Source organism: Bos grunniens, chromosome 23, assembly GCF_055505025.1.
Source record: "Bos grunniens cultivar Pamir isolate PY7600 chromosome 23, Bosgru_T2T1.0, whole genome shotgun sequence".
Taxonomy (NCBI): Eukaryota; Metazoa; Chordata; class Mammalia; order Artiodactyla; family Bovidae; genus Bos; species Bos grunniens.
Genome location: NC_141187.1, coordinates 15,443,173 through 15,508,139, shown reverse-complemented (window position 1 = coordinate 15,508,139; position 64,967 = coordinate 15,443,173). Strand labels below are relative to the sequence as shown.

The 64,967-nt window shown below is 47.1% G+C and overlaps 1 long non-coding RNA gene across 6 annotated transcripts; it reads left to right on the top strand.

Moving 5' to 3' along the window:
• Positions 1–4,660: 4,660 nt before the first annotated feature.
• On the top strand, positions 4,661–40,120 carry LOC147346752 (uncharacterized). Of its 6 annotated transcripts, none has more exons than XR_015152705.1 (7): positions 4,661–4,837; positions 4,938–5,057; positions 16,464–16,691; positions 17,670–17,919; positions 29,952–30,064; positions 37,466–37,701; positions 39,574–40,120. It is a non-coding gene; the product is annotated as an uncharacterized LOC147346752 (long non-coding RNA). The 6 variants fall into 6 exon arrangements; XR_015152701.1 differs by having other exon boundaries at positions 4,663–4,837; positions 4,938–5,113; XR_015152704.1 differs by lacking the exon at positions 4,938–5,057 and having other exon boundaries at positions 4,664–4,837.
• The last annotated feature ends 24,847 nt before the right edge of the window (positions 40,121–64,967 follow it).

The window sequence follows — 64,967 nt, the reverse complement described above, 5'->3', positions numbered from 1 at the left end:
CTCCTCTCCTCACTCCCCTCCTTCCAGCTCCAGCCCTGTTTCATTCCCTAGTCTTCCCCAAAGACAAGAGAAGGAAAGAAGTCACCGAAAATGTCTCTCCAGCTCCAACCCACTGTGTACCACCATCACACACACACACACACACACACACCATGTATGTGTCCCTCTCCTCAACAAGAAGAGAAACTAATTTCACACCATTAAATGCTTCCAAATGGAGCTCCATCATTTGCTGAAGCTCATCCATCCTGGAGGCCTATCGTTTATTCAAGCCCCGCCCTATTTGAGGAGCCAGCACCTCAGCCTCCACTGGTGCTGGAAAGAACAGAGGCAGCTTCTCCACACCTGCAATGACTGATTTGCACCAAACGACTCTAATTAGCACTTCCATGCTGTGATTAGGCTTCCAGGGGAAACATGCCAAATGCCATTAATTATGGATGTGATCTTAAATTATTCACTTGGATTTTTTTTTTCTTGATGTGCCCCTTTCATCTCCCACTAACTTTTTGTCACATCCAAGAATAGATCCAATTAAGCCTCCAAACATGGAAGTTTATTATGTTAAAGAAAAGGTAAACTGCAAATGAATCACTTTTTCTTCCCTGAGTTGTGGTGGTGGTGGTGATCAAGAAGCAACCAAAAGGAGGGAAAGGGATGTGTTTTTCTTCCCTCCCTTTCCTCTCTGCAGAGCTTGGTGCATATGGCTTATCGGTGCTGCCTTGCTCATTCTTATGGATGGGGATCTCTTAGGTGGGTTCCTTAGAAGTAGATCTGGAACTGAGGATTCAGACACAAAAGATCTAATTAGGAAACTGGAAGCGTATCAGGGAAACAAGGAAGGCAAGGCAAGGTGCGATTTCAGGGCACATCCCAGCCTCAGCCTGATCCCACAGGGAGCTCTAAAGAACAAGTGACACCTTCACTTCTCTAAGGCAAGGGAGGTGGGTTTTCAGACTTCTGCACGGGTCAGTCATTGGCTAAAGACTGCTGGGAGCCAGAAGTGGTGTAAACTCCTGGGCACTTGACTGCTGACTGTAGGGTGAACCAAGCAATTCCCAAAGGAAGGTCTTTGATGAGAACAGCAGACATGGGCCATTAGAGGCTACATTGGACTTCGCTGTTGGTCCAGTGGTTGAGAATCCGCCTGCCAATGCAGGGGACATGGATCGATCTCTGCTTGGGGAAGATCCTACATGCTGTGGGGCAGCCAAGCCCGTGTGCCTAGAGCCGGTGCTCTGCAGCAAGAGAAGCCACCACCATGAGAAGGCTGAGCAGCACATCTGGACAGGAGCCACAGGTTGCTGCAACTTGAGAAAGCCAACACGCAGCAACAGAGACCCAGCACAGCCAGACACAGATACATTAATTAAAAAAAAAAACTAAATAGAAGCTGGAGTCTGGCTGCACAGAATCTCCACTAAATGGGGGTCAACAGAATAGAAAATGGAGCCCCCAGAAGTCAGCATGCCCATGTGTGGTCTGTGGGTGAGGATTCTCCAAGCACCCGTGTAGACTCAGCACTGTATCCCGTGCTGTGGTAGAGACACAGGAATCAACACTCCATGTCAGAAACTCGCCTAACGCCAGTGAAAAGAAAAACGGGAGGGTGCCCAGATTAAATGCAGAATTGAGTGGTTGAAATGTGATGACTGGGAGAAGTGAAAGTGAAAGTCATTCAGTTGTGTCTGACTCTTTGTGACCCCATGCACTCTAGCCCACAAGGCTCCTCCGTCCTTGGGATTCTCCAAGCAAGAATACTGGAATGGGTAGCCATTCCCTTCTCCAAGCGATCTTCCAGACCCAGGGATCGAACCTGTGTCTCCCACATTGCAGGCAGATTCTTTACTGTGATGACTGGAAAGGTTCATAAATGTGAAGAATGTCTCCTGGGGGAGAGAAAACTGACTTGGGCTCAGGAAGATGAGAAGAAAAAGTAAAAATTCCTTCCCTATAGTGCTGCACTAAAACCAGACTCCCATCTGTTTTCTCGTTTAAGCCTTAACATGACAGCCTAAGGTGGTATAATACACCCATTTTATAAATGAGAAAAACTGAGGCTCAGAAAGGTCCTGGGCTGATTTGTCCAAGGTGCTCAAGTACCATGTAGAGAAACAGAGTCTTGAGTTGCTGGCTTTAGATTTTAATGCCTGTGTTCTCTCCATGACACCACACTGTCTCCCAAAGGGTAGGAGCTAGTAGGGCAGAGAGGACGATGAAGGGCATTCTGGGTGGGAGAAGAGCAACAAACAGTCTTGGCTGAAATGGACATGTCAAGATGATAAGGGAAGGAGCTGGTTTGATTAACAGCCATGTTATTGTAGCCTTGGAGGAAGGTCATTCCCACCCCACGTCATATGGGAATTCTTGAGTCTCCCTCTAGAAGGAAGGAACCCAGGCCTAGCAGCAAGCCCATGTGGAAGTGACTGCCCATATTGGCCTTTTAGAGTCAACAGGAGTCACGTAGGAGGCAATACACAGGAGGCTGGGAGCCAGAAGGATGCACAGGGCAGGAAGGACACCGTTGGTCAGAGACCCAGACCAAGAAGGGTGGCTCCATATGTCAGCATAGGTCAGCAGCCAAGAGTGGCATCAGACAGCTAGAGATGCCCCACACCAGTCACTGCTGCCTCCTGTCCCATCTCAGCTGCAGAGTGGCATCAGAGAAAGAGTGACTGTCCAGTTCACCAGACATTTAGTTAGCATCTCCTAAGTACCAGACTCAGCCACCCAGTGTCCCATATACTACAACCGGGGGATTTTTTTATATCTGCCCAAGTAATCATTAGCACCCCTCCTTTCAAAAGGAGGAGCCGAACTCCCTTGAAGGGGGGTTGTACTTCGTGATTCTTCTTTCCTGGTCAGTAGAACTGTAGTGGAAGTGCCAATAACTTTATAATTTCCAAAGCTAGGTCATAAAGATATTGCTAGTTCTGTCTGCCTCACTGTCTTGAGTTGCTCACTCTGGGGAAAGCCAGCCAGCTTCGAGGCACTCATGCGGCCAGAAAGAGGCTGCCCTGAGGAAGAACAATGCCTCCTGCCAAGCGCAGCATCAGCGCAGCAGCCTCATGAGGGAGCCATGCTGGAAGCTGCTGCTTCTCCTCCCAGGCTCCTCCAGCCCCAGCCAGGCCTTTCAGTGAAAACATCCTTGGCCAATGTCTTACAGACAGCCTCGTGAGAGATCTCTAGCCAGTACTACCCAGCTAAGCTGCAGCCAAGTTTCTGAACCAGAAACCGTAGATACTCATTGTTGCTTTATTTTTTACTTATTTTATTTTCATTTATTTATTTAATTGTGGCATGTAGGATCTTTGATCTTTTAGTTGTGGCATGTCGGATCTAGTTCCCTGACCAGGGTCCGAACTTCGAAGAGTGTAGAGTCTTAGCTAGTGGACCACTAGGGAAGCCCCTATTGTTTTAAGCCACCAAGTCTCCAAGTAACTCATCAAGCAGCAGTAACTAATAATGCAGGACAGGACAGAGTGTCAGGACCTATTAAAAATGGGCCTTCTTTTTTCCATCTAAGGAACCACATCAGCATCACACTAATGATACAGAATAAATTGTATCCGGAAGTTTTTGCAAATACTGGGCTGCTAAGTCACTTCAGTCGTGTCCGACTCTGTGCGACCCCATAGACAGCAGCCCACCAGGCTCCGCCGTCCCTGGGATTCTCCAGGCAAGAACACTGGAGTGGGTTGCCATTGCCTTCTCCAATGCATGAAAGTGAAAGTGAAGTTGCTCAGGCGTGTCTGACCCTCAGCGACCCCATGGACTGCAGCCTTCCAGGCTCCTCCGTCCATGGGATTTTCGAGGCAAGAGTACTGGAGTGGGGTGCCATTGCCTTCTCTGAAATACTGGGCAGTTTTGCTGAAAATTCTCTGGGAGAGGAGTAAGGTAAGAATTATATCTCACAGAAGAGGCCCAAGGGCTTTCCAGGTGGTGCCAGTAGTAAAGAACCCGCCTGCCAACGGTGGAGATGCAGGTCCAATCCCTGGGTTGGGAAGATCCCCTAGAGGAGGCCATGGCAATCCACTCCAATATTCTTGGGCTTCCCTGGTGGCTCAGATGGTAAAGAATACACCTGCAATGCAGGAGACCTGGGTTAGATCCCTGGGTTGGGAAGATCCCCTGGAGGAGGGGCATGGCAACCCACTCCAGTATTCTTGCCTGGAGAATCCCATGGACAGAGGACCCTGGTGGGCTACAGTCCACGGGGTCACAAAGAGTGGGACACAACTGAAGCAACTCAGCACACAGACCCAAACGCCTTAAAAATCTCCTTTAACCTCCTCTTCCTTCTTAAAAATGCTCTCTAGATGTCTCTGCTTTTTCCAGAGCTCTAGCCCACCTGTGTCATGCCTCCACGATGCTTCCATGGGTAGTGCTACTAAGCCACGTTTGTTTTGTCAAATGCGCAGCAAACCAAAATGCTGGACACCAGGATTTGCAGCAAATAGAGGGTTTATTTGCAAGTCAGCCATTCAAGGAGACAGGAGGAGAAATCTCAAATCCTCCTCTCTCAAGGCAAGGGCCTCGGGTGTTTATGGGATAAAGAAAAAGTAAGCAGGGCAGTCTCAGGCCTGTGGACATGGGGCCGTTGGGGCAAGGTGATTGGAAAAAGGTGCAGTAATTACCTTCTGCCCAGGTGTAACTAAAGAACAGGGCTTCACATGTGCAAAGTGCCCTAAGGACCCTAGTGCATGCCCAGTTGAAGGGTCAGGAATCCCATTCGATCTTAAACTGTTCAGCTTGAGATAGGCAACTGATTCCAAGTTCCTGGGAAACAGTTTGATGAACATCTTATCTTTTAGGATACCTGCTGCTTGGAGGACAGGTAAGTCTTAACCTGGATAAGTGAAGGCAGATGAAGGGGATTTAACTACCAAATTGGTAGCACCATTCCAGTATTCCTCTCCACCTGTTACTATGGCCAGGACGACAGAGGCATCAGCAAGCAGGACAAACCTCTGGAAGGTGGGGACAGCTGTGATCCTTCAGTAGGCTGGCCCTGCCATCGCAGCGAGAGCAGCAGTGGACAATTGTGCAAAATCAGTGTGAGTCCAGGGGAGGGCGTTACTGCTGGCTGGAGGTGACGGAGCTTCAATGGAGGGTGAGTGAGGGCTGAGATGTGAGAGATCCCAGGCAGAGAGGGAACCTAAGGCTAAGACCTCAGGTTGTGCACAGGTGTAAGGGCATGGCCACAGTGCTTGGCAACGTGAGGGCTGGTGGTGTGTTTGGGGGCTGGTGCCCCGTGACTCTTGCTCCTAAGAAGAGAGAGGACTCCAGGATCCAGAGGGCTCTGGCCAACCTGTCCAGGCTTCAGGGGCAGATGTTGAGGTTCCCAGGGCAAACTTGAGCTCGCCTGAACTTTGAATTATTGTTCTTCTATTGGAAAACAACCTGGTTTGGGGTTCACTTTGATTTCTAAGTGGTAGCAAGGGCTTTTTCCAGCCAGTTCACCACTCTGGGCCTCAGTTTTCTCCTCTGCATACAGGGTCAGGACTCTCAAGCTGTAATTAGCTCAGAATCACACAGAGATATGGTTAAATGCTGATTCCTGGGCCCCAGCCCCAGAGGTTCTAAGTCCTCAGAATCAAGGCAAAGCCTGGGAACCTGCCATGTAACAAGGGTCCGGGGGGCTTCAGCCACAGGTGGCCCTCATGTGAGCAGCTTCCTGAGCTGTCTTGATGTGAAGAACCACCTGGGGAGTTGTGAAAAGCACAGATCTCTTCCCTGGAGGCTCGGGTCTGGGGAATTGGCCTTGGGACTCTCAAAGTGGAGTCCGGCTGCAATAGGAGCCGGCACACCTGGGGATTTGTTACACTTGCACAATGCCAGGTCCCACACTTGGCTCCTGAGGCTCAATCTCCAGGGCCAGGGCCCTCATTTGCTTGAACAAGCTCTCCAGGTGAGTCTGATGCCTGCTAACATGACAGCCGTGGCCCAGGATTTGAATTGCTTAATGACAACAGCAGGTGGTTGGTAGCATTGGACAGGGTTGGGAAGCCTTGCAATCATCGAGGTTCATCCAGCTCCTGTTGCCCAAGGTTCCCAAAAGGCGTGGCTACTCCTCAGCTTGCCTTTGGTCTTCTCCAGGAAAAGGGTATCCAAGAAACAGTCACTGATTTCCCTTTTACAAGCAAGTAATTTTCAAAAGAGCTGGGGACCCGGTAATTGAAACCCCCACCTCACAACCTGCTCACAACAACCACTCTTCCATACCTGGCTCCCAGTGCTCCCCTAAGAAGCAGCAGAGGCCATGGAGAAACTTCCAGAATCCAAAATTTACTATGAATGAGCCTGGGTCAGCAGGGGCTACTTCCTTTTATTAATTCTTTCCTGCCAGCTGACATCTCATTTTCTGGAAGCCGACCCGTGGAGCCCGGCTTCCCCGCCCCTCCCCACCAGCTCCCGCCCTCCTGCTTTCCCCGCTGCCAGGCAAGAGCATCCCCGCTAAGAATAACAAGGAGAGCTGAGCACGCTCTGGGCCCACCAGTCATCAGAAAAGTGAACCGCTCCCTCTCTTCCCCTTTCAACTTGTTTTTGAATTCTGAGGCAGACCCATTAACTCAGGACTGACAGGGAAGGGAGGTCCCTGCAGGGTTGAGGGTGAAACCCAGGTTTGTCATCAAAGGAATGGAACACTGGTCTGGCAGGGTGGTCTGATTAGCTGTGATCTTGGAGGAGTCACTTTATCCTGAAGCCTCATACCTTCTGTGGTGTGTCGGGGCGGGAGTTCTCTGTAAACTAGGGGTCATCATAAACACTCTGCCAATGAGATCTCTGTGGCTGCACCTGGCAGACTAGAAACAGCTGTAGATACTTTGCGTGTGTGCCTGCTCAGTCGCTCAGTTGTGTCCAGCTCTCTGCAACTCTATGGACTATAGCGCACCAGGCTCCTCCGTCTGTGGGATTCTCCAGGCAAGAACACTGGAGTGGGTTGCCATTTCCTTCTCCAGGGGATCTTCCTGACCCAGGGATCAAACCTGGATCTCCTGCATCGAAGGCAGATTCTTTACCATCTGAGCCACCAGGGAAGTTTCACTTTAACACCTTATCCCTTTCTAATTATTCAGCTAATTCTGTGTGTTTCACTCTGATCCATGCTCTTCCGGTTATTTACATCTACCATAGGCACAGAGTGGAACTGCCGTATGACAGAAGGCAACTGCCTCTTCTCCACTCTGCAGTCAGCGGCATCATATCAGGAGCTTGAAACTGGCCCTGCTGGGAATATTTATACCTTGGAAATTGACAAACACTGTAAATCACAATTGGTCCTCCCCTCTTCCAAAGAGTGGACTGCCAGCCTACCAATGCCGGCAGCCCCCTGCAGAGTGGATCTGAGGCAGGAGCTCCCTTTCTAGTCTGCTCTCAGATGGCCTCTGAGTCTGGAGGAGGGGGAGATGGGAGTTGGTGCTGAGGACAATGTCAGGGCCTGGCAGAGGCAGTTAGGGTATGCTGGGCAGGGTCTCCAGCCCTGGAGCCGCCCTGACTGCATGCTTGTCTGTCCTCCCTCCAGAGTGAACAGCAGCCAACTCGTTATCCCACACTGCAGCTCAGGAGGCAGTCTGAACTCCTTGGAGTGCCCAGCCCCATGCCTGCAGCCTCCCAGGGGTGGTGATAATGTAGCAATTTACATTCATTGCTTTTAAAATTCTCTCAACAACCTTGATCAGGTAGACATTGTCATCTTCCTCATCTCATGGAAAGGGAATCTAAAGCACAGAGAGCTTTAGTAACTTGTGCAAAGTTGCACACCTGGTACCAAATCCAAGCTAGTACTATTCACTGCATGACAGGCCAGTAAACAGAGTGATGAGGTGTTGGGGCAAGGAACAGCCAGCAGATGAAGAGATGGTGGACTAGTACTGCAAAGACCCATCTTACCCCAGTTGGAATTCAGGCTTCTTTTATAGTAAAAGGAGAGGGGTGTGGTTAGCTATTGCAGACTGCTCGGTGTCAAAATCCTTTGTTCCTGCAGCTATCGCTGTAGGTCTGGTTGCTATGTTCCTATAAACCTACAACAACGAGAATGTTTGTTCTGCAACTTTTATCTCTATGTGAATGGCAAAGTGTTATATACCTTTAAAGGTCAGAGCCTTGAGAAAGGGCTGTCCTGTATATTTCAGGCTAGAGGCAACATTCTTGTAGCCAAAGCAATAGAATACAAAGGTTAAAATAAAAGAAATAGACTCAATATGGAGTCAGATTTGTTCTTCCCTCTGACACAGCTACTAAGTAGCAGCCTTAAGTGGAGCCCAGGCTACTGGCTCTAGAGTCCACACTACTTACCATGAAGCAACTCTATGACATGAGAGGTGAGGGCCCTAAACCCAAAAAGCTTATGCTGGGGTGGGGAGATTGAGAATATCTGGGCTTTGAGGGACAGATGGCATTTTGCCGGAAAGAGATGGAATTGAAAAGGACATCCCAGGTGGAGGGAACAGACAGTGCAAAGGCCCAGAGAGTCGGGGAGAAAGGGATGCATGCAGGAAACAGCCAATGGCCCCGTCTGGCTGTCATCTTCCACAGCCTCCCTGACCCTGGAGAAGCTTGCTTTTGGGGCCTCAAAATGAGTTTTCAAAAATAACTTATCTTCAGCTTTGTGTATGTCTTTGCTCGATGATTCACATGTTCCTCAAGGTGGTAGTACAATGGATTAGTTCCATGAACACAGAGACTGGGGAAGGTGTGTGTATGTGTTGGGGTGGGGGGTGCCAGACAGGAGACTGGGTAGAGAGACTCGGGTCTAGGATTAAGCATTTTCCTGGGGTCTGTTAATTATCTGCCTTGAGCAAGGCTACGTGGCAGAGGCTGGTGGCAGCAGGGCAGGAGGGACGAGCACTGTGCGTGGTTGTCCTCGTCCCTTTCTCTAGGAGCTCAGAATCTGCTGTCCCGGTCACTCTCAGGAGGTTGATGAGATAATGAACGTCTCTGAGTCAACTGGTCTGTTATCCAGTTATACTTTGTAAGAGCCATTTATGCAATAGATCCCTCCAGGAAGTGCAGACTTCTCTTTCTGAACTCTGAGCAGAGACCACCCTCTTTGCAGGAGAGATTTCATCTCACCAGATGAATCTCGGCCTCTTTTTATCTGTTCGTGTGAACTGTATAACCTAACCATCAATATCTAAGAGATTGCATCCTGTAAATTTCATGCTGCTCTGTGTGTGTAATGGGCTTTAGAAAACAGAAAAGCCCCAGTGGAAATTTCCATTGAGGTTCAGAGTAACCATTCTTCCTGAAAAAATACTCTTGGACACTGTAATAGAAATCTTCTCGTTTTCCTGGACTCTTAAAAGAGTGCTGAAGAAAGGAGCCCAGGGACTCTTGTTTCTCCAGAAGGTTTGGAAGATCTGAAGGTCATGGACTATTCTGGCAATAAGCACAGGACCTGGAGTACTGAGGATTCATGGTTGAGAGATGAATGGACTTCAGCCAGTGTCCATGAGAGCAGCAGAGGAAGAGTCAGAATAAGCACCACTGCATTCACGGTGGACTGGCAGTGAACACATGGGGTGCATGTGTCTGGAGGCTGAGTGTGGAGGGGCTCCCTGCCTGAGGGTTGGAGGTGAGCCTTCTGCAAGGCAGTTATTGGGGCTTCTGATTCTGGAACTAAGAGACCAGCCAATCTCCCCCAAACAAGAACTCAATGCATTTTCCCTTTAACCTGGGCTACCAGGACATTCAGAAGCAAAATTAGTGTGCAAATAGTGACTAGACATTTCAGGCTCCTGACATCTAGTTCTTAGTGAATCTGGTTTTGGTCCTTGTTAAAACTGTGCTAGAAAAAGAAAGAAAGAAAGAAAAAAATAACGGAGGCAACACTAAAGTAGAAGTGTTTTTTAAAAATTAATCTTTAGCCTCAAAGAGTGACTCTTCATGAGACCCTGGAAAAGAATGTGTGAAGAACCACATGATTAGCTTCTCTCTGCCCTTCTCATGCTGATTCTCACATAGCACCTCTAATAAACTCATATCCCAAACAATTCTAGCTCCACATACTCTAGGCTCTATCCCATTCAGGTCCATTCACCTGTTCATCGCTCCATTCATCCATCCATCCTCCCTGCTACAGCCTCCACTCTCAGCAAACACTGACTGTTCTTCCTCTGTGCAAGGACAGAGCTGTGCACTGACTCAGAGCTGGTATCTGCCTGCCAGCAGCCTTATATCCAGTAGGGGAGAAGACCTGCCAGTGGGGAAGTTCAAGAGATGCTCAGACAATGGAGCAGTAATCCATTCAAGGTTCAGAGAAAAGGGAGCCTGGGCTTTGGTACCAGGATGTCTGGGTTTTATATCCTGGCTCCAGCACTTATGAGCTGTGTGACCTTGGACAAACTACATAACTTCCCTGTGTCTAAATTTCCTCCGTTGTCAAACGGTATTCCATTGGACCTATCTCAGAAGGTTGTTCTGTTATCTACTGCTGCATAACAAAGTTCTCCTGCCATTTTATTATACCTCACAATTTGGGGGTCAGTTACTCATGGCTTGGCTGCTTGGTGCTTTTGCCCCACCTGGCATCAGCTGAGATCACTCAGTGGTTATTCAGCTCAAGGGTCTCATGCCCGGCACCTTGGCCAGGATGGCCGAAAGGCTGGGTCCAGCTGGAACTGTTCACAAGAGTGCACAGATGTGGCCCCTCCAGGGTGGCAGTCTTGGGCTACTCAGACTCCTGCCACCACTGCCTGAGGCTGCCAAAGAAAGCGTGCCTAGAGATGTTGGTGGAGGCTGCGTCTTTAGACTGGGTCTAGAAACTGGCATGGTATCACTTCCCCAACATTGGACTGGTCAAGTGGACCCAGGGTCTGTCCAGATTCAAGGTGAAAATACTTAGACTCAAAACTCTCCAGTGGGAAGAATTTGTGGCCATTCTTAAGCACCACAGTTACGTGACGATGAAACGAGTTAACACGTGGACAGCAGCTAGTGTGGTGACTGACAGCAAAAGAGACCTGCAGTGCTCGTTGTTGCTGTTACCACCAGCGTTGAGCTGAGCTTTAATAGATGAGTCTATGTCCTCCGGGTAGACAAGGAGCTCGGGAGCAGTGGGCCAGATGCATGGTGTTATTTGCACATAGTTGCATTTTGCGGGCAATTTTGTCTTTGCTAATTCAAAGTAGATGATCAGACCAACTGACATATGCAAAACATGTATCTGATTAGTAATTAACAGACTTCACATCCCTCCCGGGGGACAACCAGGAGCCTAGTCTGGTGGGAGACTCAGAGGGCGGGATGGCTAGGAGGCCAGTCCCCTCACTCAGCACTTGCAGGCTCAGCTCCGAGGGGCGCACAGACCCAGAAATGTATGATGAGTGGACCCAGCTCTGGGCCACCTTCCTGGGCTCCCCCTCCCGGAGCCCACTGCCTAATTAGAAAGGGCCATTTCAACATCTTAACAGAAAATGGAGTTTTTCTTTCCTCGATGTCGTGATTTGACTGGGAGTTAGCAAAGCATCAGTAGAATCCTAAACGTCTATTTTAAAAAGAAGTCAAGCCTTCATCTCAGCTTGGCGCGGGGCTCTGCTCTCCCTTTGTGGGAGGAAGATAAAACGCTTCCATGCGTGTCCTCCTGCCTTGAACATGGGCTGGTTAAACATCTCTGGTAATGGTTGAGCTGTGCCAAGGATTTTATCTCTTCCCAGTAACATTTCCTGCCTTTAAACGGCTTCCGCGGGGAAGAGCCATAACACACACGTGCAGAACAGAGGCTGAGAAAGTCGTCCGGAAGGAGGGCTTGTTTCTAAGGGGCAGGCAGAGCCGTGGTGTGGGCCACACTCGGTCCCACACATCATTTACCTTGTGTAATTTCCTCACTGCACTGGGGTGAGAGATGAGGGGAGAAACCAGGGTTATCTTTACCCCCCTTTATAGTCAAGAAATCTGGAGCCCAGAAAGGCTGAGTGAACCGCCAAAGTCATACCCCTGGCAGGGGCAGAGTTAGGGGTGGTGCAGAGCAGTTCCTATCCAAGTGTGTCTGACTATGTGTTTTTACTCTGCCAGGAGGACTGGGGCCCTCTCTACCTCCCTGTTGCTCCCTTCACCCCACATACAGATGAGGATCCCACTCTGTCGGGGCCCCCCTCTCTGAGTAGACCAATGGTGGGGGTCACAGGTTGGTGGTGTGGTTCACGGAGCAAGACGCCAAGCATGGCTTGTACTGAGTCTGAATGAGAGCAGAGGCTAGGCTCAAGGGTGTGCTGCAGGGGAGGGAAGGGGGTACTCTGACAGTCCTTGAGGAAGGGACATCTCATGGTGCTGCTCTCAGAGCCAAGAGCTATGGGTACACGCAGCCCAGCCATTTCATTGAGGCAGCACTGCATGGCCCTGGAAAAGCCTTGTCTCTACCAGGAGCCTTGGTTTCTTCATTTTAAAGTTGAGTGACTGCACTCTAGGCTTTCTGAGGTTCCCGTCAGCCCTGAGACTGGGAATTTACCAGGGCTGCTGCACAGCTAAATAGGCTGTGAACCGCACAACGCCACATAGGTGCCCCTTGTAGACTGTGGTGTAAGCTGGGCACTGCATCCCACTCTGTGGTCCTGGAATCTGTAAGTGGGGATACAGACTGAAAGCACCAGAGCACAGAGAAGAGGGGAGAAGTTCCAAGCAGATGGTGGCCTGTGACCACTTCTTCTCCCATCAAGATGCAGACAAGTATTTATACCACAAAAAGGACTAGTCAGGTAGGTGTGTCAGGACCTGTGGTCAGAGATCCGAGGGGTCTGTCACTAGTCACACTCGCGGCCTGCGTCTAAGCAGGACCACCCTGTGCTTTGCTGTTTATTCTCCGACTGCACCATGTGGCTTGTAGGATTTTAGTTTCCTGACCAGGGATCGAACCTGGGTCCCCAGCAGTGAGAGCCTGGAGTTCCAACCACTGGACCTCCAGGAAGTTGCCCTGAGTACAACCACTTTTATTTGGCTCTGATTTAAAAGGATGGAGTTGGTCCACTAGGGGTCTAACATGTGGGGCCTCCAGTTTTCAGAGGTGGCTTCCTATGGGAAGCCTTCCAGGTAGTCCCGTAAGCACATGGCTCCTCGGCCACACTTCCTCCAGGGCTTACGTATTTGGACAGTACTTGCTGGTAGCTATTGCACTGCCTCAAGAAAAGCAACTGTGTCTCCCCTCAGACTGGGGCTCCCTGAGGAGGGGCTGTGTCTCCCCTCAGACTGGGGCTCCCTGAGGCAGGGCTGTGTCTCCCCTCAGATTCGGAACCCTGCCATCAGAAACTGTGTCTCTGTCCTTCATTTGGCATTTGCTGAGGACCTATTTAGTGCCAGACACTGTTCTAGGCTCTCAGAATATTACACTGATAAATAGCAAACAGTGTAAGATAACAAAGCTTACCACTGCTAAACGCTAAGAAGCAAATGAAAAGCAGAGTGGACGATTCTGTAGGGTGGAGTTTCTGACTCTTTCAGCTGAGGTGTTCCAGGAAGGCCTTTCTGAGCCAAGAAATCAGATAATGAGGAATCAGCCATGGGAAGGTCTGGGTGAGAAGCATTCCAGCCAGAACCAGCCACAGTACAAAGGCCCTGAGTGGGGAAGAACAGAATGGTCTGTGTATCTGGACACAGTAGCACAAGATGAGGTCAGAGGTTGGGGAGGAGGACACGTGGGGATGACACAGGGCCTCATAGATACCGTGAGGAATGGGAGGTCATGGGGTTGCTATTGCTCAGCCGCTCAGTCATTCCTGACTCTCTGTGACCCCTTGGACTGCAGCACACCAGGCTTCCCTGTCCTTCACCATCCCCCGGAGCTTGCTCAAAGTCATGTACGTTGAGTCAGTGATGCCATCCAACCATCTCATCCTCTGTCATCCCCTTCTCCCTCCTTCAATCTTTCCCTGCATCAAGGTCTTATCCAATGAGTCTGCTCTTCGCATCAGGTGGCAAGGTATTGGAGCTTCAGCTTCAGCATCAGTCCTTCCAATGACTATTCAGGGGTACTGACTACCATCCCGTGGATGTCTCTGAGATTTTTGTGGCTTCTCTGTGATACCAACTCGGGGCTCTGAGCGCCGTTCCCTGCCACCTTCCTCTGTCACTCCAGAATATCATGGAGGGGGTGTCCTGCCAGTGCAATGCCTTCCTGCAGCCACCTCTGACCCGCACCCCCTCCCCCACCACCATCCAGTCTGTGAACTCCCTGCCCTGGCTTTGCTCTTGCAGACCTTGGCTCTGGAGCCTAGCCCCTCGCTTCCTATTCCTTAGAACCATCTTAAGTCAGCAAGGAGAAAATCTCCTTGACCTGAACTTGGAATTCACAAACCAGGGCAGGAGAAGCGTGTAGTTGGGCAAATTCAGCAAGGCTTTGCCTCCAGTCCGTCTTCAGGGACCGACAGTGATCAGCCCCAAGCCTCATCCTGTCTCCACCCCACAATGCAGACATCCTATAACACACACCAGTGAGTACCTGGCCTTGTCACGTGCCCTCCAGATGGGCTCTTAAGAGGCCAGGCTGGGAAGTCAACCTGAGCCCTTGTTGAAACCAGTTGAGTTATATAGCCTCTCAGGCCCTTGGTTTCCCCAGCTCTAAAATGGGAATAATGGCATGTACTTTGCAGAGTTGACATTAGACAGTAGATACTTGGGAGGGGGCTGTGTGTGTCACCATGGTAACAGTTACTGTTCTCTGTGCCAGGCACTGGGCTGCACTTTTATAAGCAGTATCTCATTTCATCTTCATAGCCCAGTGAGGAAGGCACCATAATCCCCACTGTTCATGAGAGGACCCTGAGGTACAGGGAAGCCCCCCGCCCCAGCTCTTGGAAAAGGTCCTTAGCCAGGGTGACAGTCTCCCAAGGGAATATGTTGAGATATAGGATTTTGATTGTCACAGTGGCTGGGGCCATGAGGGGGTGGGGAAGTGGGTGTTTCTAGTGAATATGGGGATCCCCATGGGGCAGCGTGTGGAATAGTCCTATACGGGAAGAACTGACCCCCTCAAGTGCCAATGGACTCCTGTTTTGAGAAACACTAATTCTAGAACAACCCCTCTTTGATAAATTAAAGACTGAGTCCCTGGTAAGAAAGGTGACTAGTCCAGGCTCACCTGGTGCATCAGGGCAGAGCTAGGACCACAGCCACGTCCTCACCTTGACCATCACTTCACCATACAGAACCCACACCAAAATCTCAACCACCTTCAGGGTCAGGCCAGATGGCCACCCTGGGCTGGTGTGTCCCTCAAAAGCCACTGGCTGTGGCCTTTGACACCTTTCCCAGCCCTGGCTTGAAAGATGAACTTGGTTGGGTTTCTTTGATGGGTTTCTCAGATTCCCATCACCCACAGCCACCTCTGACAAAAAGAAGTTGTCGATGATGGTAATTACATTTCTGCCCTCCCTACTGTGTCATTAATAATTGCCATTAAGCTGGTACACTTAGTCAAATAACGCAGGGCCTGACTGGCTGTGCGTCTTTTCTCCTTTTGATTGAGACAATCCATGCTCTAGGCATTTGCAGTGCAGTTAGCTCGGCAGGACCCGTCAGTGGCTTGTACAGGGCAATTTGCATGGCATTTGGGAGAGGAAGCTGAGCCAAGGGGTGAGGGTGCTGGGCCCTGGGAGTTGGGGGCAGAGGGGCAAAGATTAAGCCCTGGATTCGGGCAGCTATGGGTTGTCATAGCTCTGTTTAACCCTGGCCTCAGCCTGGATATCAGGTGTACCTTAGGGCTTACTCTGGTTCCCAACACAGATCAGCTCCTGAACCTTCCTCTCACTTTGGGGGTGTGTGTATATGTGTGGGCAGGTGGACTGGCTCTCTTCTCTTCTTGCCCCAGGGGTTGGTTTGTATCCCACCTGGTGGAAATACCACCACTGTAACCCTGGCTTCTGTCTATCCAGCTCTCAGGCCACACGTGGGTTCTGGAGCATCCATTCTCTATGTAATCTGAGTTGCAGAACACCAGCTGAATCCTCTGTTCCCAAACCTCTTCCTGAGATTTCCTTGCTATGTGCTTGAAATTTTACCATAAGAGATTTCATTGCTTTGTGACCTGGCCTGGGGTAGGTCAGTGGATGGGTGGTTGATTCTCTCTTTTTTTCCCCCTAATTACATCAGGATTATTTTTTATTATAAATGATAGGCAGAACACTTAGCTTAGTGTTAGGTAATATAATTGAATGAATTAGTTATTGAAAAGTTCAGAGATAGTCCTGCTGGCTTCCAGCATGCTTTGATCCAGGGGTTCCCACTGTCAACGGGACTCTAGCTCCATTTCGTTGTGATTCCCTGGGCTCAGCTCCACTCCTACATGGGTTTTTTGACCACCTGCCCACCAGCCCCTATCACACTGGTGGCTACAGAACCACCTGTAGATAAATAGCTTCTCTCTAAGAGGTTCCTATACAAGAAGTAGCTTTGAAGAAGCCCCCCAACCCCAAACATCTCATAACTCGTTGACCAAAACTGGATAATGTGTTCCCATCACTTTCCTCCTTCAGCAATCACTGTGGTCCAGGTGATGGTATAGTTATCCCTGGACAGTATCATCGTATTTATTACACAGTAAACTATGGTCCGAGGGCAGAGAGAGTCTTCAAAACACAATGCAGACCTGTGAGCTGAGACGGGGAACGGAGTTGGAATGTCCCAGACCACTGCACAGGTCATGCACTACGGCAGCATCTCGGGCAGCCCAGTGAGGAGCTCTGGACCAGAATGCCCATTAGGTAAGTCTGGCTCTGGGTGGAAAAGACCGGGCCCCAACACCTGCCATGCTGTCATTCATTGACTGGGCCTGACTGGGAGGAACTGGCCTGGGCTCCAGAGCTGGGATGGCCCCCTGAAGGTGTATAACCAGAGGCTGTCAGCTAACTGCCCTCCTTGTCACTGAACAGGGAATTCCTCCTTGAAGAAGGATCTGAGAGGTGTGCCTCTAAGGCCATTTCACAGCTAGGAAGTAAATCAGGATTCAGACCCCAGGGGTTTGGGGCCAGATGTCTGTATACTTTCTTGCTGTACGCCTTGGTGGACAGTGTGGAGGAGGGAGGCGGGAGTATAAGGAACACAGCACTAGTCTTGGGTATCCTGGCTCTGCCTCTACCAGCTAGATGTCCTTGGGCAAGTTGCTACATCATTCATTCGTTCCAGCACTTACTGAGCCTTTGCTGAGTGTCAAGTCATGTGCTAAGACCCTGGAAATACAGAATCTGCTCCAGCAGATCACCAGTCTGGGACTAGGGTGTAGATCCAGGGAGAGACCCAGCCTGGACCTGTGCAAGCTGTGACACGGGCACTGCTGCCCATCACTCTTCCGCAGAGCTGTCTCTCCACTTTGAGGCTCAGTGGCTGACTGACCTTGGGGTGGGGTTTGTGCCTTGGGGTCTGGATATAAGGCCTTTGACACGCCAAACCCCAGGGTAAGTCCTTCAACTTTGCCTTCATGCAGACACACTGGGTCCAGGCAGAGAGCCAGGCCAGCCAGGCAGGAACCTTCGGGTAAACAATAGACATTCATCAGCTGATGGATGAGTCCGAGAGAAATCAGCAAACTCATTTAAAAAACCAAGCACCCAGAATTTCCTGTTCCTCACCCAGCCAGCCTAGATACATGACCTTGAAGAGGTCCCTTATCTTGCTGCAAGTTATTGCCAGGGAATCTATGGCCAATTAAACAAGCAAATGTTTCTCCGCACCTTTTCCTTTAGCTCTCTTAAATAAGCTCTGGCCTGACCCGTGGAGGAGACGCTGGACTCGCCAATTCCCTTCATCAGAAGAAACATTTCCCCCACAGCACAGGCTCCAGGCCTTGGTTATTAAATCAGCAAAACCCAAACGCTCCCAAGATAAACTCCTGATGTTGCGATAATAGCAGTCACCCTGGAGAATCCCACCTGGTGCTTCTCACCCGTGCAAATGCCATCAGCAGCAAGCATCCTGGCCACAACAGCCCAACAGGTAATTTGCTGGTTTATGGCTCAGATGCTAAAACGCGAATGTAAACAGGCTCCAGTGGCCAATGCAAAAGCATCGGTAGTGCAAAATGCTTTTCCTCACCTTCTCCAGGAAAAGTCCCAGAAACACTGAGCATCGCTGGTCAGAGAGCCTTCCTCTCTCCTGCAGCCATTGTTGGGGCCACTGTAAAGGAATATGGAGACTAACAGGTTGCAGGAGACAGTTTCTTTCCTAAAATGAGCCAGATCCTGCCCTCTCCCCAGCTCTGTTGGGCGGGTGTGCTATGGTGCCTACTCCCCACCCCTCACCGTGCCCCCTCTCAAGAGCAGCTGTCTGTCTGTTTCTCTCTTCTCCTCTTCCAGTCTCTGCCTGTCTTATTCTCTCTCATCTGTTTTTTTCTCTGTCACACTTTCTCCCCTCCTCTTTTTCTCTCTCTTCATTTCCCCGAGGTGGGTCCTTCGTAGCTTTCCACTTCAATATTCTCACATCAGAAAGTCCTCCCTAACCCTGGGCCAGTCTTGGGGGTTACTTCCCTAACTTTAGGCCAGTCCTGGGGCCTTCCCCTCCTGCCCTCACAGGGGCTGTCATCCTGAAGTTCCCAACCTGGTCCCAGTAAAAGGCCAGGCTCCTCCAGCAGGCAGATTGAGAGCCTTCCAGAGCCACCGCCAGGCCACAGGGCAGCTCTGGGTAAACGTGAGCTAAAGGAGACAGAGGCAGCTCCCGTGTCAGGGCGCATATCCTGAGGACTTCATCGTCCCTGGGCTCCCCGCTTGGCCAGAAACCCTGCATGCGCATGTGGAAGTTGGGGCTGCCAGGACCGATTTCTCTGTGAGACGCAGCCTTGGGGAGGGAAGACAGAAGGACTGCTGTGGACTAAGTGGGTTCTTCCCACTGCTGCAGAGGCAAAGCCCAGAGTGACCCTCGACAAAGAAAGGCTCATGGCCATGGATTTCCCAGAGGAGCTTGCTTAACATGCAGATTCCTGGTCCAGCGAAGCTGCTGAAGCGGGTTTGACCTGGGCCCTGAACAGAGCTCCCCAGGTGATGCTGACCCAGCCCACACTCTGAGAGCCCCCGGTTCCCCAGAGCAGCGACCTGGAACCTGTGCGGATTTGTATCCCAAGGATGAACACATTTTACTCCTCACCCTCAAAATAAGGGTATTAACGTGTAAGTTTTATACATGTAATCCTGAAATCCAGGATATTAAATAATAGGAAAACATTTTTTAAGGATAAAAATAAACACAGATAGAAATTGTAATTCTTCCCTCCTGCTCCCTCAATTCTGTGTTCTAATCCTCCATGCTCCCCACTTTGGAGGTCATGGCCAGAGGGACTGGGAAAGGAGATTTAGCCACTGAGAAGAAGCTAGAAACTCAGCCTCTGTGCTCTGGTGCCAAATTGAATCTCAGAGGCAGAATTTGGGGTGAAATAGAAAAGAACAGCTTTATTGCTTTGCCACGCGAAGAGGAACACAGCAGACTAGAATCCTGAAAAACTGTGTGTCCCACCCCAGGGGGATTTGGTGAGGAGTTTTATAGCGATGGTTCAAGGATGGAGTTGCTGATAAGGACTGAGGTGTGTGCAGGGCCTGTGTGCGTGTGCTGTGCTAAGTCACTTCAGTCGTGTCCGACTCTGTGCGACTCCATGGACTATAGCCTGCCAGGCTCCTCTGTCCGTGGGATTCTCCAGGCAAGAATACTGGAGTGGGTTGCCGTTCCCTTCTCTGGGGGATCTTCCCAACTCGGGGACCGAACCCGCACCTCTTATGGGTTCCTTTACCACTAGCGCCACCTGGAGCAGGGCCTGCACGCCTTTAATCTGGTCTCAGGTGGTCTCCTGATGAGCGTCTCTGGGTTATCAAACTGTGGTCTTCTCTGGGATGAAGGACGCTAACATCTTCCGTTTGTCGGGTGTTTTATTTCTGTAAAGAGCAAGGATTATGTGTACCCCTTGAGTGAACCAGGACGCTGCCCCAAGGCTGCAGTGTGGTTTCTTGGCCGCTTCTCCCTCGTCCCTGCCTCCCTCCCTTCCCTGATTAGGAACTGTTTGAAAGCTTTCATGGCTAGGTGCCCCACAGGGTCCTGCTTAGTTTCAAAGACAGGAATCATCTCCCCTTATGGGCCCTTCAGGCTTCCCTGGTGGCTCAGATGGTAAAGAATCTGCCTGCAATGCGAGAGACCTGGGTTCAGTCCCTGGGTTGGGAAGATCCCCTGGAGAAGGTTATAGCCGTCCACTCCAGTATTCTTGCCTGGAGACTCCCATGGACAGAGGAGCCTGGCAGGCTGCAGTCCACAGGGTCACAGAGGGTCAGACACGACTGAGCGACTTTCACTACGGGTCCTTCTCACCTCGTCCCCCTCTGCGTCCTCGGTTCCAGCTGGCAAGTGCTGATTCTCAGGAGGGAACCCAGAGCTTACAATCAGGTAAAACCTCAGGCTTCCTTTCCCTCCACCGTGAATTCCTCCTGATTCTGCGGCCTTTGGAAGGTGTGGGAGGCCGTGGTGGGGGCCTCCTGACCCGCCGGGGTGCTCCCTGACTGCACGTGCTGAAGACGGCACTCTGTGGTTCTGCCTTTGCTGTAAGTGTGCGGACTTTTCTCTCTATCGCTGGGCCTCAGCCACTGTGCCGTGCATCAAGCCTGTGCTGATTTAGTGGCGAGCTGTATTTTAGGTGACATACTTCCTCACCTGTAAAATGAGAGGCGTGGGCTGAGTGATTACTTGGGCTCCTTCCAGGCCCGAGGAGCACGGCTTCCATCAACCCTGGCTGTGCCATTCGTGAGTGGAAGAGTAAGTGGCAGCCTTGAAAAGGGCCAGGAGTAAGAGGGAGAGTCTGTTTAGTAAGGGGATGACCATCTTGTGGCCACTTCCATGTGAGAGTCAAGGGTCCCCAAAGCAAAGGGGACTTGGTCTGGGTGCTACAAGTGGGGTCAGTGGCCACCTGATTCAAGTTCTAGTCCAGAATTTGGAGAAAGTTTCTGTGACCAGTTATTTTTTAAATAAAGTATAGTAGCTGTAAAATATTGTATAAGTTACAGGTGTAAAATATAGTGAGTCACAATTTTTAAAGGTTTTACTCCATTTAGAGTTATTATAAAATAGTGGCTCTATTCCCCATGCTGTGCAATATATCCTTCTAAACCAATTCTTTTCCCTCACCTGTTTCCAAAAAGACAGGATCAGGTTAGATGATCACTGTGGATGCTATCATGGCTGTGGTATAAAATGGATTTTTCCAAAATGTGAGCCAGGAAAAAATATGTAATTATTTGGTGAGTCAGAGTAGGGTTTGGCAGAATAGAATGTTTTCTTGAAATTTTGTTGTGTGTGTGTGTGTGTGTACACACACGCAAGCATACTGCGTCACTGTGCCTGAGGGAGGAACGGAACAGGCCGAGCTGACTGCATCTTGCAAAAGAAGGAAACTCCATCTTGCACTCTCAGTGAGCTTTGGACTATGTGCCTGGTAGCCTTGGGGATAACATACCTATGGCCAAACTGGCCTCCTGGACTGACAAACACTAGATTCCATACCAAGATTTCGTGTCGCCAAAAAGAATGTAATAATCCCCTTTGTAGTCAATCACCTTCGTCATCTTGATGGCACCCATTGGTGTAGGCTACAATGTATAACCAGCTGACCCTTCTGATTATGATCATGGCTGTAACCAGCTTATATCTCCCTTTAACTCTTTCCAGGCTAGGTTTAAGGTATTTGGGGATGTGAGCTTGAGAGTACACTTAAGGTATATAAGTTTTTTACAAAAGTTGGTTGGGGTAGTTGGGTAAGAGGAGACTCTGCCTTGGGCCCGGCATTGTAAAAAACTGCACTCCACTATCTGCATTGTCCTTCTGAGTGAGTTTGTTTCCCAGAACACGTGGCTACCACATGCCAATCACTTCAATGAGAATAATTTGAGCAGGGCTTCATGGACTGTTAATGAAGGCAGAGAATAGGGAAATCAAAGATGCAGGACCAGGACTTGGCGGTTGCAGGGCTGTTACTACCCCTCAGACAAAAGGAATGTGGGAAGGGAGTGCTTTCCAGAACCCAACAAGGGGGTCCTGTAGAAAAGGCCACTCTGAGAGGAGCAATGGCCTTCCTTGGAGGGACGGCCAGGCTGCTGAGACCTGGCAGGAAGGAAGCCAGGAGAGAAAATACCCCAACTTCACCCTCCACCCTTCCATGTTCTACTGGGGCTGCCCACTGGCAGAGCGACCCAGAGGCCAGACGGCAAGAAAAAACCATGGCACAGTGCCTGCAGCTCCTGGGGTAGAGGGACCCCAAGGGATAAAGGGACAGTTTCCAGCACAGGGAAATGTCACATCTGTGTTTTCCCGAGGGTTGCAGTCAAGTACTCTTGACAGCCATTGTCCACTGGAGACCAAGGAGGCCTTGGAAATCTTCATGGGTTTGAAGTCAGCCAGAATTAGGCTTGAATCCTTGAATCCTGGCCCTGCCACCTGCAGGCTGGACAGACTACTCACCCTCCTACATAGTATGAGAGCTGGGACAATGATGTTCACTGCGCAGTTTGAAAATGCCAGTACCTGGTATGGTTAGCATTCATCCTGTGCTCTCTGTGTGGCAATAGGAATGAGTCTCTGAGGACGGGCAGCCCTTTCTAGGCACTGAGGGGAGTAGGGTTGGATGATGGTGGTGCTGGAGGAGGGCCTGTCTCTGTTTCTTTAAACATCACCCCTGTCTTCCACAGCCCTTCTTTCTTCTGCATCCTCACCACTCAGTCTTTGGTGGCTTCGTTTCTTCTGCAGGCAATTACTGATGGAGTGATTTATAAATTGCAAGATGTTTACTGCTCTTGGAGAAAGCACAGGCTAGTTGTCAACAGAATTTACTGAGAAATTAAGTGGTAAGAAGGATTAAAGCCCAAGGAAGGACTTTGGGAGGAGCTTTCCTGGGGAGCTGGAGGTCTGTGCATATTTTCACTGTAGTTTGCCGGTGCAGGCTGCTGGGGGAGGAAAGGAGCCTGCTATGCTCAGTCAAAGACTGTTGGGGAGCTTTGTCTTTACCTGCACCGCAATTTGGATTGAACCTAAGTTTCCCCCTTGTGTCTGCTCTGGGGACCCAGTCCCTTTGATTTTGTTGCAGAAAAAAAAAATTAAGTGTATTTCTCTTCTTAACAAACACTGAGATTTCTTTTTCATGGTAAATCAAACCAGACTGCTCAGCCTTGATTGACTCCATCTTTTTGGCGCCTCAGTTTCCTCAACTGGAAAATGGAAAAGGTAACTCCTGCTGTAGGGGATGGCTGTGAAGTGTAGAAATGAAGAACCTAAAGAGTCTGGAAATTGATATGGAAACTGATCAGACCTGGGTCAATCCTCCCACAGATAACAGTGCTGACCCTCCTGCCCAGGCAGCCACGGCTCTTCTTCTGTAAACTGGTCAGCCTGATTTGCCTGCATTCTCCCTTTGTGATTTAAAAGCTGTTGATGCTGCTAAAGGCTGCCTCTGGCTCTGCAGAAAGATAGTGATAATTGTACTTGGTGCCGCCTGGGGGAGGGTTGGAGGGAGGCTGCTCTGCTGAAGCCTTTAGCCCTTTGTGGTGTGTGCTCATTTGCATTAGAATCAGGGGCATCTATTACTCTCCAGCCACACACACACACAAGTTTGTGAAAGGCTGTGGATCAGGCTTGTCATTGGTGCTTTTGTAACTGATGCAGAGGATCAGAGGAGCAAGTCAGGAGCTCTTCCTCAAAAGGGATGACAATACAGGTGGCTCAGAGGAAGTCCTTCAAGGGCAGTACTAGCCAGTACTAAGAGCAGAGCTTCTGAACCAGAGGGCTTTAGGCTTTAGGCTGGGCTCTAAACCAAGCTTTACCACCTACCAGCTGGACGGCCTTGGGCAAGATACTTAGCCTCTCTGTGCCTTAGTTTCTTTAATTGAAAATGGGGATCGATGTGTGTTGTGATGAAGATTTCATGAGTCCGTACAGGTCAGGAGGCTAGAATAAGGCCCAGGACATATAAGCAACATAATACATGTCACCTGCCATCACCAGCTTCAGCTTCATCTGCATCATCTCCTCTTCCTCCATCATCATCATCTTCCTAAAATATAGTTGTATAGTGAGAGGAACCTTGGACTAGGGAAGGCAGAACTAGCATTCAATTATTATCATCATTTTTTCAAATGTATTATTCCAAATGGGATGTGTGATGAGTCAGAAACATCCTTAGACTTCATCAAAAGAGACAAAGTTCATGGGAGAATATGGGGGAGCAAGGGCAAGGTGAGTGTACAGAAGGCTCCCTGTGAGGTCCTGTGGGGTTTCTGGTGAGTGTGAATGAGTGAAAGTCACTCAGTCATGTCCAACTCTTGCGACCCCATGGAAGGTATCCCACCAGGCTCTCCTCTGTCCATGGGATTCTCCAGGAAAGAATACTGGAGTGGGTTGCGTTCCCTTCTCTAGGGGGTTTATGGAAGGGGTCATTATAGCAGCTCTCAGCTCCCTGAAAATATGATCAGTTGCAGAATTCACTGACAAAGACAAGTCAGTTGCAAAATGGATGACCCTCCCCCAACCCAAACAGAAGGTGGAATTAAAGAAGTCAGATGCAAAAGAGTACATGCTGTGAAATGCCACTAAATAATAAGTACAAAAACAGGCAAAACTAATCCATGCTGTTGTCAGTCAAGATAATTGTTATACTTGGAGGTGGGGCGATGAATAGAAAGATGGTAGGGCAGGGTCCCCGGGGGGTCCTGGTTATGGCCTATTTCTCAATCTGAGTGTGGATTTGTGAGAATTCTTCAAGCTGCATTTATGATATTTATGGGTTTGTGTATATGTGTTTCACTGACAATTTCAAATAAAAGTGGTTGCTTGGAGGAAGCATGGCATTTCAATACACTGTGTCTATAAGTGACTTTTTTTTTAGTTTTATTGAAGTGTAGTTGATTTACAGTGTGTTAATTTCTACTGTGAAGCAAGGTGACCCCATTATATATCTTTTTTTGTATTCTTTTCCATTGTGGTTTATCACAGGATATTGAGCATAGTTCCCTGTGCTGTACAGTACAGCCTTCTTGTTTATCCCTCCTATATTTAATAGTTTGCACTTGCTAATCCCCGAGTCCCAGCCCTTCCCTACCCCACCCCGTGCCCTGGCAACAACAAGTCCGCTTTCTCTGTTTGTAAGTCTGTCCCTGTTTTGTGGGTAAGTTCATTTGTGTTGTATTTTAGATCCCACATATAAGTGATATAAGGTATTTGTCTTTCTCTTTCTGATTTACTTCACTTATGAATTGTATGATAATCTCTAGTTACAGCCATGCTGCTGCAAATGGCATTATTTCATTCTTTTTGATCATGGCTGAGTAGTATTCCATCATGTGTGTGCACGTGTGTGTGTGTATGTCACACACACACGTGCACACACACCACATCTTCTTTATCTGTTCATCTGTCAATGGACAGTTAGGTTGTCTCCATGTCTTGGCTGTTGTGAATAGGGCTGCTATGAACACAGGGGTGCATGCATATTTTTGAATTGTAGTTTTATCTGGATATATGCCCAGGAGTGGGATGGCTGGATCATATGGTAGTTCTATTTTTAATTTTTTGAGGAAACTCCATACTCTTTTCCATACGTAGGGACTACACCAATTTACATTCCCACCAACAGAGCGACACTTATCATTAATGACAGAAAGAGAGCTAACTGTCACTGGGCGTGTGCTTTAATCACTGGTGCATATTTCCCTCACCACCATCGTGAGGTGGGTGCCACCCCACCTTTAGAGTGGGGCAGCTGAGGCTCACTAGGGTTGGGTAACTTTCCAGCACCCCAGATCCCTTCCTGGTAGAGCACACTGCTTAGTGAGTCCTCACACCTCCACCCTCACAGCTAGTAGTGAACACCCCGAGGATACAGCACAGAATCTGGTACACAACTGATGCTCCGTGAGTGAGGGAAGGAGGGAGGGAGCAAGCATGTCATTTTCGTCTCCCCTCTTATTCCGATTGCACTTATGCGTGGCTCCAAACTGCACTTAATTGCTTGCTGTTGCTAGGGCTAAAACGTTCTGTCACTTGGGCCTGCCTGCGCCTCCAAGCTGCACGATCTCGTTTGATGTGACTGAGGGGTAAAGAGAGATACTTCTGTCCCTCACTGGAGAACAGACTGGGTGGAAGAGGGAGGAGGGGCAGATGTGAGCTAGGGTCGGGGAGGGCTGGAGAATGATGCCGGCACCTGGCTGCCTCCCACCTGCCCCATCCCTTAGGTTCTTTTTTTTTTTGAGGATGATTGATTTACAGTGCTGTGTTGGTTTCTGCTGTAGAACATGAATCGGCTATATGTATAGATACCACCCCTCCCTCTTGAACCTCCCTCCCACACAAAACCCAGTCCCACCCTGCAAGGTCATCACAGACCACCCACCGAGCTAAGCTCCTGGTGCTACACAACAGCTCCCCGCTAGCTAGCTATTTTGCGCACCCAATCCAAACCCTTGGAGCAGGAAATGGCAACCCACTCCAGTATTCTTGCCTGGAAATTCTCATGGGCAGAGGAACCTGATGGACTCCAGTCCATGAGTTCGCAGAGTCGGACACGACTCATCAAATGAGTATGCATTCACAGCCCAAACCCTTAAGTCCTTAACCCAGCACCTGGAGGGAAAATGAGTGAATGGATCCCAAATGGAAGCATCTCCTCCCCCACCCCAGGGTCTCACTTCTGTCCCTGTCCTGTGCAGGAGCCCTTTCCCATCCTAATGAATTCAGGTCAACACTTAGCCCAAGTTGTGGGCGATTTCCCACAAAGCCTGCAGGTGTACTCTCCCTGCTGAAAGCCTGTTTCTCCGGGGTAGACTTTAGTGGACACCAGAAAGCTTCTGGGGAGTCCTGGGGAGACGGCACTCTCCTCTGATCCCCTCGAGTTCTTTCCATCTCCCTCTGGGATTGCTGGGGCCCTGGCTGTCCTGCCCTTTGGGAGGATCCTGTCTTTCCGCCACTGCTTGTGTTACACTGAGTCAACATTCAATGAATAATAAATTATAATAATAATAACTTGAGGAAATTTATGCCCTAGCTTCAACTAGGTCCAATGCATAAAGGGAAAACTCACTGTAAATTATACCCTGGGACTTGCAAGTGAATAATGCAGGCGCCTTTCCCCAGAGACCTCCAAATCAACTCATTTAAATCAATAAATCCCACTCTCCTCTGTGCCCGAATAACAGGCTTATTTATGTGTCTTGAAATTGGCCAAAATATCTGAGCAAGGGAACAGAGCAATTAGATTCCTTCTGTATACAGAGAGCTCTTTGAGATGCAGTCTGAGCTTGCTAACTCTTATTTTGGCTGAACGTAGGAAGAGAGAGGGGATAGAAAGCCACACTAACATTGAATTCAGCCCGACCAGTGGATTATTTCTAAATGTACAAGCTGCCAAGTAACCAAATTGACTGAATTTTTCACTTTCCAGTCAATTCTTCTGTCTTTTCTAGCCTAAAAACCCTGATTTAGACCAGTCTTTCTTGACAGAGTCCTTGCAGAACTAAGACTAGAAACTAGTTTGTTCTGACAGGTCCCCTACTGACACTCCTGGAACTGTGGACTGAAATTTATAATATTTAAGGAAATGGGGGGCTCTGGCACTGACCCGTGGGAGGGGGTGTGGCATCCCCGCTACCCCAGATGGTTAACTCTTTCATTTCTATATCTCAGGGCAGTAGGTGCTGGGAATCCTGAAGGAGAGGCAGGGTTGGGGCGCTGGAGGGCTCAACACAGCCTGGGGATGAAAGCATTTTAATATTTCAGTAGTGCCAAGGACTGACCATCTAGCCTGCTTCTACATACTGTGAACAGCTGGGGAGGGGGTGGGTTCTAAGCTGCCTTTGTGAGTCATTTGTTCCTGTTCTTTCCCTCTCACCTAATTCTTCTTGTTCAGTCACGTAGTCGTGTCCGACTCTTTGTGATCCTATGGACTGTAACCCCCCAGGCTCCTCTGTCCATGGGATTTTCCAGGCAAGAATACAGGAGTGGGTTGCCATTCTCTTCTCCAGGGCATCTTCCCAACCCAGAGATCGAACCCGAGTCTCCTGCATTGGCAGATGGCTTCTTTACCACTAGTGCCACCTGGGAAGCCCAGTTCTTCTTAGACTGTCCCTGGTCTGTTTGTCGTCTCCACTCCAGCTCACACAGCACTGCTGCTGCTGCTGCTAAGTCGCTTCAGTCGTGTCCAACTCTGTGCGACCCCATAGATGGCAGCCCACCAGGCTCCTCCGTCCATGGGATTCTCCAGGCAAGAACACTGGAGTGGGTTGCCATCTCCTGCTCCAATGCATGAAAGTGAAAAATGAAAGTGAAGTCGCTCAGTCGTGTCCGACTCTTCGCGACCCCCATGGACTGCAGCCTACCAGGCTCCTCCGTCCATGGGATTTTCCAGGCAAGAGTACTGGAGTGGGGTGCCATGTAGTGCAATTATGATGCTAACCATTCAGAGTTAGGTCAGACTCCCTAAATTGAGGGCACCGTCATCCAACAAGGTTGCCCTCGTTTCAGACACTAGCCCCAGTCTGAAGGGTTCTCAGAGCCTCCTGTACGTCTCACCAACTGGCTACAAACCCAAGGCTACCATGACCTCATCGAGTTGAATAATTCACTGGAGTGACTCAGAACTAAGGAAAGTGCCTTACTTATGTAATAACTACAGTTGTATTATAAAGGCTACACATCAGGACCAGCTCCCCCCGACCCAAGCCACGGAGGAGGTCCGGGAGGGCCCCAAACGTGAAGCTTCTGTGTCCTCAAGATGCATCGCTCTTGCAGCTCATGTTGAATGTTGCCAATCTGAGGAGTTCACTGAGCCATGGTGTCCAGGGTTTTCACTGGGATTCCATCATGTGCACATGATTGAAACAGTGGCCACGTGATTGAACTCAATCTCTAGTCCACTGTCCCTCCCAGGAGCTCTGGCTGATATGTGGCTCCAAGCCCCAACCATCTAATTAAATATTTCATCTTTCTGGAGTGGCCAGCCAGCATCCTGAGTCATTTTGTGAACATAAACTCGGGTGTTGTCTAAGGGCCCACCATGAATAGCATGGGAAATCCCAACATGTTGAGGTTCCCTCCCAGGACCCAGGAACAGATTCTTTTATTATATAACATATGGTTTAAATGAACGTGCTTTAGCTGAGGCCTGGCTGCTGGGTCAAGTAGGTATATGCTAGAAGGGTATTATGACTTTGTGTGTGTGTGAGCATATATGAATGTGAGTGAGCGGCACACGGAGGTGTCTGAGACAGTATTACATGGAGTAAGGGCTGGCTGATGAAGCAGAGAGAGCCTTGAGTTGGAAGTCGAACACTAGTCTTGGACTGGATGGAATGTTATCCTCAAGGAGGGGCAAGGACAGTAGTTGTTCTGCCTCCAGAATCAGCTGTGTGCTCTTAGGGTTTTGCCTACAGGCTGGAGGAGAGTAGGTCCGAGAGAGACCAGAGGATGGAAAGAACTGGGGCGTAGGTGGAGACATCTCATAGGAAATGGAATGTCAGAGCTGGGAAAGGCCTCTGTCTGTGGTCTTGCACGTGGCTGTGTGTGAGCATGTGAACGTGTATTTGTGCCTACGTACACACCAGGGCTTCCTTGGTGGCTCAGACGGTAAAGAGTCTGCCTGCAGCACAGGAGACTGGGATTTGATCGCTGGGTAGGGAAGAACCCCTGGAGAAGAAAATGGCAACCCTCTCCAGCATTCTTGCCTGGAAAACCCCACGGACGGAGGAGCCTGGCAGGCTACAGTCCATGGGGTCACAAAGAGTCAGGCATGACTGAACGACTTCACTTCCTTTCTTTTCTTTCTTACACATGCATGAGTGTGTGTGAAGGTAAATGGGAAAGACAAGCTCAGTTGACGTGCTCTTCAGCTCTGGGGTGCCATCCACGAGGATGCAGACTGAACCCGTGGCTGATGAATGGCCCACCTCTCACCATCACTCTCAGCGAACGGAAACACTTTGAGATTTTTTGCTCTCTGTGCTCATTACCTTGTTTTCTGTCAGATTCCCAGGAAGGGGATATGCTTCTGTCAGTGGATCATGCTGTGCTAGAAGCTGCAACCACAGCGTGGTCAGTCTGAGCTCCTCCTGCCAGTGGACCAGCAAGCAGAGACTCTGTAAGTAGGAGTAACTGGCCCTGACCCTCATGAGGAGCTGGGGTTGCTGGTACATGTCATGAGCAGGGAGGAACCTGTCTAGAACTCAAGAATCTGCTGAGCTGTCTCCTGGGTTTCCATGCCTGGTCATGGTAAAATACAACTGCAGTCATAGCAGCCTGACAAGAGCAGGGCAGCTGAGAGCACAGAGCCCTTGAGATGAGGCACAGTGGTATCTCACAGGAGAGCAGCTCAGACCAGCAGGCCAAGGCGGAGGGATCCCAACATGTGTGCTGGAGGAGGGAGATGATGGATGTTAGCTTTGGTCTCAGGACTAGTTGCAATCACAGAAACTATAGCAAGTTTCACTTACCTTCCTGTATTCAGTTTTGACAGAGATTGTAGGCAGCCACCACTGTGAAGAAAACCCGACGATGGGTTGGACAGGGAGGAAGGCCCAGGAAGGTCTGAGTGGTTCAAGGGGTGGATTGTTCTAGACATGCGTGGGTGCTCAGTTGTGTCTGACTCTTTGCGACTCCATGGACTGTAGCCCGCCAGGCTCCTCTGTCCATGGGATTCTCCAGGCAAGAATACTGGAGTGGGTTGCCATGCCCTCCTCCAGGGGATCTTCATGACCCAGGGATCCAACCCATATCTCCTGGCATTGGCAGGTGGGTTCTTTACCACTGCATCACCTGGGAAACCCCTAGATTGCTCCAGACACCTCTTCTCTATGACTTCACGCCCTCTTGTCCCCACCGCTCACTCCTGCCTCTGCTATGGTGAGTGGTCCACTGCAGGCTACAGCCAGCCTCATGCAACACAATGGGGGTGACCCCAGGGGTCTTTGTGTCAACAAGCCCTCCAGAGGATTCTAAGGTATATCAGGGTTAAGCGTCACTGCCCCAGGACACAGGAAGTACTCAGCAAGTGTTTGCTGAGGGAAGGGATGACTCTGGTGAGCAGACCCACTTCATCCAGTCTACAGAAACAGGTTCTCCCCGGGCTCTTTCTCAAACAGGATCCATCTGTGTATTAGGAATTTTGTCACTTTGAGGCAAAGAGGGGTTTCTGTTCCAGCCTGTGAGCCCTGACTTGAGAGCCTGAGGGTCATCATAATGAACCCGACACAGGCTGCCTGGATGAAGTAAGAGGTACCTCGGTGCTTGCTTATCTCAGTATGTATAAGGTGTTAGGGAGGCAGAACTGCCATTTCCTCATGATATCTGAGCTGTTTTCCCCTTCTTGAACAGGGAAACTCAATCAGCAATATTATGGTAGGTTATTTCAAAGGCTCAAAAAGGGATGGAGCAGAAGAGAGACCTCTGGGAAACCAAACATTCTTGACCTGCAGCAGGAGAGATTAAGGTTAGATCTCAGGAGGGACTTTCTGAAAGCCAAGGAAACCTCTAGGTACCTAAGGAAATTACAAACTCTTCTCTCATAAATGCTTGGGGTTGATCCTACATGTGGACAGAGGAACTGACCACAAAGCTTTCAGGACTTAGAGGGCTGATTGAGAGGTGACTGCCTTTCAGTGACGAATCAGAGAAGCAGGGATTGTCCCTCATTTGTCAGCCAGGTTGATCTGAACTAATTTTTCCTGGTTTCTCTATACCAGGGTTTCTTAACCTTGACACTATTGACAGATTGGGCTGAATAATTCCTTGTTGAGGGGCACCCCTAGCCTCTATCTTCTAGATGCCAATAGCATCCTCCTCCACAATTATGACAATGAAAATTGCCTCCAGAGATCGCCAGATGTCCCTGGGGATGGGGGACCCAGGCTTTCCCTGTGCTGTGAGGCTCAGAAGACCCATAAGGACCTTCTCAGCACCTGTGCCCTGTCGCGTGGAGCACACAGCACCCCACGGCGTTTAGGCAGCAGAATTATGGTAGAACCTGACTTCAAGGGATGGAGTACATGACTAGCTCATCACATTCACTGTTGGCCACCGCAAGACCAGCCTGGCCGAACTGGCTCTCTTTAAAATGCTCGTCTTCCAGACCAGCTGGCAGGGGCTTCATTGGCCGCCTTGTCTGGGGAGTTTAAATTCTAATTGGGCTGGTGGGGGAAGGGGCCCTGATGTCACACACTGGAATCCCCCACCCCCATTTGAAAACCAGTACCCCAGACTACACCTCAGGAAACCAAGAGGTCAATGTCATAGCCAACAGATGGAAATGTTACTACCAGATTCCCAGTTTGCTACTTTTGAAGCATTATCTCCTGAAAGACTCTTAAGTGGAGGTGGAGGTGAGTGAGGCAGGGTTTTGCAAGTGTAGGGTTGGATCTTGCCTTTCTTTAAAATACTGATATTTTGTTCATCACGGACACTTTTTGTATCCATTTCATTTTTAGAAATATTGTATTAACATGCTATTTGGTTACTAGGTTTTTTTGGTGTCCCTCTGAAATTTTGCAGCCTAGCAAGTATCTCGCTCACTGATCCTGGCCCAGAGCACCGAAGTTTTATGATGCATAACAGTGGGTCAGGGCGTGAGGAGCCTGGCAAAGGGAGCAAGCAAGGCTTAACCTGAAGGCCCAGCACACCAGGTGTTGCAGAAGCCCCTGGCAGGGCCGGCCCCACTGGAAGATACTGAAGATAAACCAGACAGAGCCTCCCAGTCCTCATCCTCAGTGGATTAATGCTTCTAGGCTATTACACATAATTCATTTCTTTATTCACAATCATTCTCCGAGAGCCTGCTGTGGAGCAGACATTGGAGGGACCAATAGGATGCCGCTCCCTTCCTGGCTGAGGAGACAGGCTCCTAAACAAAGAAGCCTGATGCTGGCGATAAGGGCTGAGCAAAGCACACTGGGTGATGATCCAGCAGTGATTCATGGGATCTGTTCTGTGGCAACAGAAACCCAAATGTAAGATTCATTCTTTTCCCATCAGAGATCTTGTCAACCACCGGTCATTTTCCAAGTTCCCTAATAAGCCTGCAAGAATCACAGTGCTGAGATATGAGCTAGAGGTTTACTTGGCTTCATTTCCTTGAGTCACTTAGGAAGAAGGGACTCTCTGCCCCCATTCATAGAGCTGAGGCTCGGTTGGATGGAAACAATGAAATGATTCACACGTGATTAGAGGGCTTAATTGATAAAAAACCAGATATGTTTTTTTTTTTTTTATTGCCCACTTTTTTTTTTTTGAGATTCAGATGATGGAGTTGGTGGGGGAATGGTATACAGACAAGAAACAGAAAATAATATGCTTCTGAATGATGGTCTAACTCTCCATTGTACACATGAACAAACTGAGGCCCAGAGAGGATAATTGCCTTGCTCACGGTGCAGCCTTAGAAGAGAACTTATAAAACTAGTGCAGGCCTGGGGAGTGGGCAGGAAGGGCGGTGTCTGCCTCTGCAGGGACCCACACTGCTTTCTTCATTAGGGATTAATTAAGCAGCAGCTACAGTGGTGGTAGACAGAGCTAATATCCAAGCATTTGGTTTGTGGCAGGAGATGGGTCCCCTGTGGGTGGTGCTGGGTGTCCCATACTCAGGAGGGGAGAGGGTGGGGAGCACTTGGAAGAGATGGGGCTCTGGTCTCATCCCTGGCAGCTCTGCCATCCCTCCACATCACTCTCTCTGGCTCCTGGAAAGAGGGAGGGCCAGAAGCACCAGCGGTTCCATTTTATGGTTGAGGAAGCTGGCATCCAGAAAGGGTTTGGCAGTTTGCCCCAGGGCAATCTTCAAAGTGAACTGCTGGCAGAGCCTGGCCTGCAGTCCAGACCGCTGTGTTTTCATGCCTCCCTGGGCTCTCTCCCCAGCCTTGCAGAGCTTCTGCTCCTGGAATACAGGTCAGGATGCCATCTACCCACAAGGGGCTGTATCCAGTCCTCTGCCGTGAGCTACCTGTCTCTAGGGAGCTCCGTCAGAGCAGAGAAACCCAGATCAGTCTGTCTCAGAACCTCTGCCAGGAAGTTCTTTCTTGGTTTGTGTTTTTTCATACAGACACAGCCATGTCCTCTTTAAGACTCCCCACACTAAGAGCCACCTCTCTCATCTCTCATTAGCCTGGCCCAGCACCTGGTTGAGTGCGTGTTCTAGAAACATCAGTTCCCTGCTCCTGCCCTTATATGGCTGACCCGGAGGGAGATGGGTCTGGGATTCTGATTATCTGCATTGCAGCAGATCCATTTCCTGAGAGCTGCAAGGGAAGGGCCTTTATGCCCTGAAATATGAGATTGCAAACGCAGATGCCTGGGGGTAGCGGGGGCATGGAGGCAGATAACAAAGAAAGGAAGCCCTGCTGATGGTTCTTAGGGACCCCAAACTCCACCTATGTTAGTGGGCATCTTTACTCAGCTTCAGCCCACACTGCTTTCAAGAAACCAGACCCAGGTTTGCATTGGCAAGGGAGGCAGAGATTTTAATCTCTGTGTGAAATTTCCTGATTTGACAGTGTTGGTGTTAAACTCATCTTCTAAAAAAAGGCACTGTGCCATCAGATCAAACAAAACAAGACTGAGCTGCCCCTTTGCAGACTCAGTTTACCACTTTCTTAGGCATAAGGCTACACAGAGCACAGAAGGAGCAGGGTGGGTAAGGGTCTGTAGGAGAGGGGTTCATGGCATCCTCCTCTCCCCCTTTCCTGGAACCTTTCTGGGGAGCAGAGACTCCCCTGCACTGTACCTGAAGCCGAGTCCCTGGCCTCATTGGCACTTGGCCCTGTGCCCTCAAACTCCATCCACCTACCCTGGTGTTCTTGGAGTCTGTCTCTGCCTCACTCCACCATGTTCCTCCCTTCCCTGTGGGTAAATGAGAGGGAAAAACCATCAAGTCCCATGTGTTCCACAGCGTGGCTTGGCAGTGTTCATCTCAAATGTCTTCTCAGCGCATCTCCGTGTTTTCAATTACCTCCTAACTCACCTCCGGGGAGCCCAGCCAAGCAGGAGGATTAGTAAAATAATGAGTTTAAATTATTTCGTTTTTTTTTTCCCCTCCCATCTTTATTCTGTGGCAATATTGAATCTAATCCAGGTCCAGATGCATTGGATGATACAAGACAGGTTATGGCTAATAACTGATCTCATTTTCAAATTAATATGCAAATTCCCCTTCAGAGCTGAGGAATGAAAGGGGCTAGTTGGGACTAGCGGGGAAGACAAAGAAGGGAGGAGAAGGCTGCAGTGTCCCTCTCCCGTCACTCCAGTCTAATCAGAATCTTTGCTCCAGAGGCAAGGAAGAAGAAATTGATGCGTCCCCAGGCGCACTCAAGTCTCCCTCTGCAGGAAGGCTGTGGGATCTTTGAGCTGCAGAGCTGGAAGGGGATGCACCCCATTTTACAGGTGAAGGAACTGAGGCCCAAAGATTCCACGTGTTTTGGGAGCAGGGTGATGCCTATAAACCAGAGTATTTGAGGGCTTCTCTGCCAGCAGAAAGGCACAAGAGATCAGCCTTCCCTGCAGTGAGTAGCAGGGGAAATAAGATTCTTTCCACTCCTAAGTGAAAATTCATCCCAGAAGCAGGTCCTCTACTGCATGATGTTCTCCACAGGGCCATACATAATGTCTGGTCGGAGTGCTGGCCACTGCTGATAATTACCAGTTGTACAGCTGAATTAATCAATGAAGCCATGAGTTCAGCACACACCTTGTGTACCTACTATATGCCAGTCATCGCACGGAGCACTAGGCATAGACTTTTGTCCTGTGTTAATGTAACCATCAACTCCACATAGCAAATGGGAAAGCTGAGTCCTAGTAAGTGACCTACCTGGGGGAGAGGTTTCCCAGTAGAGGTGGGTCTGACTTCCGCAGCTCTCAGGTTTGTCCTGGTCTCACCCCGTCTCCTGGACCGGCCCTTTGATTTCATGCTGGGTGCCCCCGATCATGGTTGTATGTAGCCTGGCTTCCTTCTGTTTATTTTGAAAAGGATCATGGAAAAATGTGTTGGCACCTACCTAGCTCACCTTGGAAGATGGTTTACTGGGAGGGAAAGGGTCACTGGCTGCAGATGACCCACAGCTCCCGAAGAAGAAGTGGCGGCTCCTTGGCTGGGAGGGAACCCGGCCCGGCATAGGGTGTCGTGGTGCAAAGATTGACGTCTGTGATGCTTCATTAGGCAGGGTTGTCTCAGCAGGAGCCCTGTTCCCTTAATCACTTAATCTTCGTGTTGGTTTCCTTAATGTGTATTTACCCTCTTGTCTTTCCCCTTCTCCTGGCTGCTGTCTGTGCTGTCATCATAGCTGCATCTCGGATTCAGAGGCTGTTGGATGCTGGACGGTGGGAGGCCGTGGGGCTGCTGGAGGTGGGCCCAGGGGATCAAGGAGACCTTCCTGCTCACCACTTTCAGACTGAGTGTCCCATGTGGAAAGCAGTGACTCAGGCCAGACGCCCAGGGGGAAATCGAGGAGGAGGACCGAGAAGGAGACATCAGGTGGTGCTGTCCAGTGTGATAGCCACTAGCCACCCATGGCTGTTTTCACTTACACGGAAATTAAGTAAAATGTAGCAGAATGAAAAATTCAGTTCTTTGGTCACACAAGCACTCTCACTTGTGTTCAGTGGCCACGCCTGGCTGGTGGCTGTTGTATTACTATTTATTAGCATGACTAGAGCGTGTCTATCATCACAGGGGTTCGGTTGGACAGTCACTCTAAGGTGTTTCCTGTGTCTTAAGCATCTGATTCCTGGTTTGAGTCCCAGGAGATTGCTTCCCTCGATCTCTGGGCCCACCATGCATCTGCAATACCCAGTTCAGAGCCTTGTCTGGGGTGGGGGGGCTTGATGTGAGGCACCACATTGTCTAAAACCAGATGAGAGAGTGCAGTGATCCTGTTTATCCATCTGAGAGTTGAGCCGTTTACATTCCGATATGGATAGGGCTTCCCTGGTGTCTCAACTGGTAAAGAATCTGCCTGCAATGTTGGAGACCTGGGTTTGATCCCTGGGTTGGGAAGATTCCCCTGGAGAAGGGAACGGCTATTTACTCCAGTGTTTTAGCCTGGAGAATTCCATGGACTGTATATTCTGTGGGGTCACAAAGAGCCAGACACAACTGGGTGACTTTCATTTTGACTTTTCATGAATACCGTTACAGGTTTAAAGCGTTTCCATTTGTCCTGCAATCAACCAGTTGTATGCAGGAGTGGAAGGGCCCTTCAACTTGGGGGAGGGGGTTCAAAGTAAGGAAACTAGAGAGTATCAAAGCTGAGGTAGTACTGGGCATCCAGGAGGTGAGAGTTGTTTCCCATTGGCCCTTTCCTTCCAAAACAAGTTTCCTAAAGTGCAGGGCATGGAGTAGGAACCCAGTGTTTCGACGGGCTGCTCTGAGGGGAGGGAGGATGGGGAAGGACAGGGAGGGTCGTGAGGAGCCCCAAAGCCCTTCAACCTGCCGGCTCCTGGAAGGACCTCGTGGGTTTTGAGAATCGCTCTATCATCTTGTGTGGCTCTTCTATTGTGTTAGTGAGCAGCCTGGGCACGGCTGATCATCACACCCACTGTGCAGACCGGGAAACGGAGGCTCGGAAAGGTCAAGGGGCCTGGTGCCTCCCGTGTCCCATCAGCGGGGCCAGGAGCAAGCCTGAGAGCCTGAGATGGCTCAGGCCTGGCGGCGGCAGTGGCAACCATGTGCAGACTGTGAAGTGACAGGAATTATCTGCTGGCTGAGAACACGAAGTCATTCAGCCGTGGAAGCAGCAGGTGAGACAGCAGGAGAGGAGCGGCAGAAGGAAGCAGGCAGGAGGAGAGCAGGGTGGGGGAGGGCACAGGGGGCCGGAGGGTGTGCGGCCACCGCGTGGCTCTAAAGGGCCACGCCTGCAGCCTGATGTGGGGTCCCCTGCGGCCACCAGAAGTGACCGCAGGACCTGGGGCATGAGCAGCCCAGGGCTTAGAGACTTCTTCGTAAACATTTATCTCTGGGGCAGTGAAGTTATTCTCCATCAAACCCCTTTTCATCACAAGCTGTATAGCAGATTGGTCATCAGAGTTGTCCCCGTTGAAAAGGGGCTAGCTCTCTTGGTTACTAGTTCACAACCATTGTTAGTCATTATACACATCCAAATAATGTATATTGCACGTTGTGACCTAGTACACACACACACACACACACAATCTATGAACAGAAACAACAGTTTCTCAAAACAGCGCTCTTGTTAAGATGCAGGCCCAGAGTCTCTTTTCTTATCCCCTGCCTCGTCTCTTTTTATTTTTCCTTCCATCCTCTTCTGCTTGGACAAATACTAGTCACAACCCTCTAAATTGATTTTGTTCCCCACTAATGGGAGGCAAGAATTCCACCACCGAACCGCCAAGGCTCCTCACTGATGGGTCTTGACCTACAGTGTAAAAACGCCTGCTGCTGTGACTGTCTGAGGACCTCTCACTGCCCTTCCTCCTCCCTGCGCTGCCCTCATGACCCTTGCCATTTGGAAGAGATTATCTCTGGAAAGGTGTGCCGCCTAGAACACCAGGTGTTGAGGGTCTGTGGAGGGCTCCCTGAAGCACAAGGGAAGAAATGCCATCATGTCTGCTTCTCGAACACCATGAAGCAGTTGATATTTATTGGAGGGACAATCAATTTCCTGCCATGGGCACTGGCTATTCCTGCAAAATGTGCTGACCAGGACAGCAGAGTAGATGTTGGAGCCCCTGTGTGCATATGCCAGGCACCGAACTGCAAAGTTTTCAGGTTCATCTCTTTATTCCTCCCTATAGCCCTGTGAGGTCAATGTCATTAGTTCCACTTTACAGATGAAAAGACTGAGCTCAGAAAAGACAAGCAACTAGTCTAGGGTCACAGAGTGGCAGACCTGGGATTTAAACCCAAGTCTCTGTATGTCTGAAACCTCTGTTATCTTGGGGACGTGAAATTATTTGAACGGTTGAATATCAACATTACTCCAGAGAACAAAAACACCAGTGTCTGTGTCTCTTCTTCCCTTTTCTCTCTCGCTCTCTTTCACACACGCACATACACACCCACTCACACTCTTCACACCACATACAATTAATTACTAGATCAAATCTGTATACAAGTTATTGCCCCATTTGTTTTGACATGGGTGTGACATGAGATCCAGCCATACTGGGTCTCCATAACCCTTTCTGAGAGGAAAATTTGGGGAAGGTATAAGAGAACGGGATAGGGAGGCCTGGTGTGCTGCAGTCCATGGGGTTGCAAAGAGTTGGACATGACTACGCAAGGAACTGAACTGATAAGAGAACAGCCTGCCCCCAGGGGAGTTTTACTCAGGCCCACAGCCTCCTCCTAATAGGAGGCTGTCTGTGGGGGGCGCGATGGAGCAGCTTGTCCACCCTCCATTCCCCACTACTTCTAGGGTGTCCCCTGCCCTGCCAAGGCTGGGAAGCTAAAACTGACACTTCTTAGACCTCTTTGTAGCTATCATTCTGTGTGTGGGTTAAATTCTCTAATTTCCATGTCCTTGCGCAAGATCTGAGGGACAAAGGTGACTTGGAGGCCTTTGGCTATTTTCCTGCTGGAAAATGAGGTTGTAGAGATGTGGCTTTTCCCCCCTGCAGCAGTACTCAGATGCCCGTTATTCTTGTTCTCAGGTTGAGAAACAACGGCGGTGGACACAGCAGCTGAAAATCACATTGCAGCTGATCACCAGCATTGAGAATGGTTCAAGACAAGTGGGCATGGGGACACAGCTGCGGGGCTGGCTTCCTGAGTCTGGATCCCTGGATCCTGCATCACGGTTGTGGGTCTTGAACTCAACAGTGACGGCCTCTGGGGACAGCTCCATTGATAGGTCAGCTCCACTGATAGGTCAGCTCCAGGGTCCTGGACCCCGACTGAAGCCCACATGGTTCCAGATCTTCTTGGAGATGTTCAGGCACTTAATCCCATGTCTTCAATCCCTTTTCTTGCACAGAACCTGGCTGATACATGTTCCTTCACCACCCCTGCCAGCCCTTCAGCAGCCAACCCCCTTCTCCACACATCCAGTAAGGACTGTCCCTTGCCAGCAAGAACACTCATCCCACCATTGAGGCTGAGTCTTGGTGCAGAACCCTGCTCAATTTGTCACTTTGCTTCAGTGATTTCTATGAATTTATCTTCACCTGTTCACAAATAAGAACGTTCAGTCTCACGGACCATGTTGGATGGTTTCATCACAAACTTATTCAGTCTCGAGGAAGCCTCAGATACTTAATTGGGTAACTCATCTCCTTCTGGATATTCTGAGATCCTGAAGGCTTTCTGCAGAGGCAGGAAGTTCCCAGAAGTCCCACACCCTGCTTTCTAACTCGGAGGTCAGCAGGTTGCCAACTCTCCCATCCAAGCCCTCAGAAGCCAAAGTTAGATCCTGTCTTCAACTCCCTGGTGTCCTAGGAGTCAGGGGACAGGGTAGTTTGTGTGTCTCCTGGGGAAGATCTTGTTTGTCCCCAAGAGGAGGAGAAGTGAAGGTCTGAGTCATTGGACCCCCTCCCCCAGTGCAGGAGTGGTCCTCACTGATGTGACCGGCTGGCCCAAGGAGTGAGCCTGGAACCACAGGAACCCTGGGCTTCAGTCATGGGCAGAGCCACCAGGTGTGACCATCAATGCTGTTACAGAGAGCAGAGCAGAGCAGAACCTGAGAGAGGGACTGATTCAGGTCACACCTGAGTCAGCAGGAGGACAGCAGCCTGGAGTGCCTGACCCCAGCTCGTCAACTACCCTTTCCTCCACACAGCCCCGGAGAAAGGCATCTCTCCTGGAGAGTAGGGCTGGGACACAGCCATCATGAGGAGAGCTGGAGCGTGAGTGAGCTGGTAAAGGTCCCTGTGCCTCTTCAGGGAGATCAGGTGCATCCATCAGGGTCCTGATGGTAAACAGATGGCACCTCCAATCAGGTCATTTGAGGAGATTGAAATAAAGGGACACTTACAAAGCTGCAGGCAGGGAAAGGGAGATAGCGGATGGTAGTGTAGTGGGGGAGAGGGTTCTATTCCCCTCCAGGTCAGGAAGGCCAAGGGGAGGGCTGTCACATGGAACCCCGAGGGAAGCGGAGCTGTGACCTTCAGGTAAGGGATGTGGCCGGCTCACAGCAACACCACTGAGAGAGGGCCAGGAGACCAGGACCCTGAGTCCTCTCTCCCCTACTCCCCGCCAGTGCCTCCCACTGGCCAAACCCAACCAGGGCTCGAGGGAAAGGGGACCCAGTGATGCAATGCACAGGGGGAAAGATCTGGAGGGAAATTTTTTATCTAGCCTGTTAGAGCCCTTGAGGGCAGAGAGAACCAGTCCTCTAGATAATCTGGGTGTCTGCCCACTGGGAGCTTGGGCAGTGGGTTCAGAGAGCCAGCCCTCCCCACCTGGTTAGGAGGCTGGTTCCCCTGCTGAGATATCTTTCCAGGGATGCTTGGCCTAGCCTGACCCTCAGAGAGGTTGGAAGAAATGGCTTCAAGGGCAGCTGAAGAGCCTCCTTCCACCAGTGCTGTGTTTCTTGGAGAATCTAAAGAATACTTTTCCATGGAGGGCGATCTCCTGCCAACCGAAAGAAAGGCACACAGAGACAGAGCTGATCTAAAATGCTTCAGGGACGAAGTAGTCTGAGACGTTCCTGAATCATCCCTGAGGCAGTAGATGGGGTTTGGAGGCATCCCTTAGGCCGGGTACCCGGCATCTCTGCTCCTTGTAAGTGCCTGCAGCCACCACCTGAAGAAATGGAAAGATGGACAGCAGTGTTGTCCGCCACTGGAGTGTACACAGCTATTTTTAATACAATGTGGGTGACTTCAGGGTACCAACCATGCGAAATAGAGATAAGGAGTATGAAGCACCTCACCCAAATGACTTAGCACCAATTCATGCATTCAAGGGGCTTGTCTCAGCGGTGCGGTTTCCAGGGTCCTCCCAGGCGCTGGCTGTTCATCTCCCTCTGTCCTTGGGACTGTCCTCCCACTGCCCTCTCTTGCTGGGTCACCCCCTCCTGTCCCAGGCCAGTAGAGTCTCCTTGCTCCCCAAGGTGCCTGATGAAGCATAGCCCCTTTCTGCCTGCACACCACCTTCTAACCTTGGGTCAGAATGGACATGTCACAGACAATGTCTAGTTCAAGTCCTTAAAAAAGCAGGTGCTAGGATGGAATTAAATGTGCAAGGATTTTAGTAGGGGAGACCCTAAAGGAGAAAAAGACGGAGCCAGTAAAGGCTAGAAGAGTCCTCAGACTGCAAAGTAAAACTGGTGATGAATGAAGGAAAGAGAGAAGGGAGGTTGGCTGGAACACCCTAGGCCTCTATACATGCTAAAGGGGGTTTGGCAAGGTTGTGGTTCTCAGGCCAAAATCCCCTGTCAGAGGTGTCTGGGTCTCTCGGGGATCTGCTCACCTGCGTATCCCGCTGCACTCAGTCATGGGATGGGAGCAGCCCACTGAGACATGGAATGTTGCCCTGGTGCAAACATGATACTGGGTTTCAGAGCACAGCACTGGGGGCCCTTAGACAGCTAAGCTCCCTGCAGTTGGAGGTCTGCAGGGCATATTCTCAGGGCTGCCACAACCCCATCCCATGCCCACCAGCTCATCCTGTCCTCTGCCCATAGAAATTCCTCAACTAGCCTTTACTCCTTGCCTTGTTCAGTGGCTGGGTACTGAGTCTTCTGTCTGAACCAGTATGTTCTTCATTTCTCCCACTTTCTTCCTCTGATATGGTCTATTGTTTTCTTTATGGGCTCTGACCCCTTTTCCAGCTCTTCCACTCTTAAGTAACTCATCCAGCTATTTCTCATCTTGTTGGATCCAGTTTTCCTGAACATTTCAGCATCCTCTCTTGAATCTCCAATCCATCATACTAATACCTGTTTCACCAGTGTTGGATAGAAAACTCTTTCCCCTTTTCTCCATCTCCCTGGATTGTCCAATGAGTCAATATTCTCTCACACAACATTTCCATTTTCATATAAAACCTCTGAATTTCATTATGTCTTATTTTAGCTTGGATTCCCCTGAAAGCAGAGGCTGAAGGAAGCTTTGGGTGCAGTAAGTTTGTTTGGGAGATGAACCCAGGCTGCCAAAGTGAGGAAACAGGGAGAGAAAGACTGGAATAAGGGAAAACTAATAAATAGGACATTATGAGTCTAGGATCTGATGGCTTCAGTGGTGAGTTCTACCAAACATTTAGAGAAGAATGAATACCAGTCCTTCTCAAAACATAGAGAAAAGAGGAAACATTTCCTAATTCGTTTTTGAGGCTAGCATTATTAATAATAAAACCACATTAATAATAAAGCCACATAAAGATCCACCACAGAAAAAATTAGAGACCAATATCTCCTACGCCTATAGATACAGGAATACTCAACAGAATATTAGCAATCCAAATCCAACAGCATATTTAAAAGGTGATACACTATGACCAAATATGACTTATCCCAGGAATGCAAAGGTGGTTTAGCACAAGATAATCAATGTAATAAACCATGTAATAGAATGAAGGGAAAAGCCCAGATGATCATCTAATTGATGCAGAAAATATATTCGACAAAATCCAATATCCTTTCATGATAAAAACTCAGAAAACTGGAAATGAAAAGTAGCTTCTTCAACATGATAAAGAGCATTTATGAAAAATTCACAGCTAACATCATATTCGATGGTAAAAGACTGAACATTTTCTCTCTAAGATCAGGAAAAAGAAAAAAACGCCTGTTTTTACCACTGCTGTTCAACTCTGTACTAGAAGTTCTAGCTAGAGCTATTAAACAAGAGAAAGAAAGATAAAGCGTCAAACTTAGTAAGGAAGATTCCTATTCACAGATGACATATACTATATATAGAAAGTCCCAAAGAAACAATAAGAAAGTTAATAGAAGCCATAAACAAATTCAGTAGTTTTGTAGGAAATAAAATCAACAGAACAAAAATCAGTTGTGTTTCTCTATTCCAGGGATGAACAATCTGGAAAGAAAGCAACTTCATCTACAACAGTATCTGAAAGAGTAAAATGCTGAGGAATAATTTAACCAAGGAGGTAAAAGTCTTATACACTGAAAACTATAAAAAGTTGCTGAAAAATATTAAAGAAGACCTAAATAAAGAGAAGGCAATGGCACCCCACTCCAGTACTCTTGCCTGGAAAGTCCCATGGACGGAGGAGCCTGGTAGGCTGCAGTCCATGGGATTACTAAGAGTTGGACACGACTGAGCGACTTCACTTTCACTTTTCACTTTCATGCATTGAAGAAGGAAATGGCAACCCACTCCAGTGTTCTTGCCTGGAGAATCCCAGGGACGGGGGAGCCTGGTGGGCTGCCGTCTATGGGGTCGCACAGAGTCGGACACTACTGAAGTGACTTAGCAGCAGCAGCAGCAAGTAAATGGAAAGATGTTCTTTGTGCATGACTTGGAAGATTTAGTATTGTTAAGTTGGCAGTACTACCCAGCACAATCCCTATCAAAATTTCAAATCTTTTTTGGCAGAAATGGAAAAGCTGATTCTCAAATTTATATAGAACTGCAAAGAGCCTTGGATAACCAAAAAAATATTTTTTAAAAAAAATAATAAGGTTGGAAGACACATTTTCCAATTTCAAAATATACTAAAAAGCTACAGTAATTTAAATGGATTGGTATTGTTGTAAGAATAGATGGAATAGAATTGAGAGTCCAGAAATAATCCCATTTATCTATAGCCAGTTGATTTGCAACAAGGGTACCACGTTCATTCAAGGGGAAATAATAGTCAGTTTAACAAATGGTGCTAGGAAAACTGGATTTCCAAATGGCACAAATGAAGTTTGACTCCTACCTCATACTGTATAAAAATTAACTCAAAATGGATCAGTACCCTAATGTAATAATTAAAACCATAAAACACTGAGAGAAAAAGAAAGGGGTGAATCTTCATGGCTTTGGATTTGGTAATGGGTTCTCAGACATTATACCAAAAGCATGAGCAACAAAAGAAAAGAGTGTATAAACTGGGCTCCATCAAAACTAAAAGCCTTCATGCAAAGGACGTTATCAAAGTAAAATGACAGCTTATAGAATGAGAACAAAGATTTGCAAACCACATAAGTGTTTAATTACTGAATATATAAATAACTCCTAAGCACAACAACAAAAGACAACCTAATTAAAAATGACTTAGACATTTTTCTAAAGATGATATACAAATGGCCAATAAGCATACAAGAAGGTGCTAATCATCAGTTATTAGGGAAATGCAAATAAAACCTCAATGATATACCACTTCTCACCTACTATGATGACAATAATAATAAGAATGTGGAAAGTTAGAACTCTTTAAATGTTGTTGGTGGAAATACAAAATGGTTCAGTTGCTATGGAAAACAGTTTGGAAGTTCCTCAAAAAGTTAAATATAGAGTCACCATATGACTCAGGAATTTCGCTCCTGGATATGTACCTAAAAAGATGGAAACAACCTGTGTCCATCAGAAAATGCATGGATAAACAAAATGTGGTCTTCACATGCAAGTAGAATATTTTTCAGCTATAAAAAGAATGAAGTTCTGACTCATGCTATCGATACAACATGGATGGATCTTGAGAACCTTATGCTAAGTGAGATAAGCCGGACACAAAAGGACAAACATGATTCAACTTATACGAAATATGTTAGATAAATTCCTAGTGACAGAAAGGAGATTAGAGGTTATCAGGGGCTGGGGGTAGAAAGGGTTGAGGGATTTCTGGTTTAAGGCACAGAATTGTTATGAAAACAGCTTGGAGATCGATAGCGGTGACGATGGCACAACACTGTGAATGTAATTAACACCACTGAATCGTACACTTAAAATGGCTAAAATGGCATACTTTATCATCTATTGAAATATATAATATAAATATATGAATAATATATATTGTTATGCTTTTCTCCAGGGGATCCTCCCAACTCGAACCCACATCTCTTAAGTCTCCTGCATTGACAGGCAGTTTCTATACCAAAATATAATATTTTATATTATATATTTATACCAAAATATAATATATATATATAGAAAGTATACCATTTTAATCATCATTTTATGTCCTTATATATGGGTATGTTTGCATGCGTGCTCAGTCATGTCTGACTCTTTGGGACCCCATGGACTGTATGTAGCCTGTCAGACTCATCTGTCTAAGGAATTTTCCAGGCAAGAATACTGGGGCAAATTGCCATTTCTTTCTCCAGGGGATCTTCTCAACCAGCACCTCCAGCATTGGCAGGCATTCTGTAGCATTGCGCCACCTGGGGAGCCCATACGTGTGTGTGTGTGTGTGTGTAATTTGCTACAATTTTTTTTGAAAGACTGTATTACTGAGTGAGCTGAGGACCACTGTGGAAAACTGGGGTTCAGTCCTGCTAGGGTCAGCCTGGGGAACCATTTAGAACATACCTCAGAACTGTCCCTTTGAAAGATCAATAGCTGGAATACCTGTCTGTTCACTGGCTTCTGTCCCCCAGTAGCTGAGTCGCCCTTTGGATTACTAACTCTCCAGCACTTCCCGGCTGTGCTCAGGTGTTGACTAAGTCCTGCAGCCCCGAAGAAAGCCTGGAGGCAGAAAGCAGAGGCTTCCTCAGTACCCTGAGGCAGGATCTGTCTGCCACAGACATGCTGCAATCAGTGATGTGAGGCAGGACGAACTGCCTCGTGTCTCATGCTCTTTCCTCCAGGTCTGGGAATCCCCTTCCATCAGCAGGGCCCCTTTGAAGGAAGCAGTGGGTGGTTTCACCAGGGAGAAGTTTGTACATCCTCAGGTCTCAGGACAACAGGGGGCTTCCACGACTGCCAACATCTGAGGCAGACAGACTGATGGGCTGGCTTCCCTGAGCAGCATCGCCAGCTTGTAATCATCAGGGGAACGTCACCTGTGACACAGAGGGTGTCCACTTGAAATCCAGCCCCTTCTGGGATTCTCGGATGCCACTGCATCAGTTTTCTTCCACTTCTGAACATCTGCGTTTCAGAAATCTAATAATTAGCATCCCTAGAGAAAAAGTAAAGGATGATCACAGGGTCTCCACGTGGGAAGATGTAGACTTCCTTCCCAGAGCCTGTGTGTCTTGAGGACAAAACCTGTTTCAAGTATACACATTCAGATTGTGGGGGACAAAGACAGGCCAGTTTCTAAATCTGACCCCCTTTCAAAAGCTGCATCACTATCACAAATAGAGATACTGAGGTGACAGATGATGGGATAAACCAGCGGGAAAAAAACATAGACGAAAAGGTCAGACTGCCTCAGCCACTGCGTTGATGAGCAACCTGGCCACCCTTTCCTTCTTAGTCCTCCCCTCCCTGGACCCTGGTTCTCCCAAATGAGAAAAAGAAGAAGAAGAAGTTAAAAGGAAAAGACTCTTATGGTCCTTTCTAGCCACATTCTTCATCAGTCCCAAGACCCTCATCCACATCTATCCTGGGAAATGCATCTAATTTGCAGGTTTCCTGAGGCTGACTCTTCATTTGCTGAAGTTCGGGGGCAGGAATTGTTGTTCCTATCATCTCCATGTTTAGTTTTGACTGAGCATCCTGAAGCCCTTGGTGCCAAGAGCCTGGTTCTGACCCCAGCAAGTTCCTGTCATCAATAAAAAAAACACAGATGTTCGTGGACCATAGATTAATCTCCCGTGACCTTCCCCATCCTCTTTGTGAGATGTACTCAGTGACTAGTATGAGTGAGTTTGGATATGGGTAGAAGTTGGTAGCAGAAAGAACCAGTTATTAGATAGTAAAACAACAAAAATTTTTTTTTTGCATGGAATAGCAGAAAAATAGCATTTTCAAAGGGAGAAGGCAGTGGCACCCCACTCCAGTACTGTTGCTCGAAAAACCCCATGGATGGAGGAGCCTAGTAGGCTGCAGTCCATGGGGTTGCTAAGAGTCAGACACGATTGAGCGACTTCACTTTCACTTTCCACTTTCATGCATTGGAGAAGGAAATGGCAACCCACTCCAGTGTTCTTGCCTGGAGAATCCCATGGACGGAGAAGCCTGGTGGGCTGCAGTCCATGGGGTCGCACAGAGTCGGACACGACTGAAGCGACTTAGCAGCAGCAGTAGCAGCAGCGGCATTTTCAAAAGTTCGAAGTAAGTTCAAATCCTGGTTATGCTAACTGCTAGCTTTATGCTTTTGAGCAAATTACTCAAAACTCAATTTTCTTATTTGGGCAACTCTGGCACAGGGTTGTTTTTAGAATTAGTAATAGTATAGTTAAATACCTGATGAATATCAGATATTCAATAAGTGGAAGTTGTTACTATTTAAAGGCTTTCCTGGCTGCTCAGATGGTAGAGAATCTGCTTGCAATGTAGGAGACCCAGGTTCGATCCCTGGGTTGGGAAATTTAAGGATGGGGGCTACAGTAGTTAAGATTCTTTTGGCTGCAAGAAATAGAAATTGTTAAATAAAGAAGAAATTTTGTGTGAAGGATAGTGGTACAGCTCACAAAAAATCAAAAGAATAGCCCAACAACCTGGATGCATGATGGGCTGATAACAGAAACATGCCAAGGATATCAGCAGTCGGAAGCATGGAATTTCTCCCAAGAAACCTCTTGGAAAAAAAGACTGCCGGGGGCAAAATCACAGAGTTTAGACATGGCCCTTGAAGGTCTGCCCATTTCTGGCATCAGAGCCAGACACTGGGGAGCCCTGTTAATTAGTGTCGACTACAAGCGACTAAACTGAACTGAACTGAACAAGGATGATGTCTTTAATGATATCTGGGCTCCAACTTTGCTTCAGAAGGGACCCTGGACCCTGAAGATGTGGTCACAATGTCTTTAAGCTGCTTAGACTGAGGTTCTTACAAGCTGGAGCTGCCCCCACCTCCCAATACATACAGCCTCTGTAAGCCAGAGAGTGATTAATGGATGTTACCCACCATGTTTATCACTTACAACTACAGTCACCAGTTGCAGGCATGGTTGAGAAAAGATTGCAATCTGCACTTTGTGTTCATTGATTTCTACCAGCTTCCATTATGCATACTGCTCATCGATATCTGTCATATAGACAAATGGACAAATTGCATCATAGATGTTCTCGTATTGTGTCGTTTACTTCTTATTCTCTTAGAAACCCAACAAACAGAGTCCTACTGACATAATTTCCAACTTATTCAGTGATGTATCACAGTACTTCCTAGAAGGCCAAATGTGAGCACTGAATGGTCCCTCAAAGGTCAGCTGGTGCAGGTTCTCAATCCCGGATGTTAGACTCACATGGGAGATTTAAATACTGAAGCCCAGACTTTGTCCTCAGAGGTTTGGTTTAATTGGTTAGGGTAGAGTTCAGAAGTCAGTATTTTAAAATAACTGCCTGGCGATTTTCATGTGCAGCCAAGGTGGGGAGCTATTGATTTCGTCCAAGCTTTATTTCACAGATAGGAAAACAGAAGCACAGCGAGGAACATGAGGGCATGTGCTTAAGGTCACTTCACTGGTCACTTTGAACTAGGACTTGAACCCAAGGGTCCTGATTACCCATTCAGCACCCTTCCTCTTTGGACGACTGACTGCTCTTGCCCCATGAAGAGTTGAAAGATTTCCAAAAGGTATTATTAGATTTGGCATGGAGCTGGGAGGGGAGTTTTAAGCTAAGGAAGACCAAGACTGGGGCCAGCAACCCAGGGATTTTGGAAGGGTAGAACCTCAAATGGGACCAGCAGAAATTGTAAGCAATAACACATCATACAGGCATCAGTTTCGGATGTGAGAGTGATCCTAAGTGTGAGTGAGCACTCGGTCGTTGTTTTTCAATCCCTTAGTTTTGTGAAAGAAAAAGGCTGCCCCTTAACATTTGAGACAAAAAGCTATGGCCAAGGGACTCCACCCAGCTCAGCTTCTCCTGGAAGCCTTCATGTAACAGAGACCATGCTACTCTTTTCCTTAGGTAGCTAGGTTGGTGCCTGATACTTAGTTTAGGTGGACATGCATAGGTGGTAAAAAGTTTTAAAAAAAGATTAAAACAAAACAATAATAGTGACATCTAGGGGTGAGGGTGTATGTGATTAGGTAGTTATACACAGGGGCTTGCTTCATTATTAGCTTAACGAAAGTTACACTAGTTAGGAACAATTTATCCGAGCAAAGATGGCTGGACTTACGTAAAGTTTCGGAGTCAGGGATAATGTGGGGATTGTAATGGTTTTAGGGAAGGGAGTAAGCTGTGTTAGGCTTGGCAAGAATTAATTTAGAGAAGACTTCACTGCAGTAAGTTGGCTACTGTTGGACTTTCAGTGGCTATCCTGGATTGGTTGGTTTGCACAAGTGTACTCAGTGAAGCATGTTATCATTGATATAAGACTGAGGCAAGTTGTCACTGATTAAACAAACTCTACTTGCAGCCAAGCTTATCATCCAAGCGTGAGGGCAGAGAAGATATTTTCTGACATGCAGAGAACCAAAAAGTGGACTTCCTCTGCATCCTTTCTCCACAATGAGCTGTGCATTGTGCTTCACTAAAGATGAGAGACTAGATTAAGAAAGAGGAAGATGAAATATAAGAGGAGACCCATCACAGAGGCAAATATAATAAATGGAGATCCTGTAATGACAGCTGCACCACAGCATAGGCAGCATTTGCCCAGATACAGGCAGCTCATGTGTAAGGATCCCAGCTGCTGCTTACCTTATTCTTTTGAATCTACAGATGGAAGTTTCTGCTGAGTTTGTCCCAGCTTTTCTCCTTCTCTGGCTTGGCTTACCTGTGTGCCTAGTTAACCTCTCCCAGATTCTGACCAAAAGACTCAGTTCAGCTTGGTTTTTCTTAGGAGCTTTCATCTAACAGGAGCCACATTGCTCTGTCCTTATACCAGGTAGATTTGTGCCCTACTCTGTTAACAGAGAGAAGATGCATGGGTGGCGAAAAGCAAAAACAAAGAATGATTAAAACAGAACAGTATAATGGTTACCTCTGTGAGTGGGGGACTATGTAACTGGGGAGTAACTCACAGGGGCTTCTAAGGCAGGGGTCCCTAATTCAGGGCCATGGACCAGTAGCCGTCTGTGGCCTGTTAGGACCCGGGCCTCACAGCAGGAGGTGAGTGGTGAGTGAAACAGAATCTGCACCCCCCCCACCCCCACCACAACCAGGTCCGTGGAAAAATTATCTTCCACAAAACTTGTCCCTGATGCCAAAAAAGTTGGGACCACTGGTCTAAAGTGTTGGCCTTTCTTAATATTAAATAACCTCATAATGATTTTTTAAACTATACCTTAGACATTTTATTTTTTATTGAACTATAGTTGGTTTACCACATTATAGTAACTATGTTTTTGTGCTCTCCTGTATGTATGATCTATTTCACAATTTAAAAATCTCTATCACTTGATATAAATAAACCAGCAGTCATGCTTACTAAGCTTCTTTCTGAAGGTGCATTATTTTCAATACTAAAAAAAGCTCAATGAAAGCTCCAAAAGGTTATGATGAACAGTGCACTGCTCTCTTCCTGCTGCAGCAGAAGAAATTTTTTAAAGAAATAAATAAGCTGATGTCTGCTGTTTTGAAACCTAGAAACAATAGAACACCTTTTAATTTTGTTGATAACCTTTTATGTTTATTAGCTGCTAAACAAATGTTCATTCACACAAACACATGCTCACACACTCCCTCCTTCCCTCCTCTCTGTCTATAATAACTGTTATGTAGGACAAGCTGACAGAATCCTTCATCCTTCATCATGCAATTATACGTGGAGCCTCTCTTTTCTTATCTGAAGCCAGATGGGCACAGGAAGAGTAGGAGAAGGGTATCTTTAGTCTAAGTGTGTTTGTCTGAGAGGGTAAGAGAATGTGCCCCAGGTGAGCAGTGGCCTTTTGACACTGACCTTTCCCAGCTGTGGGACTGTGGTCAAAGGATGTCTGGTGCTCGCAAATCAGATTGGCTGCTCCTGTCTGTGGGGGTGGGGTCTAAACAAGATGAAGCCGAAACATTGCCACTGAACCACGAAAGAAGCTGGGATTCTTGGCCTCTGGAGGAGAAGAATTCAATCCAGAGCCAGAGAGGAGGCTTCATTGCTCAGAGCTTTTGTGTAATAAAGATTTATTAAAGTATAAAAGAGATAGAGAAAGCTTCTGACATAGACATCTGAAGGGGACAGAAAGAGTGCCCCCTGCTAGTCTTGCAGTTCAGTTCAGTTGCTCAGTCCTGTCCGACTCTTTGCAACCCCATGAATCACAGCACGCCGGGCCTCCCTGTCCATCACCAACTCCCGGAGTTCACTCAAACTCACTGTCTGTTGAGTCGGTGATGCTATCCAGCCATCTCATCCTCTGTCATCCCTTTCTCTTCCTGCCCCCAATCCCTCCAAGCATCAGAGTCTTTTCCAATGAGTCAACTCTTTGCATGAGGTGGCCAAAGTACTGGAGTTTCAACTTTAGCATCCTTCCAAAGAACACCCAGGACTGATCTTCTTTAGAATGGACTGGTTGGATCTCCTTGCAGTCCAAGGGACTGTCAAGAGTCTTCTCCAGCACCACAGTTAAAAAGCATCAATTCTTCAGCGCTCAGCCTTCTTCACAGTCCAACTCTCACATCCATACATGACTACTGGAAAAACCATAGCCTTGACTAGACGGACCTTTGTTGGCAAAGTAATGTCTCTGCTTTTGAATATGCTATCTGGGTTGGTCATAACTTTCCTTCTAAGGAGTAAGCATCTTTTAATTTCATGTCTATAATCACCATCTGCAGTGATTTTTGAGCCCCAAATAATAAAGTCTGACACTGTTTTCACTGTTTCCCCATCTATTTCCTATGAAGTGATGGGACCAGATGCCATGATCTTCGTTTTCTGAATGTTGAGCTTCAAGCCAACTTTTTCACTCTCCACTTTCACTTTCATCAAGAGGCTCTTCAGTTCCTCTTCACTTTCTGCCATAAGGGTGGTGTCATCTGCATATCTGAGGTTATTGATATTTCTCCCAGCAATCTTGATTCCAGCTTGTACTTCTTCCAGTCCAGCGTTTCTCATGATGTACTCTGCATAGAAGTTAAATAAACAGGGTGACAATATACAGCCTGGACGTACTCCTTTTCCTATTTGGAACCAGTCTGTTGTTCCATGTCCAGTTCTAACTGTTGCTTCCTGACCTGCATATAGGTTTCTCAAGAGGGAGGTCAGGTGGTCTGGTATTCCCATCTCTTTCAGAATTTTCCACAGTGTATTGTGATCCACACAGTCAAAGGCTTTGGCATAGTCAATAAGGCAGAAATAGATGTTTTTCTGGAACTCTCTTGCTTTTTCCATGATCAAGCAGATGTTGGCAATTTGATCTCTGGTTCCTCTGCCTTTTCTAAAACCAGCCTGAACATCTGGAAGTTCACAGTTCACATACTGATGAAGCCTGGCTTGGAGAATTTTGAGCATTACTTTACTAGCATGTGAGATGAGTGCAATTGTGCGGTAGTTTGAGCATTCTTTGGCATTGCCTTTCTTTGGGATTGGAATGAAAACTGACCTTTTCCAGTCCTGTGGCCACTGCTGAGTTTTCCCAATTTGCTGGCATATTGGGTGCGGCACTTTCACAGCATCATCTTTCAGGATTTGAAATAGCTCAACTGGAATTCCATCACCTCCACTAGCTTTGTTCATACTGATGTTTTCTAAGGCCCACTTGACTTCACATTCCAGGATGTCTGGCTCTAGGTCAGTGATCACACCACCGTGATTATTTTGGTCGTGAAGATCTTTTTTGTATAGTTCTTCTGTGTATTCTTGCCACCTCTTCTTAATATTTTCTGCTTCTGTTAGGTCCATACCATTTCTGTCCTTTATCGAGCCCATCTTTGGATGAAATGTTCCCCTGGTATCTCTGATTTTCTTGAAGAGATCTCTAGTCTTTCCCATTCTGTTGTTTTCATCTATTTCTTTGCACTGATCACTGAGGAAGGCTTTCTTATCTCTCCTTGCTATTCTTTGGAGCTCTGCATTCAGATGCTTATATTTTTCCTTTTCTCCTTTGCTTTTCGCTTCTCTTCTTTTCACAGCTATTTGTAAGGCCTCCCCAGACAGCCATTTTGCTTTTTGCATTTCTTTTCCATGGGGATGGTCTTGATCCCTGTCTCCTGTACAGTGTCACGAACCTCCGTCCATAGTTCTTCAGGCACTCTATCTATCAGATCTAGTCCCTAAAATCTATTTCTCAGTTCCACTGTATAATCATAAGGGATTTGATTTAGGTCATTCCTGAACGGTCTAGTGGTTTTCCCTACTTTCTTCAATTTAAGTCTGAATTTGGCAATAAGGAGTTCATGATCTGAGCCACAGTCAGCTCCTGGTCTTGTTTTTACTGACTATACAGAGTTTCTCCATCTTTAGCTGCAAATAATATATAATCAATCTGATTTCGGTGTTGACCATCTGGTGATGTCCATGTGTAGAGTCTTCTCTTGTGTTGTTGGAAGAGGGTGTTTGCTATGACCAGTGCGTTCTCTTGGCAAAACTCTATTAGACTTTGCCCTGCTGCATTCTGTATTCCAAGGCCAAATTTGCCTGTTACTCCAGGTGTTTCTTGACTTCCTACTTTTGCATTCCAGTCCCCTATAATGAAAAGGACATCTTTTTGGGGTGTTAGTTCTAAAAGGTCTTGTAGGTCTTCATAGAACCATTCAGCTTCAGCTTCTTCAGTGTTACTGGTTGGGGCATAGACTTGGATTACTGTGATACTGAATAGTTTGCTTTGGAAATGAACAAAGATCATTCTGTCGTTTTTGAGATTGCATCCAAGTACTGCATTTTGAACTCTCTTGTTGACCATGATGGCTACTCCATTTCTTCTAGGGATTCCTGCCTACAGTAGTAGATATAATGGTCATCTGAGTTAAATTCACCCATTCCAGTCCATTTTAGTTCGCTGATTCCTAGAATGTTGACATTCACTCTTGCCATCTCCTGTTTGATGACTTCCAATTTGCCTTGATTCATGGACCTGACATTCCAGGTTCCTATGCAATATTGCTCTTTACAGCATCGAACCTTGCTTCTATCACCAGTCACATCCACAACTGGGTATTGTATTTGCTTTGGCTCCATCCCTTCATTCTTTCTGGAGTTATTTCTCCACTGATCTCCAGTAGCATATTGGGCAGCTACAGACCTGGGGAATTCCTCTTTCAGTATCCTATCATTTTGCCTTTTCATACTGTTCATGGGGTTTTCAAGGCAAGAATACTGAAGTGGTTTGCCATTCCCTTCTCCAGTGGACCACGTTCTGTCAGACCTGTCCACCAAGACCCGCCCATCTTGGGTGGCCCCACAGGGCATGGCTTAGTTTCATTGTGTTAGACAAGGCTATGGTCCATGTGATTAGATTGACTAGTTTTCTGTGATTATGGTTTCAGTGCTAGTCTTTCGTCCTGCTAGTCTTTAGCTGGTTGTTATATAGCTACTAGCAGTTTGCTAATTAAAGAAAGGAAATGTCTGAAAACTCAGAGAATGGCATCAGGCCCCTCATCCACAAGATGCATTTTGAGATAATCTTGGCACCAGGTGAGTCATCCTGGGCCATAAAAGGATTGACTTGAATCTTGAAGAAAGGCAGATTTCCATACAAATATATAGTTTCATTAACATAGATTAGGAGAACAATGTATGAGTATAACAGACTGGTTTGTCAAGTCGGTTCTGAACCTTTAGGTGGAACCTACTTGAAGACAGAGTCTGGGGTAAATACATAACACATTAACATAGCTTAACATTAACAAACATTTCCTTAAGAAGAATGCATTGGTTAGCTCAAGGTTTGAGAAAAGTTCAGGTGGAACCAGGTTTCATTATGGCAACACAGAATTTTCAGAGAAACCTCTTTTTAAATTTGTACAGAGAAGGGGAAAAAAAAATGTAACACTATAGTTTGTTTCCTCCTGCTGCTTAAGAGAGAGAGAAAAAATGTCTGACACTTGCAACCTATTTCCTCTGTTTGGAGACCCCTGGCCTTCTTGCCTGTTTCCCTCTCAAAGGGAAGAAAGGCCAGTTGTAATCCTTCCAACACTCGGTCTTCATAGAGAGGGAAGTGAGAGTTGTCTTTATGGAAATAGGGGGGATATGTGGTCCCTGGCTCTGTTGACAGAGAGCAATATGCTAGATGCCACAGGGAGGGGACTTTTTACCAGTCAGGATCCAACCAAAGAAGCAGACCCATCCACAATGACCTTCAGAGAGGAAGCAGGACTACTTGCCTTGCAAGCTCAGTTAAGTTTAATTGCTCAGTCGTGTCTTACTCTTTGCGACCCCACGGACTGCAGCATGCCAGGCTTCCCTGTGCATCACCAACTCCCTGAGCTTGCTCAGACTCATCTCCATTGAGTTGGTGATGCCATCCAAAACATCTTATCCTCTGTCCTCCCATTCTCCTCCTGCCTTCAATCTTTCCCAACATCAGGGTCTTTTCAAATGAGTCAGTTCTTTGCATTAAGTGGTCAGAGTATCGGAGTTTCGGCTTCAGCATCAATCCTTCCATTGAATATTCAGGACTGATTTCCTTTAGGATGGACTGGTTGGATCTCCTTGCAGTCCAAGGGACTCTCAAGAGTCTTCTCCAACACCACAGTTCACAAGCATCAATTCTTTGGCGCTCAGCTTTTTTTATAGTCCAACTCTCACATCCATACATGACTACTGGAAAAACCATAGCTTTGACTAGATGGGCCTCTGTTGGCAAAGTAATGTCTCTGCTTTTTAATATGCCATCTAGGTTGGTCATCGCTTTTCTTCCAAGGAGCAAGCATCTTTTAATTTCATGGCTGCAGTCACCATCTGCAGTGACTTTTTAAGCCCTCCAACATAGTCTGTCACTGTTTCCATTGTTTCCCCATCTATTGGCCATGAAGTGATGGGGCCAGATACCATGATCTTAATTTTCTGAATGTTGAGTTTTAAGCCAACTTTTTCACTCTCCTCTTTCACTTTCATCAAGAGGCTCTTTAGTTCTTCTTTGTTTTCTGCCATAAGGGTGGTGTCATCTGCATATCTGAGGTTATTGATATTTCTCCCAGCAATCTTGATTCCAGCTTGTGCTTTTTCCAGCCCAGCGTTTCTCATGATGTACTCTGCATGTAAGTTAAATAAACAGGGTGACAATATACAGCCTTGACGTACTCCTTTTCCTATTTGGAACCAGTCTATTGTTCCATGTCCAGTTCTAACTTGCTTCCTGATCTGCATATAGGTTTCTCAAGAGGCAGGTCATGTGGTATGGTATTCCCACCTCTTTCAGAATTTTCTACAGTTTCTTGTGATCCACACAGTCAAAGACTTTGGCATAGTCAATAAGGCAGAAATAGATGTTTTTTTCTGGAATTCTCTTGCTCTTTTGATGATCCAACGGTTGCTGGCAATTTGATCTCTGGTTCCTCTGCCTTTTCTAAATCCAGCTTGAACATCTGAAAGTTCACAGTTCATGCATTGTTGAAGCCTAGCTTGGAGAATTTTGAGCATTACTTAACTAGTGTGTGAGATGAGTGCAATTGTGCAGTAGTTTGAGCATTCTTTGGCATTGCCTTTCTTTGGGATTGGAATGAAAACTGACCTTTTTCCAGTCCTGTGGCCACTGCTGATTTTTCCAAATTTGCTGGCATAGTGAGTGCAACACTTTCACAGCATCATCTTTTAGGATTTGAAGTAGCTCAACTGGAATTCCATCACCTCTACTAGCTTTGTTCATAGTGATGCTTCCTAAGGCACACTTGACTTAGCATTCCAGGATGTCTGGCTTTATGTGAATGATCACACTATCATGGTTATCTGGGTCATGAAGATCCTTTTTTGTGTAGTTTTTCTGTGTATTGTTACCACCTCTTCTTAAAATCTTCTGCTTCTGTTAGGTCCATACCATTTCTGTCCTATATTGTGCCCATCTTTGCATGAAATGTTCACTTCAGATCAGATCAGTCACTCAGTCGTGTCCGACTCTTTGCGACCCCATGAATCGCAGCACGCCAGGCCTTCCCGTCCATCACCAACCCCTAGAGTTCACTGAGACTCACGTCTATCGAGTCAGTGATGCCATCCAGCCATCTCATCCTCTGTCGTCCCCTTCTCCTCCTGCCTCCAATCCCTCCCAGCATCAGAGTCTTTTCTAATGAGTCAACTCTTCGCATGAGGTGGCCAAAGTACTGGAGTTTCAGCTTTAGCATCATTCCTTCTAAAGAAATCCCAGGGCTGATCTCCTTCAGAATGGACTGGGTGGATCTCCTTGCAGTCCAAGGGACTGTCAAGAGTCTTCTCCAACACCACAGTTCAAAAGCATCAATTCTTCGGCACTCAGCCTTCTTCACAGTCCAACTCTCACATCCATACATGACCACAGGAAAAACCATAGCCTTGACTAGATGGACCTTTGTTGGCAAAGTAATATCTCTGCTTTTGAATATGCTATCTAGGTTGGTCATACCTTTCCTTCCAAGGAGTAAGCGTCTTTTAATTTCATGGCTGCAGTCACCATCTGTAGTAATTTTGGAGCCCAGAAAAATAAAGTCTGATACTGTTTCCACTGTTTTCCCATCTATTTCCCATGAAGTGATGGGACTGGATGCCATGATCTTCATTTTCTGAATGTTGAGCTTTAAGCCAACTTTTTCACTCTCCACTTTCACTTTCATCAAGAGGCTTTTGAGTTCCTCTTCACTTTCTGCCATAAGGGTGATGTCATCTGCATATCTGAGGTTATTGATATTTCTCCTGGCAATCTTGATTCCAGCTTGTGTTTCTTCTAGTCCAGCATTTCTCATGATGTACTCTGCATATAAGTTAAATAAACAGGGTGACAATATACAGCCTTGACGTACTCCTTTTCCTATTTGGAACCAGTCTGTTGTTCCATGTCCAGTTCTAACTGTTGCTTTCTGACCTGCATACAAATTTCTCAAGAGGCAGATCAGGTGTTCTGGTATTCCCATCTCTTTCAGAATTTTCTACAGTTTATTGTGATCCACACAGTCAAAGGCTTTGGCATAGTCAATAAAGCAGAAATAGATGTTTTTCTGGAACTCTCTTGCTTTTTACATGATCCAGAGGATGTTGACAATTTAATCTCTGGTTCCTCTGCCTTTTCTAAAACCAGCTTGAACATCAGGAAGTTCATGGTTCACATATTGCTGAAGCCTGGCTTGGAGAATTTTGAGCATTACTTTACTAGCGTGTGAGATGAGTGCAATTGTGCAGTAGTTTGAGCATTCTTTGGCATTGCCTTTCTTTGGGATTGGAATGAAAACTGACCTTTTCCAGTCCTGTGGCCACTGCTGAGTTTTCCCAATTTGCTGGCATATTGGGTGCAGCACTTTCACAGCATCATCTTTCAGGATTTGAAATAGCTCAACTGGAATTCCATCACCTCCACTAGCTTTGTTCGTAGTGATGCTTTCTAAGGCCCACTTGACTTCACATTCCAGGATGTCTGGCTCTAGGTCAGTGATCACACCATAGTGATTATCTGGGTTGTGAAGATCTTTTTTGTACAGTTCTTCTGTATATTCTTGCCATCTCTTCTTAATATCTTCTGCTTCTGTTAGGTCCATACCATTTCTGTCCTTTATCGAGCTCATCTTTGCATGAAATATTCCTTTGGTATCTCTGATTTTCTTGAAGAGATCCCTAGTCTTTCCCATTCTGTTGTTTTCCTCTATTTCTTTGCATTGATCGCTGAAGAAGGGTTTCTTATCTCTTCTTGCTATTCTTTGGAACTCTGCATTCAGATGTTTATATCTTTCCTTTCCTCCTTTGCTTTTTGCTTCTCTTTTTTTCACAGCTATTTGTAATATCTCCCCAGACAGCCATTTTGCTTTTTTGCATTTCTTTTCTATGGGAATGGTCTTGATCCCTGTCTCCTGTACAATGTCACAAATGTTCCCTGGTATCTCTAATTCTCTTGAAGAACTCTCTAGTCTTTCTCATTTTATTGTCTTCCTCTATTTCTTTGCATTGATCACTGAGGAATTCTTCTTTCTTATCTCTCCTTGCTATTCTTTGGAACTCTGCATTTAAATGGGTGTATCTTTCCTTTTCTCCTTTGCCTTTAGCTTCTTGTCTTTTCTCAGCTATTTTAAGGCCTTCTAAGACAAGCATTTGCCTTTCTTTTTCTTGGGAATGGTCTTGATCCCTGCCTCCTGTACAATGTCACGAACCTCCGTCCATAGTTCTTCAGGCACTCTATCAGATCTAATCCCTTGAATCTATTTGTCACTTCCACTGTATAATTGTAAGGGATTTTACTTAGGTCATACCTGCATGGTCTAGTGGTTTCCTACTTTCTTCAATTTAAGTCTGAATTTGGCAATAAGGAGTTCATGATCTGAGCAACAGCCAGCTTCCGGTCTTGTTTTTGCTGACGGTATGAGCTTCTCCATCTTTGAATATAATCAATCTGATTTTGGTATTGACCATCTGGTGATGTCCATGTGTAGAGTCTTCTCTTGTGTTGTTGAAAGAGGGTGTTTTCTATGACCAGTGTGTTCTCTTGGGAAAACTCTGTTAGCCTTTGGCCTGCTTCTTTTTGTACTCCAAGGCCAAATTTACCTGTTACTCCAGTATCTCTTGACTTCCTTATTTTGCATTCCAGTCCCCTATAATGAAAAGAATATCTTTTTTGGATGTTGGTTCTAGAAGTTCTTGTAGGTCTATCATAGAACTGTTCAACTTCAGCTTCTTCAGCATTACTGGTCAGGGCATAGACTTGGATTACTGTGATATTGAATGGTTTGCCTTGGAAATGAACAGAGATCATTCCATCATTTTTGAGATTGCACTGAAGTACTCTTGGGACTCTTTTGTTGACTATGATAGCTACTCCATTTCTTCTAAGGGATTCTTGCCCACAGTAGTAGATACAATGGTCATCTGAATTAAATTCACCCATTCCAGTCCATTTCAGTTCATTGATTCCTAAAATGTCAATGTTCACTCTTTCCATCTACTGTTTGCCCAGTTCCAATTTGCCTTGATTCATGGACCTAACATTTCAGGTTCCTATGCAATATTTCTCTTTATAGTATCGGACTTTACCTCCATTACCAATCACATCCACAACTGGGTATTGTTTTTACCTTGGCTCTGTCTCTTTATTCTTTCTGGAGTTATTTCTCCACTGATCTCCAGTAGCACCTACTGACCTGGGGAGTTCATCTCTCAGTGTCCTATCTTTTTTCCTTTTCATACTGTTTACAGGGTTCTCAAGGCAAGAATACTGAAGTGGTTTGCCATTCCCTTCTCTAGTGGGCCATGTTTTGTCAGAACTCTCTACCTTGACCCATCTGTCTTGGGTGGCCCTACACGGCATGGCTCATGGTTTCACTGAGTTAGGTAAGGCTGTGGTCCATGTGATCAGATTGGTTAGTTTTCTGTGATTGTGGTTTTCAGTCTATCTGCCCTCTGATGGAGAAGGACAAGAGGGTTATGGAAGCTTCCCGATGGGAGAGACTGAGGGGGAAACTGGGTCTTGTTCTGATGGGTGGGGCCATGCTCAGTAAATCTTTAATCCAATTTTCTGTTGATAGTGGGGCTGTGTTCCCTCCCTGTTGTTTGATCTGAGGTCAAACCATGGTGGAAATAATAAAGATAATGGCGACCTCCTTCAAAAGGTACGGCACTCAGTGCCCAGACCCTGTGGAAGGCCGCCACTACTGACCCACGCCTCCACCGGAGACTCCTGGACACTCATGGGTAAGTCTGGGTCAGTTTCTTGTGGGGTCATTCCTTCTTTCTCCTGGGTCCTGGTGCACAAAAGGTTTTGTTTGTGCCCTCCAAGAGCCTGTTTCCCAATTCCTGTGTAAGTTCTGGTGGCTGTATGGTGGGGTTAATGGTGACCTCCTCCAAGAGGGCTTATGCCATACCCAGGTCTGCTGCACCCAGAGCCCCTGCCCCTGCGGCAGGCCACTGATGACCTGTACCTCTGCAGGAGACACTCTAACACCCAAAGGCAGGTCTGGGTCAGTCTCTGTGGGGTGGGGTCTCATGGTGTGCACAAGGTTTTGTTTGAGCCTTCTGAGTGTCTCTGGCAGGTATGGTGTTTGATTCTTAACCATGATTTCGCCCCTCCTACCATCTTGTTGGGGCTTCTCCTTTGCCCTTAGACGTGGAGTATCTGTTTTTGGTGGGCTCCAACATTCTCCTGTTGACAGTTGTTCAGCAGTGAGTTGTAATTTTGAAGTTCTCACAGGATAAGATAAGCACCCGTCCTTCTACTCCACTGTCTTAGATATCCTTGCCTTTGCCTTGCAAACTGCTCAATTTTTCTTGTGACGAACTCGAGCCTCAAACCACGCATTCTAGGAAATGCATTTCTAGTACAGCTAAGTTAACACAGGACAAACCCACCACAGCCCACACTGTAAGGATTTAACATCCATTCACATCTCTGGTCCTCCCTCATTCTCTCTCTCTCAGTCATAAACATGTTTGTTAGCATATTTTATTTATAATGTCTGGTAGACTTGCATTTGATCCCAATATACTACTAATAAAAATAAAATACCATTAATTGAATGCCTCTGTATATCTTAAGTCACATCATTTTAACCTTTACAAGTCAGGAATATATAAGGAAGTTAGGACATGGGGATACACAGCTCTTTTAACTCTACTGATTTTCCAAATATAGACAATAGCAAAGTCAACCTTCTGCCTAACATGAGGCAACTCTGTCTTTTATACAACTAAAAACACCCCACCCCCTCCTCAAAAGAAGAGACACATTTTATCCATCTTTGCATTATATTAACTCCCTTCAGTCCATGTCATATCTTCTCTTTAATATTGTGAAACTCACACAGTAAGATATAAAATTAACTACTATTAATACATTTTTACTTAGATGATAGAATGAGATGAGGGAAAATGGGTTAATAAATGCAAAATATATTCATACTAAAATGAGGAAAAGAACTTGTAATTCCTTGCCTCTTGTTTTCTGAATCTGGTTATATGGTCGTAGCTGGTATTTATAACTTACTTTCTTCCATGATTCATTTTACATTCCCTTTGCTCCTTAAGAAATGACACAAATGGTCAGTGGTTATTTCCACAGTATCCCAGGCAGCCAGAAATACATGTGTAAATGGATAGATAGGAGGACCAGTCTGGAGTTCTGGGCAGTCTTGGGTGTTTATGTGTCTCGCATATCTCCCCTTTAAATGAACACAGACTGGGAATGTGAAGCTGCCATTGGGTAAGATATCCAAGCCATATCCTGGTCTTCCGTATCCTGGGTGTCTGGATTTTCACTCTGATGGTTTCCACGGCCCTAGATCTTTTCACTATATGCTGGCTCAGGCCCTGGCCCATCAGATTGACCTGCTGTTGGGCCCCCCTTCTGCCTCTGCCCTTGCTCTTCTTGTCCTGACCTCTGCCTGAGAACCTAAGAGATGCCCAGTTGCTATAGCCCCCTGGGCTCTTTCCAGGAAAGTCTATTGTCCAATAACCCCAATAAAGAGGAGGATGACAGGAAGTAGGTAAATGAATCATGTGAATAATAATGATGACGAGCATAAATGGTCTAGCATCTATGGCTCTATTAACTTTCTTTTCTATGATGAGTCTGGACCACGTAGAATGAATCACACCCCTCCCAAGCTGCTTAGAGGGGCCAGTAACAGACCCCATGTGAGTTACGGTTAAGACAGTCTTGTAGCTGTTGATAAACCTAATGTGAAAATAGCCCATTCCCACCTCCTTAAAAATGGTTTACTTGGTTTTGCTCATCAAATGTGTATAATTACATCTTAAATTTGTTTTCATCTGCATACCTTTAATTTATAGTATGAATACATTTTTCCTGAGATGATTTACTGTCTAAATTTCCTTGAGTTAGCATTTTCTTATCTCTTATTTTGTAGAATCTGGGTATCGACCTTATATAGTTTATCAAGTCTTCATACATTTGGAACGATAAATTTTTCTGATTATATTCAAATATATTTCCCTTTTCTGTTGCTTTTCTTCTGATATTTATTTTATTGCTTTTTGTTGTACAAAAGTCCTTGGTTTTATGGATTGCCAACACATTCATCTTGTTCCCATTGATAACCTCCATTTTTAATATTCATAAATTTACTTTCCCCAGAACTGAGATAAATATTCTTTTATGTTTTCTTTTTTATTTTTTATGGATTGGATTTTTTTTTTCCTCTAATTTTATTTTATTTTTAAACTTTACATAATTGTATTAGTTTTGCCAAATATCAAAATGAATCCGCCACAGGTATACATGTGTTCCCCATCCCGAACCCTCCTCCCTCCTCCCTCCCCATACCATCCCTCTGGGCCGTCCCAGTGCACCAGCCCCAAGCATCCAGCATCATGCATCGAACCTGGACTGGCAACTCGTTTCCTACATGATATTTAACATGTTTCATTGCCATTCTCCCAAATCTTCCCACCCTCTCCCTCTCCCACAGAGTCCATAAGACTGTTCTATACATCAGTGTCTCTTTTGCTGTCTCGTACACCGGGTTATTGTTACCATCTTTCTAAATTCCATATATATGCGTTAGTATACTGTATTTATGTTTTTCCTTCTGGCTTACTTCACTCTGTATAATAGGCTCCAGTTTCATCCACCTCATTAGAACTGATTCAAATGTATTCTTTTTAATGGCTGAGTAATACTCCATTGTGTATATGTACCACAGCTTTCTTATCCATTCATCTGCTGATGGACATCTAGGTTGCTTCCATGTCTTGGCTATTATAAACAGTGCTGCGATGAACATTGGGGTACACGTGTCTCTTTCCCTTCTGGTTTCCTCAGTGTGTATGCCCAGCAGTGGGGTTGCTGGCTCATAAGGCAGTTCTATTTCCAGTTTTTTAAGGAATCTCCACACTGTTCTCCATAGTGGCTGTACCAGTTTGCATTCCCACCAACAGTGTAAAAGGGTTCCCTTTTCTCCACACCCTCTCCAGCATTTATTATTTGTAGACTTTTGGATTGCAGCCATTCTGACTGGTGTGAAATGGTACCTCATAGTGGTTTTGATTTGCATTTCTCTGATAATGAGTGATGTTGAGCATCTTTTCATGTGTT